We start from the raw sequence: 72,089 nt of genomic DNA on the forward strand, positions 1-72,089 counted from the left end.
GAATGATTTTGTCCATGCATTTGTTATTATCACTATATGTTTGTTCACATTGATTGTCTGAAAACATTTTGCATATAAAGGAATCCCCTGCACTTAGAAAATATGCTCTATGTTCTCCAAATTCCCACTGCATTTAGTTCAATTCCAAATATTAAATGATGGTGAATGATTATGTTGACGAGATAACTACTTCATTGAGTGATTTTTATTTAATTACATTATATTCATTTCCTTTGCCCCAAAATACTACAATATCATTTGTTAGATGATCTTCAGCTGACTTAAGTTATTAGAGGAAATAGCCAACTGTCAGTCCTTTCAAATGCCTTATTGTGTTTCCTTAATGTAAATTAATATATGTGTAAAATCAATAGTTTCAGATCCAAAACTTCTAGCTTTGCTTCTGGCAATTTTTTAAGGGGGCATACCATTAATAGGATGCTTAAAAATAGCAATCCCCTGCAGAACTGTAGAAAAAAGAACATGTTACTTAAAAGAAAAACTACTATTTTTCCAACAATTATTTGGTTGCTTTGTTAAAATTCAGTTAAATAAAAATCAAACCCTAAAACTGAATGAATTTCAACCTAATACTGTTTTTGTTTTCACTGCATAACTAAGAAAATCCTCCCTCGGATAGTACCTCAGACATAGGAAATATTTGTTGCATGAAGGAACATAAACAATCACAAATGATCATTAAAATTAACAAAGCTTAATTTTAAAAAGGTGGAATTTTTTAAAGTGAAAATATCAAATGAGTTATGTTACTTCTGATAATGTTCATTTTCACTTTGTACAGAAGGTGGAGCCAGAGACATATTTATCTACCAGCTGGGACTCTCCCATTAAACAAAACAAAACAGACCAAAACAAAACATTTCTTTCCTTGACAAATCTTTTTCTTTTTTCTTTTATTTACTTACTTACTTACTTACTTACTTACTTACTTACTTACTTACTTATTTATTTGTATTTATCCTTATAGTAAGATTCACTTAAAGACTGAGGTGGGTTATCTATCAGGAGAAGTTCAGATTTTACCCAGATTGAGACAAACTTTGATCCTTAAATCTCTCTCAAGGATAATAGAATGCTAAATAAATGGGAAGCAAGTCTCAATGAAGTGAATTCTCTGGAATTATGAAGCAAATTGTCAGACCCCAGAAACATTGAAAAATGATTCTAGCACAAGTCAGTAATATGTTGGGAAATCTACTCTGAAGGAAATGTGATCAACAGTCCCATTAAGAACACATTTTATGGCTGTTTTTACCAATTTAGGTAGAATATTTTTGAGTTTGCATACTACTCAGGTCCAAATTAACTCTTCTGCTTCCTTACTGTCAGATAAATATTAGATAAAATGGAAATCTGATGCATAAAGGATTATTCTGATGTTAATGACAGGAAATCTATAAAATAATGCCATCTTATTTCAATACACAATCATCCTAGACCCTCCCACTTTTATTCATCTACAGCTGTCTTTGGAGTCCCCTTGAGGTACTGCAAACTTAACTCTGCTCAAATCACTCTTCATTTGTAGTCAGCTGATAACCTCACCACTTTGAGAAGCTATCTTCAAACTCTAGCTTCTTAATGCTCCTACTCTCCACCTCAAAACATTTTTTTTTCCTTTATGCTTTGTATTCACTCTTGTTGTAAAGGAAACACTGTCCCTTTTTTCAAAGTTGAGATTCCCCCAGTACTCAGGTGATGAAATACCCTTACAAATAAGCCCTTGTGGTCATTTTAAATACCCTTCTCATTCCCAGATTCTATCTTGCCTCTTTTTTCATTCTTTTTATTTGCTTATATTAAATGAGGAAATCCACTCAGGCTGTGTGTGTGCTGTCTTTTTGGCATATGGCCTAAATCATCATATCTCTTAGTAATCTCATCTGTACCTGTTGTTTCAAACCTAGGTTCTATGAATATAATCCCAAATCTTATAATGATTTTAACCTGAACTCGACAGCGCTCATTTTAAATTTCCAGTGAGATATCTTTACCTACATGTTTCACTTCTTCATACTAATAGGAATATTCCAAATTGAAATCATTATATCTCTTTCAGCAAATCAGTTCCTCCTCCAGATGTCCTTTTTTGCCCTAGTAACATTTTCCCAATCAAAACTCCAAACTTTGCTTCCACACCTTCTCTCCCTTGTCCTCCTCATTCAATCTGTCATCAAGTTCTGACAATTCTATTTTCCTTTATCTTTCTTACTCCTAGTACCCTAGTTCATGGATTTTTTTTTTTTTTTTTTTTTTTTTTTTTTTTTTTTACGATAGTCATACAGAGAGAGAGAGAGAGGCAGAGACACAGGCAGAGGGAGAAGCAGGCTCCATGCACCGGGAGCCCGACGTGGGATTCGATCCCGGGTCTCCAGGATCGCGCCCCGGGCCAAAGGCAGGTGCCAAACCGCTGCGCCACCCAGGGATCCCAGTACCTTAGTTCAAGTTCTTATAACTCACTCCTCTACCAGTACAATAATGTTCTCCTTACTAATCTATAATCCACAGCCACCAATTATCTTGGAATGTTTATGCTACTCATTGAAATGAGAGGAATCTACCACAGTTTGTGTGAGATAGGCATTTAAAGTCCTTAAAAATGAATCCATCCATTTATCTCTTTAAAAATTCTAGAAATTGGTATTTTGGAATAAAGGTAAAACTCCAAGAATGCAGTTAGTTCTCATTTTAAGAAATCCTCACAGTTCTGAAAAAAGAGTACTCATCACTGTGCCAATAATGTGCATTTTTCAACTCACAGAACAACAAGGATAAAGCAGACTCTAAGCCTGGCCAATGGTGGTGCTGAAAGAAGCCATGCAGAGGATGGCAACTGTGAATGTCCCTTATCCCTCAAAAGCAGTATTATTCCACTAGCAAATCAGACCACATCCATTTCTTCTGCATAGACAAGACTTAGCAATCAGAGAAGATATATAGTTCTAGGAAGTCAGCGTTTATATTGATGAAATGGTATTAGTATTTCTGGGAATATGAGAAAAACATTTAAAAAGTCTGTCCCACAATATTTACAAAACATTTCAATTGAGATAAGCTTCTAAGGTCAAGCAACTGAGATTCTCTCTAAAAGCACATTACGGGTCAAAATGTAACTCATTCGAGCACTGCTCGAGTAAGAAGTATAACAAGAGTTTCTACCAGGCATTTGGAAAAGCTGGTAGGTGTTCACAAGAGAAGATGGGTGGTCAGTGTTGTAACAGGGAAGCTATTCACCGTAACCCAGCTCTCCTCGAGCATTATTACTTATAGGGTCGCATTTTGGTAGAATTATTCCAGAAGAAGAGAAAAAAGTCACCTAGTGTCTTTCTGTGAAAATTGTTTTAGAAATAAAAGGATGGTATATTCCATATGTTAAGAGAACATTTAATTACTGGCTCATGCTTTGACTAATCCTTTGGTTCAGGAAATGGTTGAAGTGGTATCTGAATAACTTAACTTGGTATAAAGAATTTCTTTAGTTTTATTTCAAGTTGGTCTTATAGGCACAAACTAAAAAGAAAAGGTAGCAGAATACTTAAACATCAGTATCCTTTTATACACTTGACAAAACATAGTTGAAAATAAACACAATATTTTGTTTTAAAAACCTTGTTATAAAATAATCTCAACTTTTCTAATCATGCAACTAATTCTGAATTAGCATCTTAGGAAATTTAAAAAACAAAATGGATAAATTCAACAATAATTGTACTTGATAATTCTACTCAAGTAAAACACAGTTGTGTAAACTAAATGAAGAACAGACTTCTTTTTTAAAGGGGGGAAGTAGATTTTCTTATAAAGGGAGAACAAATCACATTTTCATGAATGTGTTCTGAATTGAATACAATAATTTTTAGCTAGAACCACACAATAGACTCGTTTGAAGGACAAGACAAATTATATATACAAGACCAAAACAATATTCATGGGTTGCTGAACTTGGAGACATGAAAGTCAGATTACGATTTCTATTTCTTTATTCACCTTCTTTAACTTAAAGAAAAATGTACCCTTAGAAATAGTTGAGCCCAGCAAATGAGAGCAAAAATTGCATCTTAAAACTACATTTCAAAAGGTGTTTTATAATCATTTTAATGAAAGTGCATTTAGGGGAAGGTATCTGTCAGGAAATATTTGCCATCTCCTTTTCCTTGGTATTTGTATTAGTGAGTAAAAGAGTAAGGAATATTAACGCTGATGAGTTTGCTTTGTTTCCAGAAAATAATGGCCAAGAGATTTCCCTGCCCAACTTGAGGAGCATCACTGAAGCCTGTTTATGGGGAATTGTCCTACCACAGCCCTCTGGTATGGCATCTGGGGAGTCCTCAAAGGAGCTACCAACTCTAAGAATGAGGCAACATGACTCAGGTTATTATAAACCCTCATGCAGAGTGCTGAAGAGGGAAGGCCATGTAAATGGAGGAAAATCACATAAAAATTATATGCACAGTTCTACTGTCATTGGGCAGAAAGCTCTACAGTGGGTTTTGGAGAAGGAGACGGTCACCAAGAGGTCAATAGTTTTTGGACCCACTTAATGCCAACTTACATGCAGGTATTTCATTTAAAAAAAAAATCCTGACATTTCACTACAAACACATAATTTTCTAACGCATTGACATGAGCGGGGCTGAGATACTACAAATTTTCAGTTCCTCTAAGATCTGGTGGAGGTCAAATACCACCATCTCACAGTCAAAATATTTTATATATATATAATACAGTTGTGAATATAAATATTAGTTTCTGCTAAACTGAAGAAAAGAGTAAAAATTTACAGCAGGGTGGGAGTGGGGGGTTGGAAGGTAGATGTGGGATGGGCATCCCACCCCCTGTGTTCATTTTTGCAATGTTTCTCTCCCCATCCCACCATTTCCTTTGTTAATTGTCCCTCCTTAGCTTAAGAGGAAAGGAATTAGATCATCAAATAACTCACACCCACCTTTAACTTCACACACCTTGGCCAATACGAAACAAGTCTGCACTGGCTACACTCTGTTCCACCATTTTCATTTACTGCAACATGAAACATGCACTCTATATAATTTTAGAAAAGAGTGTGATATTATAAAATACAGAACTTTTTATTATCCCTGGACTTTTGGTGAAACAAGCACTAACTTACGGCAGTAATTGCTATCTATAAAGAGTAACTACAGGCAGTGGCATTCCCGTCTCTAATGCTATTCCATTTTACTCGTCAGCAAATTTAAACTACAGCTTGATCTCAACCTGGCTCTTCCTCTGGGTCTCCCCCCGCCCCCCCTTCCACGTTCACCGGCCTGGGCTCCACTCTCCTCCCCGCCTTTCCTCTGCCCCTCCCCTTCTTCAGCCCCTCCTCCTCGTTGAGTCAGTGGCTTGAAACTTTTAAAAGCTCTGTGCTCCAATTAGAAAAAAGCTTTTACGAGGTATCAGCACTTTTCTTTCATTAGGGGAAGGAGTGAAGAAAGTACCAAACAGCAGCAGACTTTTAAACTTTAAATAGACAGGTCTGAGTGCCTGAACTTGCTTTTTCATTTTACTTCATCCTCCAAGGAGTTCAATCACTTGGCGTGCCTACTTCTTTTAAGAGAAAGAGTAAGTTAAAAAAAAACAAAAAACAAACCAAAACAAACAAACAAAAAAAAACTTTACCTATTCGTTTCTTTTTCTACAAGTAAAAGTTTTCTAAAGTTTGAAAATGTGCTAAATGTAGCTTTGATATGATACTGTAAGTGGGAGGATGAGCTTGAAAATGTGTTCTGTAGTTTTTAGATTTAAAATTGAACGTTCAGTATTTATTTTCTTGACGGCTGAAAAGTTTTCTAGCAGTAATGCAACAGGTAAAATAAGGTTCAGACCTTTAGAATGAAGCACTAGTTTGCTGGGTGTTTGGCTCTTCGTGTTAGAGTGTAATTTTACTTTTTTTGGTAATCGGTAATAGTCTAGGTGTTTTGTAACGGGTGGCGGCGGCGGCGGCGGTGGTGGTGGTGGTGGTGGTGGGGATGGTGGTGGTGGTGTTTGGGGCCTGGGTTGGGGATTTGACTGACAACAATCACAGAAATCAAAGTGCAAATTTGCTCAGCCTGCTTACTCTAGATTTTAGACACTTTGTGCTTTTCATATGTAAATCTTGGTTGCTGTTCTGTAGCCGGGCGAAGCGGACTTAACCAAGTGCTTTGTTAAAGACTTTGCGGTTGCTTGACTTCCACGTGGTCCCTTCCTGGGATTTACCCCAGCGGACAAAAAGATGTGAGAATCCGAGTTATAATAGTGAGGTTTTTTTTAAAAGCAACAGTTACTATCACTTTGTGTTTTTTGTTGTTGTTGTTATTGTTGTTTTTTTAAAAAGGAGACCCTCTGGAGGGCCACCTTTTTTCCTGGACCACGTTGGCAGCTCAGCAGAGGGAACCCCTTGGATGGGTGGTGGGTGGTGGGTGGTGGGTGGTGGGTGGTTGTCGTGCACAGAGCCTCAGACGGGGTGGAAGAGACGTTGAGAACAAAAGTGACTGCCCGGGGGCGCATCCCCACCCGGTCTGCCTGAGCCCGGAGCTCCTGGGAGCCGAGACTGAGCTCCGGGAAGCGGGCGCCGCAGGGGAGCCGGGCTCCCGCGCTCCTGCGTCCCTGGACCCGCGGCCGAGCGGGCGGCGCCTGCCGGCGGGCTGCCCGGAGGCGGCGGCCGCGCAGAGCTGCTCCCGCACAGGCTTCGGGCGCTGGAAGGGCCTCGGGCGGGCCGGGGCCGCACACCCTCCGCGAGCCAGGAATGCAACCGTGCATCATCGCGCCCGCCAGGGTCCCGGGCCCAAGTAATTAGCTTAGATTCTTGGGTGCGACCCTACAGTTGGAAGTATTTGCAAGGGCGAAGCCTGAAAAGCAGATGAAAAATGAAAGCTGGTGCAGCGGAGAGGGGAGGGGGTGCAGCGGGGCGTCTCCACATCCGGCGGGGCCCCCACCCCCACCCCGGGGGCTGTCGAGGTTTGCAGGGTGCCCCCCCCCAAATCCAGGCCAGTCGGACGGAGCGCAGGGCTGCGGCCCCTCCCAAGCAGGGGAGGGGGAGAGAAGCGGGGCGCCGAGGGGTCCAGCCCGCAGCCAGCTATTAATTTAATTAAACGTGTCAATCTAATTTGCCTGCCTTTCTCCCTCCTTTTTTTTCCCCCCTCCTCTTAAACGTGTTGAATCCCACTGTGTAAACATGGGTAAGGCAATCCGAGGACCTTGGGAATTACCGTGCTTATGTTGCACTTGTAACTCTTGGAAGTTCTCGAAACTTCCCAAGAATGAGGGTGGGGAGGTGGCCCCTAATGCAATGAGGAAAGGGCTAATGACGTGTCCAGAGGCCAATCCTTAGCAGGATTCGGAAACTCAGACGTCGCAGTTCCGAGCAGCGGGTTGCCCACTCCATCCTCATACGCATCCAGGACTTTACTAAGCGTCTCTGATGAAGCTTTTCATAATCTCCCCTTGACCAGCCTCCTACTCATCCTCACCCTGTGTTTCTCTTTAGGAGTGTAGGGTGGGGGTAGGAAGAGGAGAGCTATGTGTGTACCTCCTGGGGAAGGGAGATTGGGTCTGAGTTCTGTTCCTCCAGTCAAGTCAGTAGTGAAAAAATGGGTTTACTCTCAGCCTCTGAAAATTGGGCACATTTGATCACAAAGGGCCCCTTTTGCAATGTGGGCAGTAGATGGGGGTTTCTTAAGGAAGCCTACTTTTCACTTGTGTACAAGGATTTTTGGAAATAAAAGCCTGTAGTGATGCAGAGAGCTCAAATTAACACCCATCTCAAGGAGTGAAATAAACTGGTTAGATAGCAACTGCCTCTGGGGAAGACTAATTAATTTTTCTAGGTAGGCCCAGATGGCCTGAAGAGGATACCGGTGGCAGGAATCGGTTCTGTCCTGGCAGTGTGTGTATGTGTGTGTGTGTGTGTGTGTGTGGTGCTTCGTACTTCCCACAGTCAGTGTAGAGCGGTCACCTGTCCTTTGCATGGAAAAATGACAGTGGTAGCGTTGTGCTCCTTTCTTCACTGTTCAAACAGGTTCCACATTTTTCTGATGCCTTTTAGAGCTTATGGCCACAGCTGCCCCGGTTGTAGTGGGGTTTCTCACCCTTTCCTGTGTTGATTCCTACCTTGCTGACCCTCTCTGGGAAACAAGATTTCAAAGAAACTCAGTAGCAAGCATCTGAAAGGGTGTGTTTTCAGATATTCAGAGTTGTTTTCTTACTTAGATGTTTCCAATTCCTGCATAGAGAAGGATGGAAACTCATGATACAGTGCATTCCTTCCTTTCTTTTATAATATCCAGAGGTGTAGCTTGGTATGAAGCCGAAGAGCCCTTTATATATGATACCGGAGGGAAGGGAATGATAGGAAAGTCACCAGTGATTAATACCTTCTACTCCACCTTTCCTGTTGTGCTGACTTCCCTCCAAGATTCTTGGTTGTTTAAATAGATTGTTGAAGCTTATCCACAGACACCAGTTCAGCTCTGGTGTCTTTTCACCAGGGAAAAGTAGTTATCTAGTGTTTTTCATTAAGGTCAGTATGCAATATGGTTAAGTCAAGTTTAAAAAAAAAATTCCAAGTTTCTCCTTCATGGGTGGTTAATTAATTATATATATATTTTGATCTTTGGGATAACTACCTAAATTCTTCGCTTTGCCTGTCTAAATTCACCATTTGACTATGTGTGTACATATTGTTTTTCTCCAAAGTGAAAACATAAAGCCTTGGTGAGATATGTGTATCAATGGCTTTATCCTTAGATAGATTTCCCATAATCTTCATATCCATGTTTCCCTAGCTTTTTAAGTAATTTCTAGAAAATATGTTTTATGGAATGCTTAACCTTCAGAATACTACAGAAATGGAGTGGTGGGCTTTTTTGTTTGTCTGTTTTGTTTTTAGGAATTTCTGTGAGCCAGATACGTTCTATAGGATATGACTCTTGATGATTTGGGGAAGATGCCTTCAAATAGAAACAAAGACAGGCAAACAGTCTTCATGTTTTTTTCCTCCTTATCAACTGATAAAGGGTACATTCTTCTCACAGGTCTGTATGGACCTGCTAAAATAGCGTCATTGTACTTATTACAAGAGCATCTTGAAAACTAATTTTGATCACCTTTAGGAAAATGTTAATCATTTCCTAGTGCTGTTTTGCTAAAGAAAATATTACAAGATAAGAAAATAAATAAGCTATATCTGTATCTAAAGATACAGAATAATATGAATAATAGCTAAACTTTATTAAGCTCTTATAAGAGCTTCGAGCGCCTGTTATCTTACTCAAGTGCTCACTGAAGAAAATAGACTCTTTTCTTTTTTAAAGATTATTTATTTACTTATTCATGAGAGACACACAGAGAGAGGCAGAGGGAGAAGCAGGCTCCCTGCGGGGAGCCCGATGCGGGACTTGATCCAAAGACCCCGGGATCGGGATCCCTGGGTGGCGCAGTGGTTTGGCGCCTGCCTTTGGCCCAGGGCACGATCCTGGAGACCCGGGATCGAATCCCACGTCGGGCTCCCGGTGCATGGAGCCTGCTTCTCCCTCTGCCTGTGTCTCTGCCTCTCTCTCTCAGTGTGACTATCATAAATAAATAAATAAAAATTAAAAAAAAAAAAAACAAGGACCCCGGGATCACGACCTGAACCAAGCACAGATGCTCAACCACTGAGCCACCCAGGCGCCCCGAAAATTGACTGTTCTTAATCCGTGCACTTATGGGTACTCTAATGGTGTGTTTACATGATGACAAAATAACCAGGCTGTTCATGAAAATAGTCTGTTTGGAGGTGAGTGGGGGAACACCAAGAACTGACAGATTATTTTTTTTAATTTTTATTTATTTATGATAGTCACAGAGAGAGAGAGAGAGAGAGAGAGAGAGAGAGAGAGAGGCAGAGGCAGAGACATAGGCAGAGGGAGAAGCAGGCTCCATGCACCGGGAGCCCGACGTGGGACTCGATCCCGGGTCTCCAGGATCGCGCCCTGGGCCAAAGGCAGGCGCTAAACTTCTGCACCACCCAGGGATCCCTGGATTATGTTTTTTTAAGTCCATCAGATCACAATAGAAGAACACGGCTCCTTGCCTGCAGCTTCTGGCTTAGGGCATTTCTTGTAGTACCCCTGAAGTGGCCATGAGCCACTTCTTGGGGGGGGGGGATGTTGAGTGGTAGCTGCTGAACTGGGGATGGGGGGTGTTGTCTTTATTTGGTAGGCATCATACTGTCCTTGGAGTCCCTCACCTTACCCTCCATCTCATATCACTGTTCTGTGGAGGTTGAGGTAGGTTAACTCTGTGATGGACAGGGGTAAGAACCAAGGAAAGAAAGGTTCGGCTCCCAACCCCTCCCACCCCTGGAAACAAACCAACAGGCCGTTCTATGCCACACATCGCATCCTATACCTAAGGAGATAAAATGGTATCATTCTTTCCAGAGGAATCTAAGGATAACCGGGGAGCCATGAGGCAGAATTGTAAATAGAATAGACGTTTAAATGGAAGGGGTTTGATACACCACAGAGTTAGTCTTACTGTCCAGGTATAAGGAAGCAAAGGTGGTGTGTTTGTTATTTGATGAACTGGGAATATTTGCCCTGGTCCCCAATTCAGATCATTAAACTGCCTGCAGAGTCGGCTACACCCAGAGGTTTCATCTCCCAGGGTTGCTAGCAGCGTTGCTCTTCCCCTTCAGAGCCCTAGGCCTACCTCCACATTTGTCACTCTTGAAATAAAAAACAGGTTTAAACAGGCTGTTTCTTCTGTTGCAAGACACTGTGGTGTTACTTATTCTTGGCAACGATGACGTCAGGTAGGACAGAGTGAGAATACTGCAGAATTGGGGGATGACAGCACAAGTTTGTTGTTGTTGTTTTAAGATCTTAACTTGTCACAGCATAATAGTGAGACTGAGTAAACATCTATGATACCTGACGCAGTGCTGCGAGAATCCCAAATTACTATGATGTCATGTAATAAATTCAAGAAGCTCTTTGTTAAGGAGCCTTTTTTTCCTACATCAGTTCTTCTTGCCTGCTCAGGAATTATTTGAAGCATGTCGTTTCAACAGTTCTCAGTTTCAGCAGTTATCACTTGAAAATTTCAACCTTTATTTATTTAAATAACAGCACCTTTATTTATTTATTTTTTACTACAAAAGTCCCGCTTTTAATTAATTTGAAACTTCAGAAGTGTGGGATATATATGAGAGAACCCCAAAGAGGTGGTAAACAACACTGGCGAATGAAACCTGGTGTCTTTTTTCGTTTTGTTTTGTTTTTACAGGCCTCCTTTAATTCATTTAATGGATATTTATTTAGTACCTCTGACTCCACTGCGGAGACAGCAGTGGACAGTAGGAAACGCCCTAGTGGAGCTCACATTCTAGTTGAGGAAAGCAGATAGAAATAAGTCCTTGTCACGGAGGGGGCCCAACAACAAACAGATAAATTAAAGACCATCAAGACCAAGGGAATAGGAAGTGACAGGACCTGGAGGGCTGGTTGATGAAGTGAGACCGGAGTGGAGACCCACAGGGGTGAGGACGTGAACTGCGTGGACAGAGCAGAGCTGAGCAAGGCGGATCAACTTGTTAGTTTTCAAGATTGGCTGTTGGAGGAGAATAGTTTGGCAAGCAGGGTGACTAGGCTGGTGACCTGAAACCCGAGGAGGTGATGATGGCTGAGATCAGGCTAAGAGCAGGGGTGGTGGTGAGATTCGGCCCGTCTGGGTTTTTGGGGAAGATAAAGCCTATAGTATTTGCTGACAGTATGAATGTGGGTTATGTTAATTATGTGTGGAGATGAATATTACCAAAGAACATCTGGCTGTTGTAACCGTAGAGGAACGGTCATGACTGAGCCCACTCAAAGACATTTACTGCAAGGGACAGGAGTTCTTATAAAAGCTAAAGAAAAACATGAGGAGGGTTTCCTTTTTTGGCTCAGGGGCTTAAAGTTTTTTTGGTTTTAGTGTATTAAACACACGCACACGGCATTGCCCTCTAACCTCCCAAATAGATCTGTTTAATGATTTTTCTGAGGAACTTATATAGTCATTTTCTTACGTATTTTTAGCCCTCATAACTTTATTTTTCCTTCATCTTCTCTAAGTGCTTACTTTCAATCATTAAAAGGTGATAGGTGTCAAGTCTCACTTATGTTTTTAGCAATCCTATCTACCATTATTTAAGTCCCTACTCTAAGCTCATTACAGCTGTCACTTGGGAAATCCTTTAAAACTGAAATTAAAATGTGTTCTAGTTTTCCTGACAATTATTAGTACACTAATGACATGGAACGACTTGACTACAGCTTTGGCACGGTGATTTTCTCTGGCAAAAGGGACAGTCAAAAGTAATTTAAAACTAAAGCTTTATTTTCATCCTAAATAAGGTGTTTGAATCCCTGTGCTCTTGGGGAACATCAGATGAAAGTAGGATGACACAAGGTGGTGCAGGGAAGGGTGAGCTTAATTCCCAGGTGCCCAGACAGCCTCTGCTCTACCCTTTCGGCCTTCTTAGGTACTCTCTGTCCCTTTTTTTCTTCTGACATTTCCCCAATCCTAAATATTTTGAATAACAGAGCACCAGAAATGTCAAGGAACCATTACTTGCCTCCTGGCCTGAAATTTCAGGATCACCTGGGTGCATTTATTTAAAAAACAGAAAAAAAAAGACAAATTAATTTCCCAGCACCCCTGCCCCCAAGAATCAGATTCAGTCAGACTGGTGAGTACCAACAATGTGTGTTTTTAACAAATGCTACCAAATGATTGCAGGGCAGCTCAGGAACCATCACAGAGGGTCCAGAGGGGCCCCGGATAGGTCATGCCTGTGGTTTTTGGCTTCCAGTCTAGAGGGCCACGGAGGGCAATGGAAAATGTGACCTAATGTGGTACACAGAAGACACAGGAGGATGATCCAGCTGCTGTCAAGCATTTGCTTCTAATGAGAACTTTGCATAACTCCTTAGCCAGGACCTTATTCTACCTATAAAGTTCCAACTTGGGAACCTAGAGGTGAAGGCATGAATATGCATGATGTTTACTCCACTGCTGTGCTTTTCTCATGTATCACATAAGAAATATACCTGTCTTATGCTGGTGAATATGAATGAGGTATACAGTCTGTAAGTCAATAGCAGGAATTCTGTAAATTATAAAAAGACATTAATTTTTTGACTGAGATTTTGAAAAATGAAAATACTAATGGGGGGGTGGTCAACTAGTTAATAGAACTTTTGACTCACAACAAAGGGAACAACTACCAGAAAAGGTAACTATTTTTGTTACCTCTCCTTGCAAATCACAAGCGTTATAAACCATCACATTAAACATAATCTGTCTCCGTGATAGGGGGAATGACAGGGTATAGGATCCTAGGTGTCCAATTGGATAATTCATCTCATTCAGATGAAAGAGTATAACTCATTAATGCAAATGACAACTGTGTGGGTGCTTAAAGAAAAGACAACTTTGCAATTAAGTTGCTGGTATATTAATAAAGAACTACTACCCAGTGAACTGCCCAGTGACCCAATTCACATACGGTGGCACTGTGGGGTGTTTTGGGGAATCTACATAAAAGTCAGGTTGTTGTTTTTCCATAGAATGTACCGAGGTTTAGTAATTAATTGCCACAAGCATCTACATAATCATATTTTGACGTTGAACCTTGAATAATGATGAAACACTGACCAAAATGACTTCTTCTTAGTCTGCCCAATAATACATCTAAACATGTTAGGTTTGCCTTGAGCTCGATCATTGAGTGATTATGATAAGATGTATGCAGACAGTTTATCATTTTATAGTTGATTGTTTTTGTGGTTCTCTCTTCCCTCCTGGCAATTGGAGTATTGAGCAAAAGCAGATGACACTGGCAAAATATTGTAATTCTCTGCAAACAGAATTAAGGCCAATTTACACATCATCACATAGAAACTATCTACTGATATGGCTCCAAAAATTCTGCTATGTTTGTTTGACCCTCATGGACTGTACTTCTTCATTCCCAGGGTAGTATTTTCTGCTAAATTGTAGGTTTTTTTCTTTTACGTTCTCTCACCATCAAACTGTCCATCAAAGCTAAATTACTCCCTATCACTTTGAGACTTTGCTTGACTGTTTAACTCTTTGTCAACCTTATAAGCCTTTGTTCTTTTTTCCCTTTGTTCTTTTTTGACTGCTCTCTTCATACATCAGTTTCACTGTCTAACCTGTCACTCCAGAATCTAAAATGGCCCTTCCCAAAGTAGAAGGGAAGCTCCCTTTTTTATGACCATTGGAAAAGCATTATTTCTGGAACTGCCCACCCACTCCCACTCTTCCCTCAGCATTCTTTGGCACCACTCTTTGGGTTGCCATCAAAGATACCCATCAACTGCTAAGTTAGATAGCTGGTACATAGTTTCACTTTATGGATCAGCATCTCTTCTTTGTTCCATCCAGGAAATCGTAGGCCAGGTTTCCATTTCATTTTTTCTGGCCTCTGTATCCCGGAGATGGAGGCATTAAACGGCAACATAATGTTGCATGTTGGGGGGAGGAGACTGCCTTGGATTTCATTTACTTTCTACAAGAAGGTGGCTCGTAATTCAATACCAGATGAGAAACTTTTATATTCAGATAATGAATGTATTTCCAGGAAGCCTATGTAATCCTACTTTCACTTGCACTATCTGAAATTCGTTACTAAGCTCCTGGAAAGTCTTTGCTTTGCTTGTTTTTGATTATTGAGTAATCTTTGACCACTTCATCCTTTTTTTTTACTCTCTACTTACAACTCTGCTGAAAATTAAACTATATTCTCTATGCCTGTCACATGTAATGTCACTCATTTCTTCCCAGCGCTCAGCCCTTGCTAAGATTGTATCAAAGCATGAAAACACTTCTGGCCTTAATCCAGCTTCACTATAATTTTAAAACCAGTGTGTGGTGCATTGGAAATCCTTAGTCTTGGGATCATTAGTCTTGTAGCTCTACTGGTAGCTGAATATTTCCTATACCTTTAAGAGCTCAACTTTCATCAGTTAAATGAACTATTGGCAATTAGAAGTATAAATTAAATTAGCCAAATAACTTTTGAGATCTATGTCATCTCCACAAAATTGAGTCCATTTCACACTCCCAGCAATGGGGAAGTCCTAGGCTTAAGATATCTAGGTATTGATAGAAAGTTAAATCTAGTGTATAGGATGAGGGTGCAAAGCCTGATAAGGGAACTTGAAGGTATATAGTAATTTAAAGATGAAAACCAATCATATTTGCTAGAGATAACACTTTAAGATGGTAATTTTTAAAAATTTCTTAGGCTATAATTAGTATTGAGACAAATTGAACTTTTACTTGAAATGTGATGCGCAGGAGCACCTGGGTGGCTCAGTAGGTCAGGTCTCCAGCTCGCTCTGGCTCCCATCATGATCTCATGGGTCTTGAGATCGAGCCCCCATGTGGGGCTCTGCTCTGCACTCAGGAGGGAGTCTGCTCCACCCCCACTCATGCTTATTTGCTCGTGCACTCTCTCTCTTTCTCTCTCTAAAATAAAATAAATCTTAAAAAAAATGTGATGTGCATTTAGTCTTTGCTTTTTTGAAAGTAGTTTCCTGCACATAATGACACATCGTGTCAAAATGGCGTATTTTAGTACAACATATTTTTCTCTGGGCAGAAGACAGACTTCTGAACCACCTAAGTCACTGCTTAAGAAGAAACAGAGAAGTATAAATGGCCCTATTATAAAATATGCACTAATTACACTTGAACGAGCAAGGTGAAACAGTTCAGAGTACAATTAGGGATAAAATTCTTTATAATAGGATGGAGGTTTGGAAACAAGGTTGTGTGTGTGTGTGTGTGTGTGTGTGTGTGTGTGTGTGTGTGTTCAGGGGCGTTCTTACTTCAGTTCTTAAACACCTGTACTTTTTGAAAACTGTCCTTTCAGCATTTTGCTTAGGCATGCATCCAGACACAGGCCTACCCGGCAAGAATTGCCCTCATTTATCAGACGGATAAAATAAGCAGAGGCACTTAGCATAGACAGTTTTTCGAGTCACATGGTGGGGCAGTGGTTGAGCAAGTTAACCTGCAAGTTAAGATTGCCATTTACTGGGGACATCGGCTCTATTGCTTCTAAGATTTACCATATCTCAAGAAAATTGTGAGACTTGTTTGCAGGGGGAAATGGGACAGGAAGAGTTTGAACTTTTTTTTTTTTTTTTTAATTTGGAAGAGTGCTAGAAAGATAGGAGACCTTTTATCTTATTTTGACTCTCAACTGGAGACAACTATACATTTTAACTCATACTTTACAGTCTGTGATCATTTAGTTGTCTTTCGTTTCTTTTCAGGTGGTGCCCCGGCAACATGGGTGACTGGAGTGCCTTAGGCAAACTCCTTGACAAGGTTCAAGCCTATTCCACCGCTGGAGGGAAGGTGTGGCTGTCTGTCCTTTTCATTTTCCGAATTCTGCTACTGGGGACAGCAGTTGAGTCGGCCTGGGGTGATGAGCAGTCTGCCTTTCGTTGTAACACTCAACAGCCTGGTTGTGAAAATGTCTGCTATGACAAATCCTTCCCAATCTCTCATGTACGCTTCTGGGTCCTGCAGATCATATTTGTGTCTGTCCCCACACTCTTGTACCTGGCTCATGTGTTCTACGTGATGCGCAAGGAAGAGAAACTGAACAAGAAAGAGGAGGAGCTCAAAGTTGCCCAAACCGATGGTGCCAATGTGGACATGCACTTGAAGCAGATTGAAATAAAGAAGTTCAAGTATGGAATTGAAGAGCACGGCAAGGTGAAAATGCGAGGGGGCCTGCTGCGAACCTACATCATCAGCATCCTGTTCAAGTCTGTTTTCGAGGTGGCCTTCTTGCTGATCCAGTGGTACATCTATGGATTCAGCTTGAGTGCCGTTTACACTTGCAAAAGAGAACCCTGCCCTCATCAGGTAGACTGCTTCCTCTCTCGCCCCACGGAGAAAACCATCTTCATCATCTTCATGCTGGTCGTGTCCTTGGTGTCTCTTGCCTTGAACATCATCGAACTCTTCTATGTCTTCTTCAAGGGTGTTAAGGATCGTGTGAAAGGCAAGAGCGATCCTTACCATGCTACCACTGGCCCTCTGAGCCCCTCCAAAGACTGTGGATCTCCGAAATATGCATATTTCAATGGCTGCTCCTCACCCACGGCTCCCCTCTCCCCCATGTCTCCTCCTGGGTACAAGCTGGTTACTGGAGACAGAAATAATTCTTCCTGCCGCAATTACAACAAACAGGCAAGTGAGCAAAACTGGGCTAACTACAGTGCAGAACAAAATCGAATGGGCCAGGCAGGAAGCACCATCTCCAACTCCCATGCACAGCCTTTTGATTTCCCTGATGACAACCAGAATTCTAAAAAACTAGCCGCTGGGCACGAACTGCAGCCACTAGCCATTGTGGACCAGCGGCCTTCCAGCAGAGCCAGCAGCCGTGCCAGCAGCCGACCTCGGCCTGACGACCTGGAGATCTAGATCCAGGCTTGAGAGCATTGATTCCACTCAGTGTGGAGAAGAGAAAAGGTGCTGTAGAAAGCGCACCTTAGGCGTTCATTTTGTTTCAGTGGAAGTGGTACTCAACAGCCTTCATGGTGAGGCTTAGAAAACACAAAGACATTAGAATACCTGGGTTCATTGGGGGTGTTTGGGATAGGCGGGTGGAGAGGGAGGGGAACTGGGAGGTACAAGTTGGTATTTAATGTAGTTTATTCAAAGAACTTTAGTTCTAAATATAAGTTGCATTAGGTGATACATAGGTAAGGTCTTTTTCTCCCCCCCCCACACCCCCTAAGAATAGTGCTGTATATGTGAAAGAGTGGGTGATATATTTGGTTAAGTACTTTTTTGTTTTACCATGAAACTGAGATAACTTTGGCCAGGAAAAAAAAAAAAAAAACTTCCTGGACATCTTGTTTCCTTTTATCAAGAAGAAGTTGGAGGATTGTCCTTATGTCCCTGCTAAAAAACATTCCATTGTTAAAATTTGCACTTTGAAGGTAAGCGTCCTAGGTGGGACCCTCCAAATGTTTGTGGACTTGTGATACTATATTTTCTATTCTTGGTATCAGTTAAAAGTTCAGATAGGGCCCACAGAAAAAAGACTTTCCATGCATTTTCAAATCTCAGCCAGTCATATGTACATTATTTTTTTTTTTTAACATCTACTTGCATCCTATTAATGCCATCACTTTTTCATCATTCCTCAACTACTGTTCACATTCATTTAATGGTTTCTGTAAAGATTTTTAAAACCGTGGGGATATCACTTAACATTTTTTGAATTAGAGTCAGGGAATCAAGCCATGCTCAATATTTAACAATCACTTCTATGTGTATGTGTGTGGAAGAGTGTGTTTTATTTGTCATGTATTGGTACAAGCAGAGCAGTATAAACTCACAAACACAGATTTGAAAATAATGCACACATAGTGTTCAAATTTGAGCCTTTCTCATGGATTTTGTGGTGTGGGCCAATATGGTGTTTACATTATATAATTCCTGCTGTGCAAGTAAAGCACACTTTTTTTTTTCTTTCCCTAAGTGTTTTTTTCCCATGTATCCTATTGTGGATACTGGTTTTGTTAATTATGATTTGTTCCCTTTTTTCTCTTTTTTAGAATATAGCAGTAATGCTATTGCTGAAATGGATGATTTTCTTTTTCTGAAATGTAATCATGGATGCTTGAATGATAGAATTTTAGTACTGTAAACAGGCTTTAGTAATTAATGTGAGACACTTAGAAGAAATGCTTAGAGTGGGCTTTTAAGTGTGCCTAAATGAATTTTGCAGTAACTGGTATTCTTGGTTTTGTCCTACTTAGTACACATTAATTCAGAACTTGTATTCTGTTATGAGTTAGATTGTCTTTTGGAATGACCAGCAACTTTGATGTTTGCACTAAGATTTTATTTGGAATGCAAGAGAGGTTGAAAGAGGTTTCAGTAGTACACATGTAACTAATTTATTTGAAATGTACCCTAAAGAAATCTACCAGTTTCTTCAAATGCCTTTTTAAAACTCATCAGAGATGATTAGTAAAAATGCAGAGTATCATACTTTTCTTCTTGCATGTCAGCTACATAAACAGTTTTGTACAATGAAAAATACTAATTTGTTTGACATTCCATGTTAAACTACTGTCATGTTCAGCTTCATTGCATGTAATGTAGACCTAGTCCATCAGATCATGTGTTCTGGAGAGTGTTCTTTATTCAATAAAGTTTTAATTTAGTATAAGGATAGCCTCTATATCCTGTGTGATTTTTTTTTAACTTGTATTACATCTATTCATGATTAACAAAGACATTTCCAATGGTTATGATGATTTAGGCAAGTTAAGACTCACAAGTTTCAGGAGTCTTTAAAAATAACAGCCATTAGCTAGGCTTAGTGCTATATATATATATATTTGGCTTAGTGCTATATTGATAATGTTTTTGGGTATTTGTTCAACTGAGAAGAAGATAAATACCCAAGTGTTGAATTTGGAATATAAGATTAATGAGATGTGTGATAAAGCTTAAGGTAAGGTTAAGTAATTCAGCAGGTCTTACATGACAGAAGTAAGCATAAAAAGATACAGCTGATGACATTTTAAAGCTGTGGAGCCTCCTGGAGATAAAAGAATAAGAACAAAGTTAGTGTAAGTATGGTTATGCTCTGTGACAAAAGAATGAAATAGATCCATGAGTCTGTTATTCCAAGACATTGTGCAAATACAGAAAATAGGTTTTAGAAATTCCTAACACTTTCTTCCCACCCACCCCCACAACTGAATCCTTCAGAGGGAGCAGAACAGTTTTGGGCAATGTATAATATTGCTATAATTTTAGCATAAAATATATTAAGTATATTTCTAAGTCACATTTTAAGAGTACAATTTTTAAGAGTCCTCTACATACACACCACAATTACTAAAGCATAAGATTACTAATTTAGAAATAATCAAGTTCAGTTTCTTTGCTTTTTTATGAGCAACAGTTAAGAGATCTGCCTAAAATCAAAGGATTATCAAATCACCAGTTTCCCGATTAGGATTCGTAATGTCAACTTTCTTTCTTTCTTTCTTTCTTTCTTTCTTTCTTTCTTTCTTTCTTTCTTTTTTCTTTCTTTCTTTTTGTTGGTAATGTCAACATTTCTTTAGGTATCATCATTTGGCTGGCTGAGAAACCAATGGGAGAGGCAAGTTTTCTCTGCATACGTGTTTGCATTTACTCTGGGGAAGAGAGAAACTAGCGATTTTCTTTGAATACATATGTTTCTGCATACTACCCATGTAGGGTTCACAGGATATGGATGCACAAATGATTAGGCCACTGAGTGGTGGAATAGCATAGTGGAGGTATGAAATAGGTTTCCGATATAGGTGTGTGGAGGTGGGAGGGCAAGTTACATCTTTCAGAAATAGTTTGCTCTAAATATTTCCCAACTTTGAAATTTTCACAATTTATTAAAAATAATTAGGCATATTATAAATATATAGTTTTGTAAATGTATACCTATGTGGGAGAAATTCTAATTCCCAGAGGAAATCACTGTTAAAAGTCAGTCACCAACCATATATCAGGTAGTGTGTTAAGGAGTGGCAATTTTTAGAATGGCCCCACAATTCCCACCCAAGGAAGCTTATGAAGTGAACCCCTCCAGAAGTTTAAAAAAGATGTTCCATTCTTCATTTTGCTTAACTGGCTGCCTGCCTTCCACAGCTAAAAATTAAATTGAGTTCTGTTTAAAAATTATGAGAAAACAATGTTATTTTACTCCACAAATATTAAGATGCTCATTTTTTTTGCAAAAAATTTCATCTTTAAAAAAATCAGAAAATCTTAAATCTTCTAGAAGTAGTAGAACTTTCTGTGGTGGTGGAAATGTTTTATTCTCTACTACCATAGCCTAACCACATGCATCTATTGAGCACTTGAAATGTGGCTAGTGAATCCAAAGAAATGAATTTCAATTTTTAATTAAATAGCCACATGTGCTAGTGGGTATCATTGAGCAGGGCAGTTCTAGAGTCTGCTGGGAAAAAGAAGTTTAATATTGAGTTGAAATGAGGGAGAGGACGGTCATGTTAGAATAGAAATAAGGAGGAGAAACTCAAGGTACTTTTCATAGTCTTACAACAGTATTTCTTATTCTGTAAACACTAGGAAACTTACTTTAAACAAAGTCTCTGCTTTTATGTGAACTCTCCAATCTTTTGTTAGATAATCATATATTTTATGTTACCATTGTTTTACTTCAGAATTTTATACACAAGTCTATGCTGCCTGTTTTTATTTTATTTTTTATTTTTTGGTCAGTTTTATTTTATTTATTTATTTATTTTTAAATTTTTATTTATTTATGATAGTCACACAGAAAGAGAGAGAGAGAGAGGCAGAGACACAGGCAGAGGGAGAAGCAGGCTCCATGCACCGGGAGCCCGACGTGGGATTCGATCCCGGGTCTTCAGGATCGCGCCCTGGGCCAAAGGAAGGCGCTAAACCCCTGCGCCACCCAGGGATCCCAATGCTGCCTGTTTCTAAAAGTGGTATAATCATCTAATGTCTTCAAATATTGGGAAGAAGTTCAGCGTCTTTATTTGGTTCAGTGCATTAACACCCTCGCCCCTGTGAATCTCTATTAAGTTTTCAGGCCATGGGCTGTTCTTTTACCTTATTTTGAGAAAATTGCTGAACCTCAACCTGCCCAGGATGCTAGTTTTCTGCCCACACACTGCCTCTCCTAAAAATTCCAAACTTCAGATTCCAACATGCCAAAACATCTGTGCTTTGTACTTGGAGGGAGAGCAAAATAATGAAGTTTGGGGGCTTATTAAAGTCTTAAAGTGAGTTCTTTTTATAAACAGTACACCAACAGTGTAGAAACATGTTTATAATCTTTACTGGCTCGGAGATTCTGTTTTTACCTTTTCTTGGTTGGGCAAATATAGCTGAGCCCTTGGCATGTCAGAATTCGCAGCTGGCAATTTTCAGAACTCAAGAGCAGGCATGGAACAAACACCATAGAGACACTGCTTCAACAAGAATAAAGAGTATCGTGTAAAGAAGAAAGCTAATTTGGAGGAAAAATTTTGCATTCGTTGCCTGGTCTTCAAAAGTGTTGAAATTTCAAGTCAGATTATTTCTTCTGGTGTCCGGATGTTTCTTTCAAACAAATGCTTATTTGGTCTATGACGTGTAGAGTCATTTCAATGCCTACACACTTTTCCTGTATAAATAAAAAAACTGTCTCAAGAGGCACCCACTCTGAAAGCAAAGCCTGGGCCCAAGTCTTATTTAATGCAATGAGCCATCTGCCTCTGTGCAACATGGAACTAGAGCCTAGTCGAGTATTTGTTCTGGAATCTCTTGTCAGTCAGTTACTCTTTACAAAACTTAATCGGAATTAGTACAGACGTCAAGATAGTTTTTAGTGGCTATGGTAACAGAAACCAGGAAGTTTATTTTAAAAGTAAGTGTAGAAAAGTGTAAGACTTTCTTATGCTTTGAAAAACTTGGGTTGGAGTTTATATTTAATATTTTCAGGCATATTTATTAATTCTCAACACAATTAATTTAGAAAAGCTTCTTTTTATATATATATATATTTTAAATTTTTTATGATAGTCACAGAGAGAGAGAGAGAGAGAGGCAGAGACACAGGCAGAGGGAGAAGCAGGCTCCATGCACCGGGAGCCCGATGTGGGAATTGATCCTGGATCTCCAGGATCGCGCCCTGGGCCAAAGGCAGGCGCCAAACCGCTGCGCCACCCAGGGATTCCCCTAGAAAAGCTTCTTTACTTAAAATGTAAACTAACCTTAAGCCTAAACTCTATGAAAATGACCAAAATTGAGGTTAACTCAAACAACTCCGGGGAATAAAGGGGAAAATATTGAGGTTCATTAAAACAGGTTGAAGCCTCAACCCCAGCCAGAGTCCCAAAGTTGAATTGGTCATTGCCCTTGAAGACTTTGATGTCATCGTGGCTGTAGCTCAAGTTTTCCTCAACTCAGAGCAACTGGAATTACATTGACCCTTATAGTGCTCTACCTTATTAATTTCTAATCATCCAAGCTACTCACTATATAAAGATTTATTCAAAGATAGAACAACAGGAGAATTAGTTAAAGACAACATTTGTTCTGAGAAAACTCCATATGGTGGCCAAGCTTGTCAATGATGTTTTGGGGGCGGATAATTAAAAAAGATCTGGGAGGAGCCACTTTGCATTCAAGAGTTTCAAATTTCAGTGAGATCAAAATAATTTGAAAATTAAACATAATTATATTCAGCATCCTGCCATCTATAATTCAATGTAAGTTAAAACTATAGCAGAGATTTGCCTGTTATATTATTTTCCATATACTTAAGATATATATATATATCATAATTTATAATTTTGTAACTCATAAAATTAAAAACAAAAAATGACAGCAGATACAACGAATTAAATTGTGATTGAGGGGATTACAGTGTAGAACTTTAAATCACATTTCTTCTCCACTTTCACATTCTTTGTTTCTTCGGTCTAACCTTTTATCAGAGTTTTCTGGTTTGTCATAACTTTCTATATAAATATATTATATAGAGTTTCAGGTTTTGCTCATAGCAAGTTTCAGTTGTGTAATTTTTTCCACAATGAATCTGCAATTAAAGACCAAAAGAATGAAATGACATAAAGCTTCCATCAGACTCCTTCCCTTCTATTTCTTATCCACATGTAGAATAGTTTTGTTGTTAGATTATTGTTAGGTGTTTATTAATTTGTGGTACCAAACACTTCCTTTCGTCCTATATACCTTTTCCTTGCTCCCGTAAATATTTATTTTTTAACAAACAAGTGCCAAGTTAAACATTTCAGTAGTAACTCTGGAATAATCTAGCAGATGTTTAACATCTGTAATTAAAGACTATCATTGAAAACCATCAAAATATTCGTTTGATTTTCATCTTTACTCTGGTTCTCACTTGTCTGGAGGACTTGCCGCATTTATAATTAAAGAGTATGAGAACCGTAGGTGATGGTTATCTCAAACTCCAAACGTGGCAAATGTGGGAACTAGAGTGTCTTGGCATTTGACCAGTCATTTTTAGTCAGCATTATAGCCAAGCTCTGCCTCTGAACTGATGATTCTCCATGATAATTAGCTATTAGGTGTCAGTGAAAAAAGAGCTAAAGAAGCTATAACGTATTTCCAACTAACACCAAACCAGAGAAAAATTTCAATGTGGGAATCCGTTCACATAAAATACACTGACACCGTGAGGCAAAAAAGAATAGCTCTGATAGAAAAAAAAAATTGTGGCTATCTAGTTTACAGAGGAATTTACAGCTTCCATAGGTTTACAGTAGCACCTTAGCTTTGGAAATAAATCATTAAGACAAAAAAACACTTCACTCTTTCAATTTGTCATAAACCAGTCTAACACAGTGCAAAGCCCATACAGACGATTTCCGATTTATGATGGTTCGACACAGGATTTTTTTTTTACTTTATGATGGTGCAAAAGTGATAATATCCACTAGAAACTGTACTTCAGATTTTGAATTTGGATCTTTTCTTGGCCTAGCAATATGTAGTAAGATCTTCTCTTGTGATACTGGGCAGAGGTAGGGAGCTGCACCTCCCAGACAGCCATGTGATCAGGAAGGTAAACACTCAACCATTCTGTACCCGTACAGTCATTCTTTCAGTACAGTATTAGATAAATTATATAAGAGTTAATGCTTTATTATAAGACAGGCTTTGTGTTAGACATTTTGCCTAACTGTCGCTAATGTAAGTGTTCTGAGCTCATGTAAAGTAGTCTTAGCTATAGTGTGACCTAGGTTAGATGTACTAAATGCATTTTCGACTTAATGATCTTTACAACTTCAATGAGTTTTATTGGGAGCTCACCCCCTCCTAAGTCAAGGAAGATCTGTAGTTTGTAGTGATAAAGATAACCTAATGATTGGATCAGGTATTTAGACTGGATTTTGTTTCTCATTTAAAGACTATTTTTAACAATCCTCTCAATTTGTGGCTAAATTCAGGATGACCTTTAAAATACAGGCGCTGTTTTTAAAAGCCACATTACATTAAGACTATGAATGGTTTCAAGAATTAGAAGCATGAATGTCTTAAGATTTTCCAAAAATCCCAGGACTTCTGGGGAATTTCCAATATTTGTAGAACATAAATTCTGTTACTTCTTGAAAAGTGTTCACAAACGCCAGATAATCAATACAAGTGCGCTGTGTGGGGAAGTGATATGTCAAGAAAAAATGACATAAGTGAAATTGGAAATTTGAAGAAAAAAATTGTCTGAAAAAAATTATTGCTGCATTAAATAAGATTTCGTCTTGTATTTATCCTTATACACAACATATTTTCAAAAGATGGTGCTAAAACAAGTCTGGTGCCCTTTCTTGTTATTTTTAGTATCTCCCCAAACCATAAATACAACCATATGTCAGGGTAAAGCTGTATTGATGGTTTGGACGTGGTGTACTTTTATTTTTGCCATTCATTTCCATTTATAGCAAGTAACATGTATTTTTCATCAATGATCAGATTTTGCATGTGTTTTTTGCAGGCCAGAGGTTTGAAGAGTAGAATACTTTTCTTCTCACACTTTTCCATGCCCATAATTTCAAACATGAATTTTTTGAGAGTCTATCTAGAAATACTTGTTTTTAAAATTTAAATTTAACTTAAATTTCTGGTTCTCAGATTTTTTGAAGCTGGCAGACGCACAGGTAAACTGAAACAAACTACTCAGGTTAATGTTTGCCATTTGTTCACTGTGTGAATTTGAACAAGATATATTTAACCACTGAGCTTCAGTCTCCCAGCTATAAACAAAAATAAAAAATAATTTCTGCAAGGTTGTTGTGATGATTAAATGAGATATGAATAAAGTATATGGGATACTCCGTAAGTCCTTGATAAATGGAAAGCAGTAACTAATGGTTACAATTTCTTTCAAGGGAAATGAACAAAGGGAAAGATGGTGATGCTGGGGCAAAAAATCCAGTACAGACACACACACACACACACACACACACACACACACACACACATCCAGTACATTCAAATTCGGAGTGTCAAAACACTACTTCTGTTTTCTTTTTCTTTTGTGTGTGTGTTTAATACTTCTGTAGAAATTGTAATAAATGAAACAGTGGTATGTCAATTCATGTATCACAAGGCCACTGTGAAACAAACTTTAGGGTCCTACACCATATTAAAAAATGTAGACAAGGACTAGAAAATAAGAACGGTATAAATCTGAAAAGAAAACAAGGTGAGAAGCACTTTAAGTAAATTTAATTCAGTTCCTGTAGTAGATAGGCACACATTGCAAGTAAACTTCAGAACTTTGAGAATTTGATACATATAAACCTGTAAGGATGAGTCAGAATGTGTCCCATCATAGAGTGGCTAGAAGTCTAGAGCATATTAACATTAAAAAAAAAAAAAGAAAGAAAGAATAGAGGGAAGGAAGGATAGATTTCCAGTTAAGCAATATTTACTGGCTCCCTTTGTCTTTATGGAAATAATGACTGCAATCCTTCAGTTGCCTCTCAGACATTACATCAGCTGGACCTGGGCTCTTGTCTCATTTCTGTTCATAGCTCTCTGAGCCATAGCTGTTCTAGACTTTTCTCAATACCTCCAAAGCTCTCAACTTCTTCCCACCAGTGGTTCTTGCACAGACAGTTCCTTCTGCCCAAATCTCATTCCTCTTCCCCTTTCACATGGCCAACTCCTACTCATCCTTCAGTTCTCAGCTGAAATCTTGCTTCCTCCTGGAACCTTTCTCTTTTTGTACTCATTTTACACTCCTATGGCACCTTGCTCTCTTCTTGTAACAACATAGGCTTAATGATTCCGTTTTTGACTTCCTGCATATACTGTACTCATTATGAAAAGAGGAGCCTCTTCTGTCTTTTTCTCTGCTATTACCACCAGCATCTGCCATAGTAATAATAGCAACACCTCACAATTCCTGACTGTTACTTTGTGAGTGCAGTTGTAGGACACACGACTCTCTAGTTCTACACCAGACATATCTCCACTAGGGAAATATGCATAAGTTGAAGCTAACCATTCACATCAAATCTCTTCCTTCTTTTTCTATGCTCACTAAATTACCTCCTCAGTATACCAATACTTCCTTTTTTGCACAGCAAACCTGAGAGATCATTATTAGTATCTTCACAAATGAGTAAACTGAGGTTCAGTAACTTGACCGGAGTCAATAGTATTAAGGGGCCAGTCAAGATCTGAAACCACATCTGCATCTTTTTACTACTCTGCTGTCCCAAATGGCCTTGTAGAGGGGACTAGGCTCGTCAGATAATATAAGGCTCTGGTCCAATATTTGTATCTATTTTCAATTATAAATGTACAAGGTGGTTTCCCAGTTTTTATAATTGCTTCATATTTGGAGAGAATTTTAGGCTCACCTTTCACAAATAGATCAGCTCTTGGTAAACGGACATTCAAGCTGCAAAATTTTAGAACCATACCCTGGCCTACAGTGATCTCACTAAGATAATGTTAGAGTGAGAACCCTCTCTGGATAATCAAGGCCACCTCTAGAGAATGGATCTGGTGGCTGCAGCTGCAAATTCTCTTTCCTTTTTTCCTTCCTGCCTTCTTCCTTCCTTTTTTCCTTGCTGGGCTGCTGCTGGTGGTACAGTTACTGTTGATTCCTCCTCCTCCCTGCCCCTCCTCCTTCTTCCTCTTCTTCTTCTTTTCCTGTAGTTATAAAAGCAATGCCATTTCATCACAAAAATGCAAACAGAAGGAGAAATATATATAAAAAAAGGAAGGTTCCTTATTATCTACCCCCTAAAGATTACCAAACTATTCACATATATATACTGCTTATGAATCATTTATTCTTTATAGTAAATTTTCATGTCAAACTATATGGATTTACCACCTTTTTTAAAAAAATACTTTATTTATTTATGTATTTATTTATAGAGCATGAGTGTGGGGAGGAGCAGATGGAGAGGAAAGAGATCTCAAGGAGACTCTGCACTGAGCATGGAGCACAGAGCCCAAGGGGGGACTTGATCTCATGGCCCTGAGATCATAAATTGAAATCAAGAGTCTGATGCTTAACACACTAAGCCACCCAGGTGCCCCAGACCTATCTCATTTTTAATGGCTATATAACATTCCACAGAATGAATATACTGTATGATATTTAATTATTCTTCTGTTATTGGGCATTTCAATTTTTTTGCCAATATGTTATTATCTCAAAGAATACTACAATTCATATACACATATTCTAGCCATGTATTTAAAATGTTTTTTAAGATTTTTTATTTATTTATTAATGAGAGAAACAGAGGGAGGCAGAGGAAGAAGCAGGCTCCCTGCAGAGCAGGAGGCCAGTGAGGGACTCAATCCCAGGACCCTGGGATCATGACCTGACCTAAAGGCAAACTCTGAGCTGCTTAGCCACCCAGGTGCCCCACGTATTTAAAATTAAAAGAAGATATGTCAGCTGAACTGACATTTCCCCCCCTAAATGATATATCTCAAATATTTCACCATTCTCCATAATCTGCATATGGTTCTTAATGTGATTGACGTCATGTTTGGCTTATGATATAAAAAGTGTTTGATTCAGAATAATATGAGGCATTATCTTTCATAATCTCTAAGAATTCGGTGAAGGGAAGCTGAAGAGCTCTGAAAGAGATTTCTATTTCACGTGCACTCAGCAATTCCTTTTCACTTTCTGCCTAGTTAGCAGCTTGATACAAAGATCTATAATTAAAGGACAAGATAAGCTTCATTACAGCATACTGTATCACTATGAAGATCAAGGAACAGTTTAGATTGCCCAATTTCTTTGTCATTTTTTCCTAATAAACACTAGTTGTTTGCACTCTAAGTACAGCATATATCCTTCCCAAAAATATTTAATGAAATTATAAAAGCAATGAAAATTTATTGGAGAAAAAAATTTTTTGAGAAAATTTGAAAGAAATGTAAAACTTAACAGGAAATAAGAAAAAAAAAAACCTCACTTAATCTCAGTATCCAAAGAAAAGAATGACTCAATATAGAGATTTTGTTTTATTATTTTTGAATCTATAAATAGGTCTGGCTTTATCTTGAAAATATTAGTGATAGTTTTTATATGGAAACCTACATCCTTCAAATTTTTTTAAAATATTTTATTCATTTATTTGAGATAGAGAGTGAGGGTGAGAGAGAGCATGAGTGGAAGAGGAACAGAGGAAGAGGGAGAAGCAGACTCCCCACTGAGCAGGGAGCCAGAGATGGGGCTTCATCCCAGGACCCCTAGATTATGACCTGAGCTGGAGGCAGATGCTTAAACAACTGAACCACCCAGGTGCCCCCAGTTTCTTTAGACTTAACTATAAAATATAAGCATTTTTGACTTAACATAATCTTTTAATTTTTAATTTTTTCATTATTGGAATACATATTTCAGTGTATAGCATAATGATTCAACAAGTCTATTCATTATGCTAGGCTCACTACAAGTGTAGCTACCGCTGTCACCATTCAGTGCTACTACACTGTCATTGACTATATTCCCTGTCTATGCCTTTTATGCCTATGACTTCCTCATTCCATAACTGGAAGCCTGTATTTCCCAATCCCTTCCACCCATTTTGTCCATCCCTCCACCCACCCTTGCCTCATCTGGCAACCATCAGTATAGTTTCTCTGTTAATAGGTCTGTTTCTGGTTTTTGTTGGTTTGTTTACTCTCTTGCTTTGCTTTTTAGATTCTACATATAAGTGAAATTATTTGGTATTTGTCTTTTCTGACTTATTTCACTTAACATAATACCCTCTAGGTCCCTCCCATTGTCACAAATATCAAGATCTTATTCTACTTCATGGCTAAGTAACGTTCTCTCTCTATATATATAAAACTTCCTTATCCATTCATCTATCGTTGGATGCTTGGGTTGCTTCTAATACTCAGCTATTCTGAATAATGCTGCAAAAACATAGGAATACATAGGAATACATATATCTTTCTGAATTAGTGTTTTCATTTTCTTTGGGTAAGTACCCAGTAGTGGAATTACTGGATCATATGGTATTCTATTCTTGTTCACAATTAAACTCCATACTCTTCTCCACGGTGGCTGCATCAATGGACATTTCCACCAATAGTGCATGAGACTTCCCTTTACTCCACATCCTTACCAATACAAGCTTTGGTAGCAAATATGAGCTGATATCTCATTGTGATTTAGATTTGCATATCCATGATGATTAGTGATGTCAAGCACCTTCCATGTATCTGTTTGCCATCTGTATGTCTTCTTCGGAAAAAAGTCTATTCAGCCCATGTTTTAATTGGATTATTTGGTTTATATGTGTATAAGTTCTTCATATATTTTGGATATTAACCCCTTATCAAATATATCATTTGTGAATATCTCCCATTTGGTAGATTGCTTTTTCATAACAATCTTTTCAAATGTCATTGAGCATTTGAGCTGTTATTTACTTAATCTTCTATTGTTTAATTTTTTTTCAATTTTTCGCTATTATAAGTAATGTTTAATGAGCAACCTTGCTCACTTTTTAAAATTTAAGATTTGTTTCTTTAGGATTAGTTTTAAGAATTAGAGTCAAAGGTTTTGGGGCACCTGGGTGGCTTAGTTGGTTTGAGCATCTGATTCTTGATTTTGGCTCAGGTCAATCATGTCAGCATTGTGAGATCAAGCTCTGTTTCAGGGGCTTGGTGCTCATCATGGAGTCACTTGAGATTCTCTCTCCTTCTCTCTCTTCTTCTACCTTTCCCTCAGCTTGTGTGCTCTTTCTCTCTTTAAAATAAATAAACAAATCTTTAAAAAATGTATTAAAAAATAGAGTCTAAGGCTTGAATGTTTTAAAGGCTTTTCTGAACCTAGCAAGAATTATATTTGATGCATTTTATTACTGTTTTAATAGATAAAACTCTGATTTTATTTTACATTTTTAAATTAATAGAGACATTAATAATACTATCTGTATTTATATAGATATGCCTATGGTATTTTTCTCATATGAAATGACTGTTTATAACACTTGCCATTTGCTCTTTTTTTTTTGTTCTTAGTGGTTTTTTAAGAGCTCCTTTTTATAGTAAAAGTAATCCACTTGTCCTTTTTTTGGTGTGAATTTTTTTTCTAGGCTATTATAGTATGATTTTAACTTTAAAACAATGATATGTCTTTTTCTTCCCCCCAGTGGTGCTTTTTATAGTTATTATGTGATTTTAAACTTTAAAACATTGGTTATGTAGAATTTCTTAGACTCCATAATTGTACAAACTTTTGATCTTGTGCTGCTGCGGCAGCACATATATAAATTTTGATCTTTTGACTTTAAAGATTACAAATTCTTTGTCTTCATGTAGATTTGATAATTCAACTACGATTTTTATCTTAGCTCTTAATTTTATGCTTTTACTTTTATTTTACATGACTCTTAATAGTTTTTGAATTTGGTGAATGTATGTTAAGGCATATACTAATATTTTTTTTCTGAATCTGTTGCCCAATTGCTGAACAGTATTTTCTTTCCAATATATCAGTCCTTTATTAATATTGAAAATTATGGTTAGTCCTTGTGTGGACAACAAATCAAAAGATGAGGAACTTATTTTCCAAGTTCTAGACATCAAAACAAAGAAAGCAGTGATGTCAGTGTGAATACAAAGATCACTACCATGGGGAGGTGGGTGGAGTAGTTGTACTGGGAGGTGAGTACGTATGTGCTCATAGGAACAGGTTTAGTTGTGGGATGGTCACATCTGAAACTATTGTGCTCGGAGAGAGCCTCTGCTGTTGCTTTGGGGTTTGAATCAGACGAAGCAGTTTTAAAAACTCAGTTCCATGGAGAAATTTCAGGGGTTTCTTGGGAAAGGGTGAAAAACTAGGGTTTGTAGCTTCTCTTTTCTCTTTTTCCAGGAAAATACTTTCCCTTTTTTCCTATTATGATGTGAGATTTTATTTGAAGAACTGATTCCAGTGTTTTTTAAAATAATTTTGTGTTATAGAAATTTTCAAAAGTACAGGGAAGTAGCAAGAATAATGTAATGAATTCCCATACTTCACCAATGATCATTTTGTATTTATCTCTTTCTTTCCTCGCCACTTTTGTTTGTTCTCTAATCTTGACTATTTTAAAACAAATCCTAGAGATCTGGTCCTTTCATTGTAAATAATCTAGCATGTTTCTCTAACTGAGAAAGACATTTCTTTTTAAAATATATAATTACTATGTCTTTATCTCATGTAACAAAATTAATAATAATTCCTTAATATCAACTAATATGCAGTCCATATCCAGATTTACCTGAAACTCCAGAAATGTCTATTTATAATTGATTTCTTTGCATCTGAGACCAAAGTCCCTATGTTGCATTTTTGTTGTGTCTCTAATTGTCTCTTTCCACCCTTTCTATGACATTGAATTTTGGGGTAATGGGATTTTTTTACATTCTCCATCTGTTTCTCATTGATTTGTGATGCTTCTTATATCATATTATAATTTATATATAATAGAGTCAGTTCTGGTCCATGAAATCTGTTTTATTGAAAACTGTGTCTAGTATTTTGTTATAATGGCCTCATAAAAATTATGCTAATTTCAGAGTAGATTCTATTATCTAGAAGGGCATTTTAGAGCTCAGGCTATGATTTTGAAATCTATTTTTATTAACTTCTTTTATCTATTTATTTTTCCAGATGCTTCCTTTGATCCTTTTAACTTTTTAAAAACAAAACAAGTGTATCTAAATCCAAAGGCTTGGTTAGGTCTCAGGTTCTTACCATACATAAAAGATTTATATAAGCCAATAATTTCTGGATTAGCATATTATTTCATTTTTTTCATGTAAAAACTTTCAGAAAACATATTTAGAAACCAAATCTACCTAATACTTTCATTTAGTTCAAAAGTTAATGTGAGGAAATAAATTATTTTACTGAATTGTCTGGACATTAATGCAAAAGAGAATTGCCATGAAGGAGAATTGTGGTGGCTTACGCAGCCAATGAGGACACTGTGCTAACTTCTGAATTGAATCCAGGGGAAAAGTAAGAAGATGAGAAACTATAGATAATAACGTTTGTGAAATCAAGGTAAGAGTTCAAAACTACTTCGTTGATTTAGTAATCTTGATCAAGAATGAGCAGAGTAGAAAGAAAAGACAAGGAGTTAAGTGTATGCATTTTCACTCATGCTCTATAAAGTCCTTTCCTATGAGATCCAGGCTCATTATAGAGAGAACTTTAGATGGCCAATTACATTAGACTCTACCTTGATGTGTTCTTGACACGCTAAATTCACATGGTACATATTGGTACATATTGTGAGGATGACATTTCAAGCTTTTGCAACTTGTTTGACTTGTTTGTAAGATGAAGTATGATATATTTTGACATCTAAGTCTGCTTAGGGATAACTGGCTGATTTCTCAACTCCAGGTAGGACACTATGTATTAAGGTGAAAAGGAAATTAAAGAAAAATTAGCTAGATTTTCTGTGGATGCTGAAATGTAGGACCACACAGTATGGACCTTAAAAACGCAACTGACTCTTTTCTTACTGCCAAACATCCTGAAGGTTATATCAGCCAAAAAAACCAAGGTTAACACAGGATGTCAGATCATTAGATAAATTCTGGAGTTGTTCTCACAGCAAAGGATGAGAACTCACCAGATAAGGTCATAGTAGGAAAGCTAGCACCTGTCATTGAAATAGTTTCTGACAAAGTCTTATATTTTCTTCTATTTTAAGTTGCCAGGTATTGGCATCTCTCAGGTCACAAATATGCTAGTGCAAATAACTTCTGCACTACATGTCTGATTGTCTATCATCTCCCAAGGCCACTTCTTAACTCAGAACCAAAACCTTCAAGTATGGTACCTTCTGACATTTGATGAGGAGAGGAGTTAGGTGTTGTCTTTCTCCTTATTTTGCTTCTTGTACTCTCTTTTTAGCTATGATTTAACAATGACTTTTCCTCAGTTATGATTCCACTTTGCACTTTAACTGCTAACCTTTGCTTTAAGAAATGTCCCTAGATATCTGATAAGTTGAGGTACAGGCCAAGACACCAGTCATGTTGTGAAAGGAACCAAAGAACCTTTTGAAAGAGAAATTATCCTAAGAGTGCTAACACAGCTCTGAAACTGTCAGGCTCTCACGCACATCCTTGTCCCTGCATAAGTTGCTCACATCATCTACCACATATTTCTTCACCAAACTTGCCCTTCCCCACCTTTCAAAGCTTATCTTGGTCATCTTATCTTTTCTGGATACCCCCTCCAGTCTAGGCTACTTCTACTCTGTGCTTCTATAGTATGCTTCTCTCTGTCATAGCACTTGTTGCACTATCATGTAATCCTATTTCCGTTCTCCACCTTCCCTCCCAGAATGTGAAGTTATTGAGATCAGGAACTGGGTTATACTCATGTTGGTTGCCAGTGCCTCCCACTATGTATTATACCTTCTCAGAATAAATAAATAGAGCTTGATTTAAGGACAATATCTCAGAAAGAGAAAGAAGAGACAGTGATTCTGAGTAAAGCAATGTCTCTGTCATCCAGACAATCATTTGGCCCAGTGCCCATGAATTTTTGCCTTTTTCCTAGGAAAAAAGCGCGGGGAGATAAACACTGAAAAGAGTGTTTCACTAAAACTTCTACAAGATGCTAGCTCACCGCAGCACTGCTTTAAGAACACATGCCTCAATATAACACATTCTTTCTACTCTTCTGATCACTAGTGGCAGCAGGGACAGCTTCTAAGTATCAGAATCCTTGGCAGCTGGGGACCAAAGTGATCCAAGAGAAGAGAAGGCAATTGTTGCCACCACCCTACAGCAGAATAACTGTTTCTGAGCACATGGGAGAAAAATATCTACCATATTTGTAACTGCTTTCTTACTCTTTTTCTCTTTTCTATCTTCCATTTTTTTCCTGCCTTCTCCACCATTAACTGGGCATTTAACACAATTCCATTTCTCTGTTCTCTTAGCATATCAATTATACGTCTTAAAACCTTTTTAGTGGTTGCTCTAGATTTTGCAATATATATTTACAGCAAACTAAGTCCATCTTCAAGTAACACTGTAATGCTTCATGGATAGTGCTGATATCTTATAAGAGTGATCACAATTTTCCTCTCCTCTTCTTATAACATTGATATCACTTATTTCACTTTTTAATAAAGAATAATCCCCCAATACATTGTTGCTGTTATTACTTTGAACAAATAGCTATCTATAGATCAATTAAGAAAAATAAAATATTTTTATTTTATCTTTATTCTTTCTCTGACACTCTTCCTCTTTTTATGTAGTGCCTGGCACATGGTTCATGCTGACTGATAATAGATCTAAGATTATAATATAATTTAGAAGGTTGAGAGGGGAAAGTAAGGTGGATGTTGAGTGAAGTGCACTAATTCCCTCACTTTTCATATCTGGAAGTAAACAGATAAAGAAACAGGGTTCTGTGATCTAAAGTTATAATGGAATCACCAGAACTGAAAACGGTACGTTTGCGGTCATGACATCTGCAGAATGGAATTAGGGTTTTCAGAAACATTGCAAGAATAGTACAATGAATTACAATAGACCTGACACCTCAATTCACCAACTGTTAATAATTGCCATGTTTTCTTTGTCATTTTCTCTGTGTGTATACATAAATACACATACACATATTATGTGTTGTGTGTGTATTTTTTCTGAACCATGTAATAGTAAGTTAACATCATGCCCCTTAAACACTGAATTATTAGTGTGCATTTCCTAAGAAAAGAATATTTCTTACATAGGAACAGTATCACATTAAATCAGGGAGTATATGATATCAACATAATTTATCACTGGTGCTGTTAGCCTTGATCACCTCATTAATATAGTCTTTGCTGGTTTTCCCTTTCCATGCTCTATTCTTTGGAGATATCATTAAATCCAGCCCACACTGAAGGAGAGAGGATTAATCTGCATTTCCAGGAGGGAAATATCTACATCTATTGTTTATAATTCTTCTATAAGAAGAATTTATCTACTCCCTCCTTTCCTTCTTCTTTCTTCATTCAATTATTTATTTATATTATTATGAACTCTTGTATATTTATTTTATACTTTGGATTATAATCCAATTGTATGGTATTTATTGTGTTTCTCAAATTGTCAGCTTTGGCCAGTGGGAGATCTTTCACATGTATCTTTGATATGCCTGTATTCTTTGTTTTTTTTTTTGAGCAATTACTTACTTTCTTGTACTAAAAGATGCTCCAGACTCATATTCTATTTTCTCTGCCCCAGTCCTAGAAAAAACATTTCTCTTTCAATTGAGAATGGCATTAAAAACCAAGACTTGGGTCCAGCTTTCCCCATTGCTATTGGGGTATCATTGCTTCTAGTGAAAAGTGCTATGGGATACTTGAATGCATATTAATCAATGTATATGCATATACCTAAAATTCTCTATCAAATATCTATCATCTATCTCTATCATCTATTATCTATCAGTCATCACCTATCATCATCTATATATCTATTTACTTATTACCCACATATCTATAAAACTAAACATGTGTTCATACTGGTGTCTCAACTCTAATTTATTTATTTATTTTTATCATAAGCAATAGTGCATATTTACTGAATATAATGTACCTGCTTACATTAAGAAATGAAGCTAATTTTATTTGTAATACCTGAAACTTTCTATTGTACAAGAAGTCTTATAATTAATGCAGTTAATTAACTGTGGATTTAATTGGCTATTTCAAAGAGCAATTAGCCACTTCACTGTCATAGGAGAGCAGAAAAGACAAAATACATACAAATTAGAGGGCAGTCATTGTAATTATTCAAGGTTATTGTAAGAGAATTCTTGTCTATATTGGACATTTAAGATGACCCTGCGTCAATGCAGACAAATTAAAGATAAGTATTTTGACACTTTTGAAAAATACTTTCAGTTTATTCATTTTGTTTAAAACTTTGAGGCAACCTTAATAACATCAAGCAAATCTAAAGATTCAACTCTAATTTAGTTCCACATAGTTCGTTCTAGATTTCTTCACTTGATTGTAATTTCTTTCTGTTACATGTTACAGTGAGAAACCTGGCTCCCATGATCTAAGACTAATGTATTTATTTGTTTAATCCAAGGATAGATGTAACATACTTTCAGAATTGTTAAACTGTACTCCAGTGAAGAACAAGTTTATAAACTAGAGTACAATATATATGCCTACTTCTTTTGTCTTTAGCCTGATGGTCTCCAATTGAAATACTGTTTTCCAAAGTTACTTAGGTCAGCAAATTTTTTCTGCACCTACTTTAGAGAGGTTATGTCCTACATTTGCAATACAATTAGATTTGTCACAGTCTGGATTTTGATAATCAATTCATCCCAAATTTGGCCTATAATACCACTTCAAGCTGGGTCCCTCTTATATATCTCTATCATTTTCTGAGCAATTTTTTACTTTCTGGCACCACAAGGTATTCAAGGCTCATATTTAACTCTGCCTACCCCAGCCCCAGAATCAGCTGTTTCTTCAAGTTATTCTGGATAACTAATATCACTGCTTTAGTCTCTTTTAATGGACAGATTCAGCAAAGATAAATGCATCTATACAGGTATACCGTAGAGATAGTGCAAGTTCAGTTCCAGACCACTGCAATAGAGCAAATATTGCAGTAAAGCAAATCAAGTGAATTTTTTGTTTTCCCGGTGCATATAAAATTAAGTTTACACTATATTGTAACCTATTAAGTATACAATAGCATTGTGTCTAAAAAATCAATATGCATACCTTAATTAAAAATATCTTATTGCTAAAACTTGCTAATTACCATTTGAGCTTTCAGAGTCATTAATCTTTTGCTGGTGGAGGGTTTTGCCTCACTATTGATGGCTATTGACTGATCGGGGTAGTGGGTCCTGAAGGTGGGGGCAATTTCTTAAAATAAGACAAGGAAGTTTGCCACATTGCTTGAGTTATCCTTTCATGAATGATTTCTCTGGAGCATGTGATGTTGTTTGATAGTTTTTCATGCATAGTAGAACTTCATTCAGAATTGGAGCAGGAGCACCTGTCTGGCTGAGTTGGTGGAGCATGTGACTCTTGATCTTAGGGTTATGGGTTTGAGCCCCATGTTAGGTATAGAGATTACTTAAATTAATTAATTAAAAAATAAAACAAAACAACACAAAACAAAATTGGAGCCAAAACCTCAAATCCTGATGCTGCTTTATCAACTAAATTTATGTAATATTCTAAATCCTTGTTGCCATTTTCAACAGTTTTCATAGTGTTTTCCCAAGGAGAAGTTTCCATCTCAAGAAGCCACTTTCTTGGCTCATCCATAGGAAACACCTCCTCATGTATTCTGAGTTTCATCACGAGATTGCACCAATTCAATCCCATCTTCAAGAACTTTGACCTCTTCCTATGAATTGTTCTAATGTTCTTAATGGCATTCAGAATGGTGAATTTTTTTCCCATAGGCTTTCTATATACTTTGACCGGATTGGAGGAATCACTATGTATGGAAGCTATACACCTATATAATAGGCTATAGCCCTTAAATAATAAAACTTGAAAGTTGAAACTACTCCTCTATAGAAGTAGAGCACTATAGAATGGATACTGTGGCATGAAACAACGTTAATCTTGTTGTACATCTCCATCAGAGTACTTGGGTGACCAGATACATTGTTAACGAGCAGTAATATTTTGAAAGGAACCTTTTTCCTCCGAGCAGTAGGACTCAATGGTGGGCTTGAAATATTCAGTAAACCATGTTGTAAATAGATGTACTGTCATCTGGGCATTTTTGTTCAATTTATAGAGCACAGCAGGGTAAAAAGGGTTTTAAATTGGGGAATGGTAAATGAGCATTGGCTTCAGCTTTAAAGTCACCAGCTGGGGATCCCTGGGTGGCTCAGCAGTTCAGCGCCTGCCTTTGGCCCAGGGCGTGATCCTGGAGTCCCAGAATCAAGTCCCATGTCAGGCTCCCTGCAGGCAGGCGCCTGCTTCTCCTTTGCCTGTGTCTCTGCCTCTCTCTCTCTCTCTATCATGAATAAATAAATAAAACCAATAAATAAATAAATAAATAAATAAATAAATAAATAAATAAATAAATAAATAAAAGTCCCCAGCTGCATTAGCCCCTCATGAGAATCAGCCTGTCCTTTGAAGTTTTGAAGCCAGGCACAGACTTCTCCTTTCTAGCTCTGACAGCCCTAGATGGCATCTTCTAATATAAGACTATTTTGTCTACGTTGAAAATCTGTTATGTAGTCTAACCGCCTTCATTAATGATCTTAGCTAGATGTTCTGAATATCTTGCTACAGCTTCTATATCAGTACTTGTTTTACCTTATACTTTCATGTTACAGAGATAGCTTCATTCCTTAACCCTCCTGAACCATCCTCTGCTAGCTTTGAACTTTTTTCCTACAGTTTTCTCACCTCTCTCAGCCTTCATAGAATTGAAAAGATGGAGGGCCTTGCTCTGGAACTAAGCTTTGGTTTAAGGAATGTTGTGGCTGGTTTGATCTTCAATCCAGATCACTGAAACTTTCTCCATATCAGCAATAAGGCTGTTTTTGTCTGTTTTGCTTTCTTATCATTTGTAAGTTCACCAGAGTAGCCTTTTTCATTTCCTTCAAGAACTTTTCCTTTGCGATCACTATTTGGGTACTTGGCATTAGAGCCCTACTTTTTGGCTTCTCTTGGCTTCTTCTTCTACTTCTTCTTCTACTTTCTTCTACTTCTTCTTCTTCTTTCTTCTACTTCTTCTTTCTTCTTCTTCTTCTTCTTCTTCTTCTTCTTCTTCTTCTTCTTCTTCCTTCTTCTTCTTCTTTCTTCTTTCTTCTTCTTTCTTCTTCTTCCTCTTCCTCCTCCTCCTCCTCCTTCCTCCTCCTCCCCTCCTCCTCCTCCTCCTTCTTCTTCTTCTTCTTCTTCTTCTTCTTCTTCTTCTTCTTCTTCTTTTGTTACCCCAAATAGATATTCTAATTGCTCCCTTAAGAAAGGGAGCAAGTGGAAGAGAGAGGGAGAGGAAGAGAGCCCAACACTGGGCTGGATTTCACAATTCTGAGATCATGACCTGAGCCAAAAACCAAGAGTCTGATGCTTAATCAACTGAGCCACTCATGTGACCCTTGGCCTCTCTTGGCTCTTGTCATGCCCTCCTCACTCATCTTAGTCATTTCTAGCACTGGATTTAAAGTGAGAGATGTGTGACTCTTCCTTTCACTTGAACACTTGAAGGCCATGGCAGGGTTTTTAAATGGCCTAATTTTAATGTTGTTGTGTCTCAGGGAGTAGGAAGGTCCAAGGTGAGGCAAAGATAGGGGAGTAGTTGGTCAGTGGAGCAAGAAGAACCCACACAACATTTATTGATTGTTTTCCATCTTATATGGGTGCAGTTCATGACACTCCAAAACAATGACAATAGTACCATTAAAGATCACTGATCACAATATTAAAAAATGATATATCCAGTAAGGGGTTAATATTCAAGCTATATAAAGAAATTCTACAACTCAATACCAAAAAACGATTTTGGTTAAAAAAAAATGGAGTGAGGATCTAAATAGATCTTTATCCAAAGAAGACATGCAGACAGCAAATAGACACATGAAAACTTACTCAACATTACTCAGCATTAGAGAAATAGAAATCAAAACCTCAGTGACATATTACCTTTTTGAAGTATACCTGTAAATAGACATCCACTTTATGTGTATGTGTGTGTGTATCTAATCATTTATTTAAATTTAAAATCACAGAGGGAGAACCACAGGAATTAGCTGCTAATGTGCTTGGGAATGTAACACCATATCCTTCACAGACACTCCTTCTTTATCATTTTCTAGTGAAACATTTTAACTTCCAAAACTGCTATTCAGAATGAATTATTAATTTTCTTTCCAATCCTTTGGTCTTTTTATTGATGGCACTGAAACAGTATTGTTGTTTACATTTTTTAACTTCCTTAAAAAATAAGTTATTACAGCATTGCATGGAAAAATCCATTTCATTAAAAAAAATCTACTTAGAATGAAAGCTTTGGAACATCTAAAATTCCAGGAATTTTATACACAATGTCACAAAATGCAATACTTTCGGCCTATTGAAAATTTTAACTTAAGGAAGGAATGTTACCCCAAATAGATATTCTAATTTTATAATTGGGGGTTTTCCAAATAATTATGGTACCTTACATCAGGTTCAAATGGCCTCATCAATAACTTTCTCCCAACATAGATAAGCTGTTTGCAAATGACAAATAGGAGATTTGGGAAAAGGGAGGAAAATGTCCTCTCACTCTTTATTTCATAGACATTTGAATTAGGCAATTGGTTAGGTCAATCTTGAAAACCCAGTAAAATTCTGAAACTATTGTCTGAGGTAAATTTTCCCACTACCAATTTGAAAACTGAAGACACATTTTAATATCATAACTCTAGTATTTCACTATGGAGTAAATATTTAAACTTTCTGTTTAATAACTGATATGATTAGATTCTTGTGGAAATATAATTAGATTTCAACCATACCTTATAATATGAAATTAAAACAATCATTGAAATATAGTATTTTTTTCTGCCATATAAACTTAGACACTAAAAATAATATGAAAACTTGTACACATATCTGGTGACTCTAACCTCTCAGATAATTTGAATAAGGTGAAAATTTGGGGTGGATGTTAACATTGGTTTATGATGATTACACAGTTAATGAGTCAACACTGAAATTGAATAAACATAGGCAATTTTATGAGATAAGCAAGATAATTTTATGAAATAATTTTTATGCTTTCATATCTTTTTACTATGTTTTAATATTTTTGCTACCTGACTTGATGAAGGGGAAGATCCCCTAAAATATTTGGGAATTTGCAATTGCTTTTTAAACATTTCTTTTCCTTAATAGATAATCTTATCTATGAAAAACATCTAATCTTATGTAAGAAACACACATCATCTCTGATTTGTCAAGTCAATCATAGTCAATAAGCAAAAAGTACCCTATAGGACTCAAAATGTTATACGTGAACTGTTCATTTAAAATATACTAGAAATATTCTCTATCAGTTTGTTTCATTACACTAGAAGAGGAATGGATTAAGGGCATATTAGGGCAGATTTATTTGTTTTTGTTTAAAGCAAAGATTACAATTGCTACATAATTTTTAAATTTTACTTTAGGAAAAGAAAAGGCAATGAAAAAAATGTTTATGATCTCTTAGTTCCTTTTATAAAATGTTGCAACTAATACTAGGAATTACTTACATGTAAAACCATCATTTCTGGATAACAATATGAAATTTTCTGTAGGAAGGAGAATATTTCTAGATGAGTCCTGGATGTTTTTAGAAAAAATATGGAATCATAGAACACTGTAGTTTCTATAAAGTCATACATTGTTTCATTGTGCTCTACTTTATTACACTCTGTAGATACTGAAGTTTTTATAAATTGGAGGTTGGTGGCAATCTTGCATGAAGCTCATCTATTGGCACCATTTTTCCAACAGCACTTGCTCATTTCATGTCTTTGTGTCACATTCTGATAATTCTTGCAGTATTTCAAACTTTTTCTTTTTTTTCTTTTTTCTTTTTTTCAAACTTTTCATTAATATTATATTTGTTATGGTGATCTGCAATAAGTGATGAGACTCGCTCAAAGATCAGATGATGGTTAATATTTTGTAGCAATAAAGTATTTTTAATTAAGAAATGTACATTGTTTCTCTAGACATAATGCTGTTGCATACTTAATAAACTACAGTATAATGTAAACATGACTTTTATATGTACCAGAAAACCAAAAAATTCATTTGACTTACATTATTGCAATTTTCACTTTATTGCAGTATTCTGGAACCAAACCCACAATATCTCTGAGGTATGCCTGTAATTTGAGTCAATTTGGAAAAGGAAACTCCTGCCTCAATAATATAAAGAAATAAGAATGATTTTTTTTTCATATAATCCAGTAAAAATGAAGTTCACAGTCTGAACCGTGTAAGGTAAAAATAATCCATGTTGTATTTGCTTAGGTGATTTTGATCTTCAGTAGTTCCTAAACTCAAAATAAATTTAGCATGTACTTATATCCGTGTTTCCCAAAGCAGGATATTGATACAAAATGTATTACATTGGCTGAAGTTCATGGGCTGAAGAAAAGGAGTTGAATAATTGAATATAAATTACTTACCAATTTTGTCCTATTTTTATAGCTGGTATCCCATCCAGGAAGCAGAAAAGAACTCTAAGGAGTTGTATAAAATGGAAGCCTCTACAAGCTAAAGTGGGTAGGAGCAGGGGAGCCATAAATGAAAGAAATGATTATTTCAGGCAAGGTCACCTTTTGGGTTTGGGAGTGGGGAAGGGAAAGGGTCTATCATGTGGATTACCTCTATTAGTGGTGATCAGACCATTCCAGATTGATTAACTTAACATTACACTCCTGGGATGAGGCTGAAACTACAATTAGGTTAAGTACTGGTTGGCTGAGATGGGACTTAGCACAGGTGACTCCATTTTGGATCTATTATTTCTTTTCTAACACATCCAACTTCAACTATTTCTCCTAAGATTTTATTTATTATAACAAATGTGATTATCTTTAACAAATTCAATATATACATATTTTTAAGACTAGACAGATTTTTTTCAGTTTTCACTTACAGTCACAGCTTCACCTATGATGAACCATCCTTAGCTTTTAAATACAAAAATGTTATGAACTGAGCAAGGGCTTTTCATTTTTGACACATTATAAACTCCCCCCCCTCTTTCCCCCCCCCTCTTTTAACACTTTCTTTTCAAAGTTTTTGCAAGACTTCTTTTTCCAAAGTTGTAGTCTGACTTGGAGCTAGCTGTTCTTGAATTCTGTTTCCTTTAAGCATCTTCATATATTTGGGTTTGGAGCTTTAAATATGGGTAGCTGTTCTTTAGAAAACAAAGGTATGAAGTTGAAGTCTTGTATGGATAACTTCCCAAGGTGGATGAAAATCATCTTGGTACAGAGAGCAAACTGAAAGGAAAGAACACTTCCAAAACCAGCATAAAGCTCCTCCTGACTTTCCCTGGGTTCTCACCAAGCTCCACAAGTTGGGAGAAGCATTCACTTGCATCTGCAGATGAAACAGTGTTCTGCTGCTGGCACAATAATATAACTCCAGGTATGACTCTTAAGCCCCTGTATGTGACCCTCCTGAGTTTATCACACTGACTGCTGTTTTTTTGTTTTTTGTCTTTCCTTTTTAAACTAACCCTCAGAAAATATCACAGTTTTTAGATTTGGCTTGTGAATAAAATGACATCAACTTGTTTAATCTGTGTAAGTATTTGTAATGTTAATATGGTAAGATACTGCCTGCAGTATCAACCTCTTCTTTTCTTTAGGCTTTCATTCATCATTTGAATATGCTCAAGTCTCTCCCATAAAAACACAAAATAAACATAACCAAAAGTAACCTCTCTTACCTCAGCTTCTGTCTAGCAACAATCTGGTCCTCTCTTTCCTCTCTTTCACAAACAAACTTCTTGAAAGAATCTCCTCTATATCTGCTTAAACATGTCCCACTTTACTCTTCCACCCACTGAAATCTTGTTTCTGTGGCATGTCCAAGAGAATCCATTCTCATGTAGTCATCAGTAACATAAACAGTTTTGTTTTTGTTTTTAAAGATTTTATTTTTTAATTCATGAGAGACATAGAGAGAGAGGCAGAGACATAGGCAGAGGTAGTATCATTCTTCCCTCAGGGAGCCTGATGTGGACTTGATCCCGGAATCACGACCTGAGCCAAAGGCAGATGCTCAATCACTGAGCCACCCAGGCGCCCCAGTGACATTTAGTGTTATACTCAAGAAACAGTTTTCTATTCTTGCTTGATCCTTGTGACATATATGCCACTATCAATAATTCCTTTCTTTGGATTCAGAACGATCTCTGGAAAGTACTTGGATATTTCAAAGGAATGCAAAACAGAACATGTAACAGACAAAATTAATCATATTTCCCCCAAATCTACTTCTTAGCTTGAGTTCCATAGGTCACAAATGGTACCACTATTTGCTCTATGGCTTGATATACTTTCAGTTATTAATATTTACATTTTCATTGCTTCATGTTATACAGATATATTGGTTTTGGGAATACACGGATATTTTGTGTAGTATAATGCAAAAAAATTGCATATTTTTGTTAATTAAATGAGAGAAAATGTATACTTTTCTTCCCTAATCAAATTCTACTTGTGAAGTTTCTGGGTGACCAAAAATAAAGTTTGTAAGTGGAACCTAGAAACAAGTTGTGCTATTCCAAGCACTTGGAAATTAGGGAAAGAAAACGGCCTCTGAGAGTTAAACTAGTAAAATCCACAATTATTCAATAAGATTACTTATTTGTAGGAGGAAAAAAGATGGTTTAAATTTCTAACTAAAAACATTGTAAACACCTGGAACCCCAACAAATCATTCTGGGTGTAATCTCACTTGGATGTTTAGAAAACTCAAATTTGATCAAATGCAAAATGTATAGAAAGCTCAAATTGAGGAGAGATACTTAACAAGAAAACAGAAAAAAAAAGAAACAGAAAACATAATTACAATGAGTCAGATATTGACATGGGTTAATACGGTGAAAGTTCTGAATCAAATATCTAACCCCTTTAGTACAGATGTAGGACTCAGAATCTAGCGCCATTAAATCTTTCAATCATATAACTGATTCCCCTTTCATACTCAATGACTCTATCATAAATTGACTTTCCATGGAGACCAGCCTACATGAAAAGAATATAGCTATGCCGCATGAATTTACGTTCCAAAATATAAACAAATACACAAATCCATTATCCCTACCGTTATAACGCAGTCTGTTTCGAGTTAGCTAACCCAATGATCTATGACTTCTCAATTTCAAATTCACCTATGATTTCTAGGGTTAGGCTTTAGAATATAAAGGCCTAATTAATGTAATGCCCCTTCCCCCTTTTCATGGAGACTCTTACTTGAGAAATATTTATATGTTGGGATCAAACTTGACCAGTGTTTTGCTGTTGAAACTGTAGAAACAAATATATGCAATTAAATGGTAATTGACTTTTCCTTTGCCATTTCCATAAGAACCGTCCTTTCATTTTTAACTTCTATTAACTTTAAATTTAAAGATTTTCTTACTATTCACAGACCACAGACTGGTAACTATATTCTCACACTTAACATTTGTTACTCATATGGGAACTATGCCAATTCTTCTTGCCCCATCATTGTGAATTACCAAGATGATCTCACTTCACTCACTCTTCAAAAAGAATTACAGGGTGAGAAGGAGGCCTAGACCTGCCATGACAGAACCCATCCTTTGGGCTGATTCTAATCTCTTGACTTTTCTAGACATCTCATCTTGTATTTATTATCATTACATTTCCAAAGCTAGAAAACAGATTTTAATTTTTCAAAATCATATTAAACTTTAATAAGCATAATTATCAAAACCCTTATATTATGAAAATCACAACTCTCAACTATTTGCTGGGATTTTCTTTTTGTCCTTTCCTATATTTTCTCTCTAGTTTTAATTTTTTTTTCTAAATAGTTTCCTTTGCCTTCTCTTCCAAGTTATCACCAATATTCAATGTGAATGTTACCCTGGTTGCTGAAGATAAAATTTCTACCACTCTTTGATTCATAAAAGAAGTTGTTTTCCCTATAAATTAAGAGATTAAATTGAGGACAAGTACTCTGCTTGTATCTTTGAATTTTCAGTGCTTCACATACTATTTTTTTTTTTTCACACACTATTTAGAACAAAGTGGGAACCAATGGTAAATATTTTCAGTCTTGGATAAACCCCTTCATTTTCTCACATGAATGTAATAACAAAAAGTTGACAAAGCTATGTTTTACTTTCTAGATGTATTTGAAATGTGTGATTATGTGACTTTAAAGGTGTTACAAAGTAGACAATTGTATAAGAATGGGCTCCACAACTAAGTATATCTATTTTTAGAATTTTTTCTACTCACATTTAACAAAAAATAGTATGGGTTTTGTGATATAGTCTTGTGAAGATAAGGCCTATAAAACCTCTTGAAAAGCTGATAATTTTGCCATTTTATATTTCTTGTGCTCTACATCCACCCTCATGTGCTCTACTGATGTCTCATGTCTTATTTTCTCTGTCAAATTTAAAAAGGTCAGAATTTGGATTGTTATTTAGGTAGCTCAAAAGACAATATATTTCAATATAATCTGGAACATTTATTTCTGCTTTCATGAGAGAAATTTTTTTGGAAAAAGTATGTTCTCATATGCCTTTTTCCTCCTGCTATGTCTTCCTACAAACCAAAATTGTAATAATTACTGGTGGTATTTAAAAAGAAGTTTTTGGGAGGGAAGTCTGAGTGGCTCAGTGGTTGAAGCTTGGGCCCAGGGCATGATCCTGGAGTTCCAGAATCAAGTCCCACATCAGGCTCCCTGCAGGGAGCCTGCTTCTCCTTCTGCCTATGTCTCTGCTTCTCTCTCTGTCTCTCATGAATAAATAAATAAAATCTTTTTTAAAAAGTTTTTTTTAAGTAATCTTTACACCCAGTGTAGGGCTCCAACTCATAACCTCATGACTCCAAGATCAAGAGTTGCATGCCTATTGACTGAACCTGCCAGGTACCCCTAAATTTTTATTTTTTTTTGCCATGCCAAGCAATGTTCTTAAGAGTCTGTGTGTATGTATATACTTTTTTATACTTTATCTCAAAGCAATCATAAATCTTATTTTTTTTTTCTTTTCAGAAAAAGAAAGGGTCAGAAAGTTTCTCTGGAAAGCACGACACAAAGTCATTTTCTTTAGTACTGCCTTTTGAGAAGCTATACCACCATAGCAAATATGGTAAATAGAACTTTTAGAATCTTTGTTAAATAAGTCTCTTAATTGAGTTGCTCTAATGGGCTCCAAACTTTTTCCCCCTAACCTTTATTAATTAGAATTTTTGTTATTTTTGCAAGCATTTTATGGTCTATTACCAAATATGCAAATACAATATAAAGTTAATATTTACTGACTTATTTATACGCTAATGATGGAATGACAGTGCATTGACATGGCATCTTTATTCCATTGAGATGACAGGTTTTTTATTTGCTTATTATATTTTATTGACAAGTGGTCAAATGCATCTTAAACAGAGATGAAGTAGATTGAGATTAAGTTTAGAATGCTCCTTTGTTTTTGGATAATTTTACATATTTACATGGTATAACTGCATTAATGCTTTTATTAGTTTTAAAATAATATAACTAAATTTTTATCTATGCAACTTTTTGAAGATCTAAATAATAAGTAAGGTTGAACATATAATCTATTTTAAGGACTAAATAGTTGGGATAGTTTATATTTTCTGTGATATTCTTTTAAACAAAATAATAGGCAGAACAAAGTCATTGCAAAGACTTGAATTTTTTTTTTGTAAATTTTGATCACATCTATTGTGCTTTCCCATTTCACCTTAATTGCTTTGGTGCCTCTTAATTCTATATAATTACCAAGTATAACAGTGGATTATTATCATTTTTCTTTTAAAGACAGCAATCTAATAAACTACAAGTATTTTCCTGGTCCCATGGCTAACAATTCTCTCTCCAGGATACCACTTGTCTGGCTCATTCTTTAGTTTTTACAACAGAATAATTTAACTGTGGAAGTTAATTGTGGGAATGAGGGTAGGATTAATGTTGCCTTTTTTAAGAAGCAATGATCTGATTATAGGAACTGAGAAAAAAGCAGTGACGGGAGATAACTGCATCTGTTGAGAAAGTGTTAATTGTGTTCCTCTAAGATTGAGGCAATTCGGTTAGTTTGCATAAAGGGAAGTTTTTATAATGAGGTAAGTGTTTAATGCTTTCAGAGAGAGTGGGTGTATTCAGGTGTGGTCTCGTCTCTATGGTGTGGAGGACAGTTTCACCTTCCTGCTTCTGAAAACCCACAGTTTTAGGTAGATCTAAGTCAACCAAACCTCTGCTTGGGATAGCTCTTCAATGACACTATTTTATTTTGAACTTGGTCTACACAGCCACTTTCCGTTCTGCTAAAGGAATTAAACGATGATAAGTTTCATCCTTTTCTTCAACTTAGATCTTTAAAAGGTATATCTATTGCTCTGAGTCAATAAAAGAAATATGGACCAGTAGCTGTGCAAACTTTTTTTTTTTTTTTGCAGTAGATTGCAGTTGGAAAAAGTGAAGGCTTTTTGCTTGTAAAAACATTTACTGTCTCCTAGCAATCTGCAGTGATGCTATGCAAGTCTCACAATAGATAAATGTTTTCCAACGTCATAAAATTTTACAGTAATACAGGAAAGTTACTTAACTGTTTACTTCAGAAGGTAATGTCCTGATTTTAGAGTTTTAGAAAGACTCACCCATAAACTAACTTCATGGAATCATCCATTTTTAACAGTAATAGAGACTTAAAGCCATCATTATTTTGTCCAACATCTGTATTTTTCAGATGGAAAGACTGAGATGTTGAGAGTTTAAATAACCTTCCAAAGTCATATACAATTGTTTTAGGTATTGAGTGGGGACTAAAATGCTCAACATTTTCATTTAAAACCCACTACTTTTTCCATTGTGGCATATTAGCTCACCTAAAGTGCTTAGAGCTGAGGCTCAACTGATTGGAGGTTCTGGAAAAAAAGCAAGAGCTATAAAGTATGTGAAAAATCACATGCATTTTTAACGTATAAGTGATGGGCTACAACGTGTATAGTCAGGACAGATGCACACCATTCTAATAAAATTTCCTCCTTCTCAATTGGAATTTGGACATGGTCAAATGCCCGTCATGTGCAGATGTCACTGTTTTGGATGTATGTAAACACACAGTTTGTAAACATAAAGAGTGGATTGAGGGTTGAAAACTCATGCCTTCAGGATCCAGGAATTGGGCAGGTGGCGACTGCATTGAACTAGAGAGCAAATGATCATCAATAAAATGGGCAATACATACTCAGCTCCAGCTGATGTAATGCAAGAATGTGAATCCACTGTGCTATATCTTTTATATATATTTTTAATTGATATCTGTATTTTTAAAAACAATACATTTATTAAATAAAACCAGCCTATCCTTAGAGCTGCCAGGTTTAGCAAATAAAAATGAAGGAACCCTCAGTTACATTTGAATTTGTTTATCCATTTATCTGTATTTCATCGGGCAAATCTAACATCAGTCACCCATCCCTTTGCAAACTCTAGTTTAAGGAAACAATAGGGATGTTGACTCCTTTGTGTATTCACCTCTGAGGCTTACCCATGACCTTCATTTAGTATATCATATATTATTCTGAAGGTTGATCCAGAGATGGTTATTCTCCTTTTACACATAGTAAATTCTTTCAATATTCTATTTTTAAGAATTAGATATGTCAAAAAAGAATATCCAAGGTTTTTTTTCCAAGTTACCTAAAGAACATAGTAGAAGTGAATAAAGGGGATTTTATTCCTAGCTTCAAGAATAGATTACTGTTTTAAATATAAGAAATAAAAAATAATAATAATAAAATAAAAGAATAAATAAATATAAGAAATAGTTATATGAAGGTTTCCTGGGAAGAAAAAATTCCTATGCATTGTTACAGGCAAACACAGGCAAACAGATAATAATAGAGGCAGAGCGCTCAGTCTCCTTGAAGCTTTGCCCCTGTCTGTTCATAAAATCAGATAGGCTGAGAATAAGCTGCGAGGCATCCACTGAAGTTATAATTAACATTAACTTGAGAAAGAGTGGTGGCTCCGCTTAATGTTAAATTCCGTTTGATCTTAATTGAAAGGAGGCACAGAGTTACAGGAAACAGACCCTCGCATTGAAAAGGCTATGGTAATATGTTTAGAATTTCCCAAGAAACAGAGTTCTCGAGAGCACAGACATTTGGAAGCAGAGAAGCTAAGCCTTTAACACCTCACAGCAGCAAAACTCTCTGTCATGCTTTGAAGGCCTCGGTGCTGGGATTTATCTTCTTCTCATCTAAAAGAGGCCCAGAAACTTAATTTTGCTTTTGAAGCCAGTAATTCTCCATGTAACATTTGTCAATTAGTTTTCGATTACCTTCCTCCTGATGCTTAGTTACTTCTGACAGCGTACTCAGCTTTGACCTTTTCTGAATAGGTAAGCTTTTTCAGAGAAAGTACTGAAATCGAAACAGGCTGAATATAGCAATTTGAAAAAGTCAATCAGCTCATCAGATGTTTGCACAGTTTCCCAAGCACTAGGCATTATTCTAGGCCTGGGTATGTTCTCAACAAACATATGATTTGAAGGGGAAGACAGAGACACAGTAGAGACTGTAAGACAAGAGATATGGACGGGAACAAAGGAAGAGCCTCTTCATTCTTTCAGAGAGGGGTGATATTCAGGGAAGTTGATTTTTAACTGGAGTCTTGAAAGCTGAACAGGAATTTGCTAGACTGATAAGGGAAGGCGGGTCACTGTAGGGAGGGGAACAACCTGAACAAAGGAATATGATTGTGTGGTGTACTGGGGACTTGTAAGCAGTTTGGGGTCATGTGTAGAGAATATTTTGGAAAAGAAGGGAGAAGGCATGCAGTCTGGAGACACTGTGAAGGTCATTTTACTCACACGCTGGTAAATCTAGACTTCTTCTGATTATGGAGAGCAAGAGATTATTAGGTAGATTGCTTTTTAGAACATGGATTGGTAGGAGATGTGGGGGCTGTGGTAGAGCAGGTTAGAGATCGTCAGCATGGGGACCAGGGTTGGAAAGTGGGGATTACAGGGCTGGGAGCAGCAAGCAGGTGATGGAGAAGTTTCAGCATGAGAATGGGACCGGAAATTAAATGCGAAAGCAGAAGGGAGGTCTTGTAAACCAATGGAGACTAGTGTTGGTCTGTAGGCTACTTGCCTCTCAGTCACAGGCTTATAAATTTGGAGATTTTTCAGGATGGGGACAAGGGGTCCAGTAAAATGGGCTTTTTGTTTGTTAGTTTTGATTCTAAGTACTATTTTGAAAGAAAATTGTACAAACACACAGTTGTTCAAGGACATTCATAAATAACCCATATTCATCAACTGTTAGGTTTGCTACATTTATTTATTTATTTTTTTAGGTTTGTACATTTAATCTTCACTTTTTTTTTTCTGAGTAAACTGAAAACAGGCCACCTTACTCCTAAATAACTCCAGCATATGTGTTCTAAGAAAAAGGATATTTTCCCAGAAAAATCTCCAAATTATTATCCAACTCAGGAATTTAATATGATACAATAACATTAGCTTCTCTACTGTCCATATTCAAATTTCCCAACGGCCCCAACAATGTTGTGTCCATGTGTTTTAAATCCGAGATCCATGTAACGATCACACATTGCATTTAGCTGCCATGACTCTTTCCTCTCCTATAATGTGAAAGTGTCTCAGCTCCATCTTCTGTGACATTATGCGGTATTTATGATGAAGTCCAGTTAGTTGTTTTAGAGTCATCCCTCAGTCTTAATCTGTCTGACTGTTTCCTCAGGTAAAACCTTTCTGGGACTGTAGTATGGGTCCCACTGAATTGTAAGGGGGCAGGTAATTTCAGTTTGTCCTCTCACTGTTGTTGGTGGTGTTAAGTTTGATCACTTGCTCAAGGTGGCCTCCATCAGCCTCCATTGTGAAGATGCCTTTTCCTTTTTATAATTAATAAGCAGTCCCTGGGGTAGGTAACTTTAAAATGTTATGTCTATACTGCTTCCTAACAACCTTTCACCCAGAGCTTTTAGCATACATTGGTGATCCTTAGCTGCCTGAACGATATCAGAAAACGTATGAAACTGCTCACAAAAACCTGGATTTCCAGATTCTCGTTAAAAATTGGAAGATGTAGCAACATTGGGGCCTTTATTCCTAAATCATAGTAATTGTTAGAAAGGGAGCAATGACTATCTCCTAAAAACGAGACCGTTTTCGGTTTGCGAGTTTCTACCATTTCCAGTTATTTACCACTGTCCTACTTCACTCATTTATGGGTTCTCCTTTTCTTCTGTAACCATTTGACTTTTCTCTCCTTGCACTACGGTTTCTAATGGAGGGATCTATGTGGCTTGTGACGATGAGGAAGATGGAATCCAGGGGAAGAAGCTTAAGGGAAGGTATTGACAACTTGGGTTTTAGATGTTTCATCAGAGTTGACAATTGCTGTTAGAAAGTCGAAAGAGACATCTGAACTGGAGGTTAAGATTTGGAATTCTAAGAGGCTAGTTGAATTCCTGGATGTGATCATTTCTTCAATATAGTCTCTATTATTACAATAACATCATAACACAATCTAAGCATTTTCTTACAATATGTCTCCCTTACCAGTCTATCATTTATCCTTTTATTTCTTGCACCTGGCACATATTAAACACTCCATAAACGTTACTGAATGAATAAATAAATTAATGATTCATAGGAATGAGGACACTTATTTGTCAAGAGGCATTTGAGGAGAAAAATATTCCTGAGCTAGATAACATGAACCTCTGAGGACAGAGAGGAGAGGGGACGGCTGACAGGATCTTAGAGTCTCAAGTGTGATGTAGTAGGATGAGCTGCCTCTGCTCTCGGTAGTCTGTGAAGAGACGTCATCAGGGGAGAAACATTTCAGTGAGGGCAGGAAGGGGGTCCAAGGGATCTATGGATAAAACATCAGCAGAATGGACATTAGCAGTGAAGCAAGTGCACAAGAAATGATACCATGATGTCAGGATCATTTGGTGACACAGAATAACAGAGAAAAACAGAATGGTGGGGTCCAGCAGCCTCAGTTCAGAGGGAATACAGCTGAATACCTAGGTAGTGTCAGGGGTCTGATAAGGTAGATATTGGCAGGATTTATTCAGGGTCCCAGAGACAGTGTCAGTGGAAAATTTATTCTGTAAAAATTTCACTCAAGTATCTGGAGATGGAATTAACTTGCTCCATGGATTCAAACATTCCAATGGCAGTAATTTGAAAGCCCCCTCCTTTGGCTGTAACTTGAGACTACATATAGGTTGTTAAAGTCGAGACCTTCTGCCCCAAGACTGGAGCGTGCAGACCCCAGGGAACAGGAAAACCCTTGAAGGAGGAGATCTCATCAGTTAGACTGGAGTGGTTCTCCAATGTCCTGGGCATCAGGATCACTGAGGGAACTTGTCAGATAGATTTCTGAGCATGACTTACGGTTCTGATTCACCAGGCTCGAGGAGGAGCCCAAGAATTGTCCTATTTAACAAGCAAGCCAAGTAATGACAAGGGCCACACTTACGAAATACTGTTTAAATTTCAGAGAATGTTCTCCTCTTGAAGGAAAATTACTGCTTCAAAAAAGACATCTGGCTTAAGCAGCAGCAGGAGTGGCAAAATTAATTTCTGAATAATAGCCAGTCTCCCTCATGTTTTGTACTTGAGAGCAACAGCTTACTAGAAATGAAGTATAGCTTTGCACACTTGGTTGCATGGCTATATATCTATCAAAATATTGTGTTATTCTTCAAGGAGCCTTAAATGTACCTTTTAGGGAAAATAATGCTATGAAATTATCAACCAAATGAGAGATATTCCTTTGTTATCAAAAAAGAAAAGATTCCTCTCATGGAGGAGGGGGTGTGTGTGCATACGTGTATGAGTGTATAGATTCTTCACTTGTCCTTTTTTCATTATTTTGCAGTTCTTGAAAAGTTAATTGTTTTGCTTAGTTGTGAAGACTCTCATGTGGAAGTTACATAAAGTTATTTAACAAAGTATTACCTGGATCTGCTTTTGAATTTAGGGAACTATTATAGGCCCTGAGAGCAATAGATTCTTTTAGGTTATTTCAGCTGAGTTTCTGCTTCGAGAGGGACAAGGCTATGGGTTGTACCAGGACCATGGAGATAAATGAGATGCAGACCTCGTCTTAGGAAATCCAAATTTAGGAGAGCAGATAAAGGGGTGAATAATGATGAACAGTAGCACCAAAAAGTGCAATAAGAAATGCGTCTATAAGGTAACTTAGTAATTAACCACATACAACTTTGGAAAGGGGAAGGAAGTAAAGAGGACCAGAGGGGTGAGGTGGCAGTAGATTCAAATCTTAAATATCACTTCTTACTAGCTGCATGACTGACTTCTTCAAGCCTCAGTGTCTTGATCTATAAAATGGGAATGATTCTCAGGTGGCTGTGATAATGTTTAAATAAAATAATATTCATATGACACTTCACATGTTGGTGCCGGGGTTCAGTCAAGACCTGATACATTTATCAGAGACACTCTTCCTGTTCACATTCTATAGCAGAGCTACAGGGCCTGGTACACTGTGGCTTCATAATTTTAAGATCTTGTTTTTCTTTTGGAGCATTATATAACTGGTGGTGTCTAGCACAAACAAAAAAACCAGGTTTTTTTTTGTTTTGTTTTGTTTTGTTTTGTTTTGGTCTCCTAGATGGTCACTCATATTCTTCTGGAGGATTTTTTAATTCAAGCATTTTAATAAGAAAATGTGTAATTTATGTAAGTGAATTTACCTTTTTGGATATGAAAAGCATTTTCTACCTACCAGAAATAGAGTCTCGAGCTTTTGCTTGTTCTGGTATAGGGACATTAACCAGCAGTGTTTATTTAAAATACCTGGCAAATTTCCTTGAACTTTTCATTTTGAATAGACACAGGAGACATAACACAAATGGTTTGTTTTGATATCCTGGCTGTCGACATCTTTAAAATACAGACTCTGGAATGAAAAAGTTCCTAGTTCTTTTTCACAACTGCCATGTAAGTGTTCTGTTTTAGAACTATTATTCTCTATAATGTTCTAAATCATTATGATTTCTACAGATTTTCACCTAGAGACCGGTCTGTGTAGTTAAAGGTCATGTTGATTTCCATGTATCATCATTATGCATAGAATATTTGTTTGTAAGTTGTTGAACATAACAGAAGCAGGCAAAATTGCAATATTGACAATGGGAGATTCATGAAAGCTCTAAAGTTCAGGTCTGGTTTTGCAAACAATGTAACCTCAAATCCTACATAGGAGATACTTGGTGGGCTCAAAATGACCAAGTCATTTCCTAGTTGGACATTTTGTGCTTGACAAAATGTTATGTTTCTTTTAGAGCTTTAGAAATAATGCAACATTTTAGAAGGATGAATTTATCTCCCTCAGTGTCTGAGTTTGCCAGAATTAAGCAATAGGTAGGACTGGACCCCACAGATAGTTAATGATGATTAAAGAGTGACATGTGTGTGTGAGAGAGTTAGGAAGGTATAAAGTCAATATAAGCACCACAGCCAAACCCTAGAAGTTGTTTTCATCATTTTTCATGAGTGTCATTAAGCAGGTTAGAAATTTTTCTGAGTAAACAGTCTAATCTCATTGATGTACTGAGGCACTATAATGGGCCTAGCAACAGGTGTAGTAATTTGAAATTTAAAAATAAGAAGAATAAACATCCCAGTGGATCCATAAATCTGTCTGAAATCTTTTCAAAGCATGTGGAGGAAATGAATAAAAAATATAATACAACAAACATGGACCCCAGTCTTCTATGACCTATAACATCCTCAAAAAAGATTTGGTTACCAAAAATCTCTAGGTTATGAGATAATGTTAACATTAACATACAAACAAACATGTACCGACCCATATCTTCAATGTGGGTTTTAAGTCCATTATCAAAATATTAAAGAATCATTTCTTTTATTATGATAAACTGATGTGTCTTTCTCCAGTAGAGGCTAAACCAGAGAAAATAATTTTAAGCTGTAGCAGAGAAGGAATTTAAGTTAGAATTTAAGTGTATTTTTTAAACTATTTCATTTTTGGATTTGTTTGTTGAACAAATATTTCTTGAACATTAGCTGTATACTCTGCATTCTGAAAGGTCCTGGGGGATAAGGTGTTGAACAAAATAGAGGACATGGCTCTCTGGAACTTACATTCTAGTAGGGGAGAAAAAGAAGAAATAAGCACACATATTGATGAGCAAGAGTACTTCAGATACACAGTACGGGCATCTGAAGTAATATTGACAATCATCTTCCTCGGTTTATCGCTGTTTTTCCCTGGACTACTTTCAATTCTAATTTGTTGGCTAGATAAAACTGCCCCTAAAACTGTAGGTAGGAGAGAAAAGAGATAATGTAAAAATTAAAATGTCATTAATCTGGCTTTAAGAGCAAAAGGAAATGGATACTTGGCTGAAGATTAAGTAAGAAAACAGTGGAGAAATCTTCAACAGTTACAGATTTAGCCAGCAGTTATGCCTGGACTAGGACTGTAAACAATTTGTACTTTTAAGTTCTCCAAATTCTGTCATATTCATTAATCATATTTTACAATTAAAGCATTGCCAAATTCATGCCCTTGAAAGTTTTTCTAAGCCTTTCCCCCCTTTCTGTTCTCATTTCATAATTATTTAAATTTTATTTTTGCCCTTTTTGAAGTTTCTATTTAATATTTCTTTTCCCCTTTTAGTTTAATTTGAACCATTGTTCAAGTTAGCAAAAACATATTTTTGCCAGATTATTTAACCCATTTCTTTCTTTCTTTCTTTCTTTCTTCTTTCTTTCTTTCTTTCTTTCTTTCTTTTAATTTAAGAGAGAGAGAGAGAGCACGAGAGACAGAGCAGAGAAACAGAGCAAGCTGGAAGGTGGGTAGAAGGAGGGGACAGAGGGAGAGGGAGAAGCAGGCTCCCCTTTGAGCAGAGAGCCTGATGTGGGGCTTAATCCCAGGACCCTGGGATCATGACCTAAGCCGAAGGCAGATGCTTAACCAACTGACCTACCCAGGTGCCCCAACTCATTTCTTGACCAAGAATGCTTATCAAACATTTTCATGTATATTTTTTTATTGCATTTTAGAGCTATATGTTAGGGTAGAACTCTAGCAAATTGTTGACACGCTACTACAAAGGATCAGGAACTTAGTAGACTGTACTTTGTAGGCTGTTTCCAACTGAGTGATTTATTTTACTCATATCATAACTAACAAACTCATTTGGGATACATAGAAAGGTTGTTTTGAAAATAAGCTCAATGAGCCTTAGGAAACAAGAGTAAACATGGAATGCTTTGTTTTGTCAATTATTAACTATAAGACCTATCTTCAATTTTGTCTCTATTTCTCATATTCTTTGCTTTTTGTTTTCATGTTTATTATATGTCTGGTCCCACAAGAATGTCAATGTCTTGAGGCAGAAAATCTCTCTTATTCAATGATGTTTATCTAGCGTCTACGACCAGAGAGTGCCAGAGTGGGCACTCAACAAGTATTATCTTATAATTTCACTACGTTACCAATCGGTTTACTAACAAAACACACTGACAATTTATTTTGGAACTGAAGTAGAAGTAAGAATGGTAAAGTTAAACACTCTCAGTAACTTTCATAAAGTTTAAATTTATAGCCATACTGATTCTACCACAGAAATTAACTACCACAAACACACCATGAATGAGTGAAGAAAACCACCCCAATGCTTTTCTTCATACCTCCTTTTTGGTTCCATTCTTCCAGTTACCCTTTGCCCATATTCCCCAGCTCCATACCTTCCCACACATTCCTCCAGTAGGTTTGCAACTTCACTGTCAGGCAGAAATGTTGAAAGTGCCCTTTGATTTCAACAATGGCAGAAGGATCCACTCAGATTCCCTTTTTTCACCTAACTCATGGAGTACCAACCTTGCATCGGGTCCAAAAAGTTTATGAGCATCTTGTAGATTTATTATAATTTAGGGCTAAAAAAACCTCAGAAATAAGAAAACATAATTCCTGACAGTTTGAGAGAAATTAGACAATTGTAATGCAATATTTCTAGCAAATAAGGAAAACATGTGGCAATGGAAATGAAACATTATTATTTCATAGAAGAAAGAAAAATAGAAAAGAAAATTAAAAACAAATGTTTGATATGATAGAATCTAAGATTATAGAAATTAATCATATACTCATAACTTAATTTAATTTTATCATGTATGATAAAAATCATAATATGACAGAGAAAATGACCATTTCTTGAGACTCTCTTTAAATAGTTAATGGAAAATCTTAATGCCAATCTTGAGGTAATTAGGTGCATAATTATATTAAACATTGCATATCTTGATAAAACCTTTTTAAAGAAATCTTGTTTGTTTAGAAAATATAAAACTAGGCTAAAATGTGGACACTAGAATCAGTCATAATATGAACAAATAAAAGAAAAAAAATACCCTATGCATAAGAAAATATGCTCAAACTCAGTCACAATAAGATAAATGCAGATAAAATTATACTGATATATAAATATATATCACATACTATAACACTGATATGTATATATTTAGGTTATATATTTAACCTATCCAATTTATAGAGATCAACAAATTAGAGGACATAGTTGACCAGACTTGTTGATGTATAAATTATCAAGATCTAACCATCAAAATTACAAATACACATATTCCTTGGACTAACAATTCAAGTTCTAGAAGCTCATCCTACATATATACTTGTATATCTGGGATATGATAACACATACAGGGCTATCAATTGTAGCATTTCACATAATTTAACATAGTAGCAAAAGATTAGAAATAATCTGAATATTCAAAACAGAATTCATTAAATATAGAATATTTCCCTCCAATGGAATTCTATGTAGCCATAGAAATAATGAGGAACATCTCTATATACAGTGTGTATACATATATAAATCCTCTCAGCTATATTAAGAAGAAAATGCAAAGGACAGAATACTTTATATGAGGTGCTATTATTCATTCAGAGAAGGAAGAAAATACTGTATGAGTGGATTTGCACCCAAGACCTTGGGAAAGTACAGGCAAGAAGGAGACAGTATTGACTGTTGATGGGGGCAGGAAATGGAGGAGGATTGAGAACTGAGTGGTTGGGGTATAAGTGAAGGAAGAAGATGTTACTTTTATCTTCGTCACCTTTTGAATTTTGATTCATGGGTATATGTTAGCATTTTAAAAAATAAACATATAGATATTAAAAATAAAGTGAATTTTACTAGCCACATAGTAAACCTTTGGTATACACTTACAACTTAACACACAAATTGTCATTTAAAACACAGACCTTAAGACAGTAAGTTACAGAAGCACTACTAATCTTAACTTTGGCATTTCCTCAAACTCTGAAAAAGTGCCTTCCAGCCTCTGTGCTTGACTTTAGAGATGTTTACCTGATTGTCCTCAGGATTTGATAATGTAAAACAATGAAATTTGCGTAACTATAAACAGAGAAAATACTCCTTCATATTCCAAATTATTCCTGGAATTTGGCTCTTGCCACAATTATACTCAGATCAAGTGGAAAATTTCTGATTCACAGTCAGAGGTCTCCCTCATCAAGAGCTAACAGTGGCTGTTAAGCATATTCCTTTCTACATTGAAAATGGTCAACTAAGGATATCCAAAAGTTTCAGCTGTGTCGGGGTGTGTCAGACATTTAACCTGCTCCTAATCACAACTGTGCAGTCAGATCAGTTTTCTCCATCTGTACAATTCTATACCCCCATACCAAAGGTGCATGCATACTTTAGAGACAAGCATGAGACTTAGTATCATGGGAGTGAGTCTAGTAGTAGGGCAATGAGTAGACAGTAGAGAAAATGGATGGGAGGTATAGTACATGGTTTTCTCTAAAGCCTAGAAGATCAGGGTGGATGAAAAATATGTTCTTCCACTAATGCTGTATTTCTTCTGCGTCAACTGTCTATTTAGATCTGAAGAGTCATATTTATGTAACAGAGACAAAATCTGATGACATAGGATATCGTTGTAACCTGATGTTAGAATTGTTGACACTTGAGATGAAACTCTGGAGCTTTTATTTAAATAGAATTGTCACCATATTTGAATTTAACCAATAAAGTTATGGTTGAGGTGCAAATGCTATCTATGTGGTTAAAACTTTAGGGTGTTTGCCAGAAGTTTTCTTCTAAACTTTGATGATGATCTTGTCTGGAAGAAATAAGACAAGCTCTGAGAGAACTAAGAGTGAAGGTTACAATATCAAGTGAGGTGGGGAGAGAATGAAAGATCAGGACAGTTCAAAAATAACAAGATCTTTTTTATAAGCAATGTGCTTGGAGGAAAAATCTAGTACTTGGTAACCTGAATGACTCAAATATTGCCTCAGCTCTTTACCTTACTATGTTTGGATCACGTAGACGGATGATATATCCTTAAGTTTTTGCATAGAAGTATTTAAGTGATGGTTCATTTTCCATCCATTGAATTAGAAATATTCTTCTTTTATTTACATCTTCAGATTTTATGAAAGCTGTGGGGACAGACCACTTTACTTTTCTATCTTTCCTCTGGTGAAAATTCTACTTCCAGAAACAGAGTATTCGATTGCTAAATACAAAGCTGGACTATTGCCTTGGAAATGATTCACAGAACATGGTGGTGGAAAAGGAGGAAGTGATGTTGGTACCACTTAAGAGGACATGCAAATACAATGGTTTAGGTCATGTCTTAGCAGATATCCTTGTGGAGTTCAAAAGTCCAATCTTTAATATTTGCTTTACTTACTCTTCCTAGTGTCTCTTAAAGAACATGAGGCATTTACGGATTCTATTTCTGGACGTAAAATTGGAATTTCCAACAAGAAAATACAAAAGGTCACAAATAAAATTTGAGAGTTTCAATTGGCTCCTAGAAACTTTGTCAATGAATCCTGTTGGGAGGCAAATTTGATACTAGAATTAAGATATTGTATGTTTTTTATAGAGAAAGCTGGAGAATCATTGAGTTGAAAGGAACTTTTGAAATCTAGTTCAAGACATTTTGTAAATGAGGAAAAAAGTGCAGAAAGGCTAAATAATGTCACTGTAGAAGTTCAAAGATTTAGCTTAAATCCTTTGTTTTGTACCATTGAATAATGGTTTGCAACTTTTTTTTCTAGATACAATGGTGTAATTTAGATGTCTTTGAAGACAGATAACAAATTTCTGATAATCCCCATAGATGGTTTTTAAGTCTCACTCTTTTAGAATTTCTCTGATTCTCAATGGATTTACTGACTTCAACAAAGCATGCATCCAGAAACCTACCTAAATCATATTGCTTCTCTGGCCTTCAAAATCAAGAACCCTCCTCCTCCATATCCTGTTTGTCCATTGTGATCTTAAGCTGACATTGTAGATGCACCTGGGCTGCAAATATATGCTTCAGAAGCTGGTTTGGAAAAGGAGTCAAATGTGTAACCATGTCAGATAGACATTTCTTCCTTTTACCTTATTAGGTCACATCTGGTTTCTGAATCATGGAGAAAACTAACCATCTAAGGCCGTGTTAAGTCAATAGAAAGAAAAACATATTAAAAAGTAGCTGGAGCTGTGGTGGACACAGAAGTCAGAGGCTAAGGAATACCTATGAAGGGATGGTCAGAGGGAGTTAAATATTTCACATATGATTTCCTTTGACCTCAAGAATCTACATCTGACTGGAGATTCCAACTATGTCCTGGCCTTTAAGCCTTCAATAATGAGAAACACTTAATTTTTTTCCCATATTCGGTGCATCTTTATTGAATACCACAGGCACAGATATCACTATTTTAGTTGGACCATAACAGTGCCCCAAACTCCTTGTTCATAAGTATACAGCTCATCATTGATCCTTGGGATTTGTTTATATGTTTTCTTCTCTGTTACTGATCTATTTATTTTCAAATGTGAAAATTCATGTTATGGTGTGAAGAGTTTGAGTCTCAAGTCAGAAAATCAGAAGATTTAAGTATATATAGGAAAAATGAGAAATACTATGGGAATGTGGAGGTTTGAAATAATATTTTGGTTTTTCCTTCCCATGGCATTCAATGTCCTTCAACCTCCTCTTCAAACTCCCTGCATCCCGATTATACACTCACATGTTTATAAATGTGCAAGCATATTACACGCTGAACAGTAGTGAGAGATGGTCTTTTTCTCTAGTATGGAACTTTAAAAATATGCAGAGAAGTGTTTTCTGCTCTCCCCAAAACTCACATGGAATAATCAGGTTAATTCTTTCTTTTTCCTTTTCTTTTTCTTTTTTCTTTTCTTCACTTTCTTTTCTTTTTTTTTTTTTCTTGGCATCAACTATATTCTGAGGATTATTACACCCAAGACTTTTTTGAGCAAGGAGTAGAGATTGTCACATTGTGGCCGGTTGATCCTGAAACCCTAGCTTGAATCAGAGATTGGAATTTGCATCAAGGGCAGCTTTCTGTGTAATGGCCAGCAGCCTATGAGATGGTCTGATATGGGATTTTTTTTCTAGAAGCTATGTTCATGCCAGAAATCAAAGGAGATTTTTCCTTCCTGGTGAGTCTTTTCTAATCAGATTTGTTATCTCCTGGTGAGTATGAGTATAGTATACGCAAAAATCCTCACAGAGAGCAGAATGGTACTCAAAGACAAAGAATGTCATCAGGGGCTAGCAATAGGTTGGCACCCTAAATGGAGTGAAGTAGCTTTAGCAAGTGATACAGAGAGTTGAATCCTGACACCAGCATTCCCTCAATGGGATACTATCTTCAGTGCTGTTCCAGGGCACCAGGAAGCCAAGGTTTTTGTTAAGATTTCTTGGACTTCCTTTCTTGTTTATTCCTGCAGCAAATAGTATGGCTTCCGTCATGTTGAGAGTATCTCTTTTTCCTTAACAACCTGAAAAGACCCAGCACAGTATTAAAAATCTGACTGCTTTAACGCTAAATGTAGGTATGCTCAGACTTTCCTCTGAGCTATGACAGGACAAGGTATTTTTTAGCTTCACATGACAAGGGCTAATGACAGTACTCTTTTTGACTCATCTTTTGAACATTACCAACACTGCAACCCCAGATTACAACCTTATTTTACCACAAGATCAAGCACTATGAATAAGAATTGCAGAGGGGAGGACTGAAGAAGCCACAGATATGGTTCTGGCTTGTGATGTCCTAGATTTCCCTTAAGCATATTAACTATTGCAAGATAAAGGTCAGCAGAATTAAAGAGATGAACCACAAAATTACTGGATTTCAGCTTTCATTGTGGAAGACTGAAGCAGTGGGAAAAAATAGAAGTATATGTCCATTATCATTTTGATAGTGGATTTTGTGTCTCACTTTTTTTTTCTAAAGAGCGTAATAGATCTTCTGAACTGCCAATATTCACAACATTCACTCTGTGCTTTCCTTATATAACTAATAACATACTGTCAGTTGATTGTATAATGGTTTTATTATTTCTAGAAATGATGTGAGGAAAGGAACTATGTCGTTGTTGTTGCGTACATACCTAGTACCTAGCACAAAATTTATGGGATCCAGGGCAAAATTGAAAAGTGGGATCCCTTGCTCAAATATTACTAAGAAATTCAAGACAATGCTAGCACAACATTAAAACAAGCGCTGGACCTTCCTGGCCATGAAGCCCTGCTGGGACATGCAGGCATTCAGTATGTGCTGACTGAGTGACTCAATAAATCGGTTTTTGCGATGAATAAATCTTTTATTCTGAACACTAGAAATGAAATACAAGAGAGTTTAGAGCTATAACACCAATTGTTTCTCCAATAATAGATTTCAAATTTTCCTATTTTTAGTCCTACTTCTTGCCTAATGGTCCAGAATACTGAAATCTGGGTAGCTGTAAGAAAATAGATTAAATTTTGTGCTATCTTTCATTTCATTCTTATTCATGTACAAGCTCGATAATTTTGACAATTCTCTTTTTTAGTCACTATATTCTAATTGCTTTGGATACATCAAGATTAAAGCCTGAAAAACCCTCATTAATATGTAAGGAGCTATAAATTCATATTAAGAATAGATTATGCATACACTGCCTTAGTAATACTAAAATAACAGAGTTGAAGAAAGTGCAGTTTCTTGCAAAACTAGTATGCCCTATATCTGGGAAGTCTCAAACCACTGATAAAGACCAGACTACTTTAGAAAGAATAATAACTTGAAGCTGAAATTTACTCAGTACATCACAAATCAATGACAAATAAGTTTCTCCACTCAGTCCCTGACAAAGTATTTTTTTTTTCAATTGAAGAAACAGACTTGATTTTTTCCAGAAATGCCCTGATTTTGGAACTGTCAGAGGAAATTTTTTTTGAAATAAATATATCTATCTGTAGTAATATGCTAAATCAGTTCATGCAGAATAATGGGTTTTTAAAAATAAGGTTCATTTTTGTTCCCTTACAGTTAAAAAAAAAGTAATTTAATAATAAATCATGACGGGTTGCCTAAGGCAAATCCTATAATTTTTTTTTCCCAGAATCAAGTTTCTTATTGCATATTGGCCTCATGAGACTTTGGATCCATTCCAAACTGTATCCATGCTACCCCTTTTCATCTTTAAACGGACTGGTTCCTATTTTTCTTCCTCTGTATTTCTTTAAAATGTATCATGAAAGTGGAAACTACATGGGTTATTCTTGCTCTTAATTGTATAATGGAAAGAGAAGAGTCCTTGAAAAAGGACAAACTTGTATTTGAATCTTAGTTTTGCTGATTTCCTGCTGTGTTGCCTTGGAAAGTTCTTTAATCTTTCCGAATCTCAGTTTTACCTTCTGTAATATGGAGATGATGCTTCCCTTACAATATTTGTTATAAGGATTCATGACAATACAGGTAAAATGAATGAGACATAAGTATTTGAAATATGAATTATGATGATGATCATTAATTCTCATAGTTAATTTTTTTCTTATAAAGTTTTTTCCTCTCACAACCAAAAGATTGCATGCTTATCATATACTTAGAAGCCTAAAAAAGGGAAAAACAAATTATCCACTATACTAAGAGGTTAACAATTTGACAGATTCATATCTGGTCATTTTTTTTGTATGAATTTTTTACTTTAGCTAGTTAAGATCATACTTAATATATCTCTAATTTTTTGCTTCTTATATCATAAAAATATTCCCATATCATTAAAATCTTTTGTTAATGCCAGTTCATTTGTTTCTATGTAGTTCATTATATAAAAGTCTCCCCTCATTTTTTTGACTAAACTATCCAACCACCTTCATTTCAACAATTAAAGGGCCAAAAACACCTAAAAAATGATCTTAGGTAAATAAAAAAGATTTATTTATTCATTTGAGAAAGGGGTGGGAGGGTACGGAATCTCAAGTAGACTCCATGCTGAGTATGGAGTCCAACAAGGTGTCATTCTGATATCATGACCTCAGCCAAAATCAAAAGCTGGACACTTAATTGACTGTTCCACCCAGGCATCCCCCTAAATGATTATCTTTTAAATGTTGTGGTAATTTGGAAGGATGGACAGATTTTGGCCTTATACTCTCAGGTACAGACTCCTCTATTCCAAGGGCAGCTGTTCTTCAGTGACTTGACCTCAAAGCAGCTTCTTGGAACCAATGATAATAAGGTTGGCCCTGCCCACTATTCACACTTCCACACTAGGGAAAAACCCTAACCATTTAAGCAAGAAAGTGAGTGTTTCTGAAATGACACATCATTATTACCATGTTGACAGAAATAAAAAGGTAACAGAAACTTATAAAGAGATGCTCTCAAACATTCAGCCTTTTCACCTCTTGAGACATAAGACTTTAAATCAGAACAGCAAATGTAAGACTTTAAATCAGAAGAGCAAATGATAGAGAAAAGAAGGTGGCTAGAGTAGCATTGTGGCCCAGCTCATGGTAGATGGTGAGCAACTTTCCATTCATTCAAGTCCAGCAGGAGACATTGGGTCTCCGAAACATTGACAAGACATAGGAACGGACTAAAAGTATAAAAGTACTAACCCTTTGGTACTTTGCAAATTGAGAGGTAAGTATATTGAAAAGTGATATGATCATATATGTTGTTTGATGCCACTAGTTAACTTCTCATGCTTTAATGTGTGTCAGTGAAAAACAAAAGGATGAGAAATTTGTATGGCGGGAATATATACCCAAGCTAACTGACTTTTTTTTTTAATTAAGATTTTATTTATTTATTCATGAGTTACACACAGAGAGAGGCAGAGACATAGCCAGAGGGAGAAGCAGGTTTCCTGTGGGGAGCCCAATACAGGACTCGATCCCAGGACCCCAGGATCACGACCTGAGACGAAGGCAGATGTTCAACTGCTGAGCCACCCAAGCATCCCGAGCTAACTGACCTTTAAGATTAACTTGTATTGGTAGCAAAATAATGGACATCATAAGAAGTAAGTATAAGATGTAAAATAGTATTTTGAAATGAATCATAAAAATTAAAACCAGTGGTTTACAAACAATATTAAAAATCCTTGTCTTCTCCTTTGTGAAGTGCATTTTTTAAAGATGAGCAATAAATATGAGGGAGGAATTGAAGCAACAATTGCGTAAAGAGAAAATTGACCTTACAAACAAGTCTGAAAAGACAAATAAAGCAGTTAACTTTGTATATAAAAGTGATTCTTTTTGAATGTATCATAGTAGTGGGTTCTAATTTAATTTCAGAGGACTTGAAGAGAGGCAGGCCTTCCAGGACAGGTAACATATCCTGCAGGTAAATCCAGAAAGCAGGTAAAACTTTCTGGAAGAGATCTGGAAAGTTCTGAGTCCCATTAATTACTCAGAGTCTCAGTGTTGATACAAAAATGCAAACATTTGCTGGGACATTGGTGACTGGCTCTGGAGATCTTTACGGAGAGTGTGGCTTAATGAGTTACTCCTACCCATTGACTCTGTGCCCTGCCTCAGGGTTTCTTTCTATGGCCTTCTTCTTCCTGGCCATAGAATGCCAGGTGCGTTGTCTCTACTTTCCTCAGCCTGTGACTTTGTGAGCTCTAGCACCTGAGATTGGCCCTTCCTGGCTTCTTTTATTTTTAATTCCTCTTATTTCTGCCACTTTCAAAATCAATCAGATTTATGGTAATAAAGTGGCTTAAAGAGACCAAAAATATCATCATTGATTCCTCTAAAGATAATGATTAATAGTTTTCACCAAAATTGGGAAAGGTTGGTTGCATATAATGAAAAGAGACTGTATGAAAGCAGCAAGCCCAATGCCTAGCACAAGTAGGTAGACTACATGTATGTGATTATTTACTTTCCTTAGAATCAAAATCAAGTTAGTAGGTAAAAAAAAAAAACCTGAATGGAAGACAAAGCTGAAATGGTTATTATTCTCTGTTTCATATCATTTGGCCTTGTATTTAAGTTGACTGTGTTTTAATGGTAACTATTGATTTAAAAAAAAAAAAGAAATCTCTCCAACACAAAGCAATAGATACACAACACATTAACTAGGCTAATCTTAAGGGTTTTTTTTTTTTTGTGTGTGTAAGTAGTTGTGACATTAATTTTATTTTGATTATCATTGCCCAGGTTATGTTGTATTAATAATGACATCAACAAAATAAAACTTCGTAGTGATTTATTAGTAGATTGAAAACAATATCTGTATTGGAAAGGAATTAATGGATAATTTAATGATAGTCTAATAGGTAAGTCAATGACATAACTGGGAGTAAAGCTGTACTTTAAAGCCTATGACTACATCACCAACAGGAGAGCAGTGCAATCACTAAAGAGAACCAACTTAGATAACTCAAATTACTAAATGTTTTTTTCCTTTCATAATCAAAATATCATGCCTGCTTCAACACTGTGCCTGAATGAAAATTAAATCTGATCTAGTAAAGCAGCAACTAATTCACACCCAATTCCAAATCCAAGAATTGAACCTAATTACTGTCAAATAAAAAGATTATAGCACACAGGACGTTACTGATCATTTGGTCCAGCTCTCTAGGTTTTTGGTTGACAAAACTGAAAAGTAGTTTGTACCTTGAAAACGATTTCTAAATTTACCGTGTCAAGTATTAGGTAGTTCAACTTTTGAGGAACTTATCATACAGCTTTGCATAGCCACATACTCTACTTACTACACATTTCTACACTCTCCTTAGCATTTCCTTTTATTATATACTTATATGCTAGAGGACTTTGAAACTTGATAAAGATGAAGGGCAACAGTATAATTAAATGAGCAATGTGGGAGACCTCTGAGGGCTAAGCCATAGAAAAGAAATCTACTTATTTATTGCTCCATGGAGTTCATTCTCATAGATTTACTGGGTATCTTACCATGAAGTGACCCCAAATCACTACCATTAAAAAGTCAGGATATAATCTGTGGTTGACCTTTTATGAAGATAATGATAGATAAAACAGTGTGGTCTTGAATTTTTTGCTAGTTAAACTAGTCATAATTTGTAAACTTAAACCCACTCAACTTGACTTTATTGTTTCAGGCAAAAAGGTTTGCATGTTTTACTTTGGAGAATTGCTTTTATTTTTTTCCCTGTTTGTGTTCAGAAGTGAACCTACTAATGCTCAATGAGAGTCAGCTTCCCAAGGGAGAATTAAAGAGCTTTTTAAATGGATGAACAGAAAATTCATTTCTCTACATGCAAGGAATATTTGCATTCCTTGCAAATATTTCTTGTCTGTTGAATAGAAGTAACTTTACTTTCCACTGTTTGTGGAATTTTTTTCTTCTTTTTTGAATTGTGAGGGAATACCCAGAGCAGATCATTGCTGGGCAGGGCACAGGCCTTTCAAATAGAATGCAGTAGAAGGTTCTTAAAGGTATAAATTGTCTACCTGGAGATAGAAGCTGCCTATGGATTTCCCCTGATGCAATTTTTCATCCTGATTTGTTCATTCCTTCACAGGGAAAACAGCTACAGGGCATCTTGAGGGCGAGGAAGTGATAAGGGAACTCCGCCTTAAACAAAACCAACTCCAATCTGAAGTGAGTCTGTGAAAGCTGGGAGGTTCTTGTTAGAAGTTTATAAACTTTGTAACTCGCCAATGTTCAAATCTTGTTTCAGTTTTCCCACAGTGATTAACAATGACACTTTTAAATAAAAAGGGCCTTTGTGTTTGTCTTCAAAGGCTGCCATCCCTACCTGGACCTGAGGTGGTGGTGGTGGTAGGCCGATGGTTTCCTGCCACAGCCTGCATCTGAGAAAGAAACCCTGAAGGGCCTTGAAGTTGACAATCAGAGCAACAGAAAGGAAGCAGTGAGGTTAGAGGTTGCCGGTGGAACTGAGGAGTGATCTTGCCACTGAGAGGTTTCTAAGCAGAACTCTACTATGTTTCTTTCTTTCTTTCTTTCTTTCTTTCTTTCTTTCTTTCTTTCTTTCTTTCTTTCTTTCTTTCTTTCTTTCTTTCTTTCTTTCTTTCTTTCCTTTCTTTCTTTTTTCTTTCTTTCTTTCTTTTTTTAAGATTTTATTTATTTAGAGAGAAAACATGAGCAGGGGGAGGGGCAGAAGGAAAGGGCAGGGTAGCAGGCTCCCCACTAAGCAGGGAGCCCGACATGGGGCTCCATCCCAGGACCTTGAAATCATGACCCGTGCAGAAGGCAGAGTCTCAACTGACTGTGCCACCCAGGGGCCCTCTACTATTTTCTATTATTTCTGTTTCTTTAAAAAAAAAAAAAAGATTTTGTTTATTTATTCATGAGAGACACAGAGATGCAGAGACACAGGCAGAGGGAGAAGCAGGCTCCATGCAGGGAGGCCAATGTGGGACTCGATCCCAGGACTCCGGGATCACGCCGTGAGCCACAAGCAGATGCTCAATCACTGAGCCACCCAGGTGCCCCCTATTATTACAGTTTCTATGATATGTATGCTAGATAAATTAATACAAAGCAATTGAGGCACCTGGGAGAGAACAGAAATCTTAAGAGAAGGTGGGATGTCAGGAAATCTGAGTTCAAATCCAGTTTATATCATTTACTGGATTGAAGTATTTTGCTTTTCTAAGCATCAGCTTCTTTTTCTATAATGTAAGGTTTTTTTTTCTCTGTGAGATTAAAGAGAAAGGATCTACTTGATACCTGGCACCGATGCAGCGATCAATAAAATATCCATTTATTCAGAGTTAACAAGTTCTTAAAATTGCTCAGTAACAATAGGCATCTGTAAAGAATGAGGAAGAAAAGAAGTAAAGTTTGCTTTCAAATGTGTGTTTGAGTGAATTACTGAGCAGTGCAACTCTGGTTTTTAGATGCTTATAAGTTTTCTTTGAGTTACCACTGTGGCGAGGGTATAAGTAAGTACATTAACTTAATAACCAACGTAGGAAAGTACTTTTGTGGGCTGATATGTCTAAAATATACCACACCCTTATTCTAGAATTGGTCAGGGTGAATGCTGTTCTGTTGCCTTCCCCAAATGCTTTTCTGAGCCTAGCAGTTTGTTGAAAGAGACATGAACAGTGAAAGCGTCCTGCTCATTCCTCCCAATGTGATTTGATTTGTTTTGTCTATCAAGATTTTAATGACTTAAATAAAGGGGGCTCCACTACTTCCCTTGGAGGGGGGATATCGATTGGATAGCATAAAAGCTTACGGAATGGAGAAATTGCTTTGGAGATATCACAGATAAAAGTATCCATTGCACTTATCTTTTGCATAGTGACTTTGATAAAGAAAGATTCTTTGTGACTCAGGTCACACCAAATGAAGTGGCTCCTTAGCTACCCGGCCACCGGAGCAGCATCGGAGGAAAATGAGTGGAGCCCGCAGGTGTGGTCTTAGGCATCCTCTGTTACCTATGCTTTAATCCAGCGTGACTGTGGAAATGGTCAGATCCCTATCACACTTGAACCTCTGAGTCTCTCACTGAGTATTGAGTACATATTATATAATATATATTTTATATATTATATAAAATGAGTATAATATATACTTATTACTCAATATAGTATATAATGAGTATAATGAGTATATAATAAGTATATAATAAATACATCTAGGGTTGGCTTCTTTCTGAATATTGACTCTTTTAAATGGAGGCTAAAAGTAGAGTCAAACAACAATGAAAAACAGAACTAAACATTGACTAATTCAAATATCCTGTTTTCCAAAAACAGTGCTATGCATTTAGATGGTTTTTGAGGGGACTCAGTGTTTTGCTCTAACAGTGATTCCTTATGTTGCTACAAATAAAGCTATAAAATATGAGTTAAATAAAAAGCTCAATGACTATAGTTTGTATTCT

At 36.6% G+C, this 72,089-nt stretch overlaps 1 protein-coding gene across 1 annotated transcript; it reads left to right on the top strand.

Annotated features, from left to right (window-relative positions):
• Nucleotides 1-5,416: 5,416 nt before the first annotated feature.
• On the top strand, nt 5,417-19,284 carry GJA1 (gap junction protein alpha 1). The gene is made up of 2 exons (XM_055310567.1): nt 5,417-5,601; nt 16,353-19,284. The coding sequence occupies exon 2, from the start codon at nt 16,369-16,371 to the stop codon at nt 17,515-17,517; it is 1,149 nt and encodes a 382-aa protein (XP_055166542.1). The 5' UTR covers nt 5,417-5,601; nt 16,353-16,368; the 3' UTR covers nt 17,518-19,284.
• Nucleotides 19,285-72,089: the final 52,805 nt, after the last annotated feature.

The sequence above is a fragment of the Nyctereutes procyonoides genome, unplaced genomic scaffold (assembly GCF_905146905.1).
Source record: "Nyctereutes procyonoides isolate TBG_1078 unplaced genomic scaffold, NYPRO_anot_genome, whole genome shotgun sequence".
NCBI classification, from domain to species: Eukaryota; Metazoa; Chordata; class Mammalia; order Carnivora; family Canidae; genus Nyctereutes; species Nyctereutes procyonoides.

Excerpts from the sequence above, each read along its gene's own strand:
- GJA1 (XM_055310567.1), top strand. The coding sequence starts at position 16,369 with ATGGGTGACTGGAGTGCCTTAGGCAAACTCCTTGACAAGGTTCAAGCC.